Genomic DNA, 72,089 nt, shown 5'->3' with positions numbered 1-72,089 from the left:
CCCTCCTTTCTCTATTGGTAAGCAGCACACCTCCCATCGGACCTTGGCAGCACCCTTTTTGAAGGGATTGCCTGCCCAAAGAAAATTCCTGCAGTATTTAATTACCTGATCTAGGTGCCCCTCAGGAGGTCTCCAACAGCTAAGAAAGAAGAGAACATAAGATGCTAGAAAATGATTGATCACAAATACTCGGACTGCTAATGAAGACTGGAATCCTTTCCACCTTTCTAGTTTGGACCTAAACCTGTCCATGACCCATTCCCATCTCTGTTTGAGACTGACCTTGAAGCCAAATGGAATACCTAGCAACGTGAACACTTCCCCATCCTAAATAATTTTGCAGCCCTGGCTGGTAAGCCAGTCCGGGAGGGGAGATAGAGAAGCTCTAATGCCTGTCTTGCTGTGGTTGACTTTAGACCCCGATGCTAGACAAAATGTTTCCATAGCCTGCCAAAAATTATGCAGAGTTCTTTCTTCATTGCACAACACTACATTCATGTCATCAGCAAATTGTGAGAGGCATTGCTGTTTTTCACTGTTATGAAGAGGGATGCCCTTTATATTGCCTTCTGTAATGTTGCCTTTGATTAAGCAGTTAAGACCATCAGCACTTATTGCAAACAAAAGAGGGGCCAGGGGTAACCTTGCCTAATAGACCTATTCAGTTCAAATACTTCTGATAACACCCCATTGAGGGCAACTCTTGCCCTTGCATGACCAAATAGGGTGGAAACAAACCGGATCAGACCTGGCCCAAATCCCATTTTATCTAGACTTTTCAGGATAAAGGACCATTCAAGGCGGTCATAGGCTTTGTCAAAGTCAATCTTGACAAATGCATACTCAATTCCCATATTTTTAGCATATTCAATGCCCTCCCAAAGGGATCTGACCGCCTCAATGATCCTTCTCCCTTTGATAAACCCTTTTTGTTCTGAGCAGATCCACTTCATCAGGACAGGTGTGATCCGGATTGCCACCACTTTAGCAAAAAATTTGTAGCAAGTATTACGCATAGTAAGAGGTCTCCAATTGGTAAGGTTTTCCCTGGCACCTTTTTTGTGAAAAAGCTTAATGATTCCCGTGTTGATGGAGTAGGGTAGAGCTTTGAATCTGACTGCTTCCTCCCATACCTGAAGAAGAAAAGGGGAAAGAACTTCTTTGAACATCTGAAAAAACTCAGCTGGGAGCCCATCGATCCCCGGAGATTTATGAGGGGCTAGGGCTTCTATCACATTCTGAATTTCTGAGATAGAAAAAGGCGAGTCAGCTTGCAGTTTGGTAGTCTCAGGGATTACTCTACACCTATGTTTCCAAACAATTTCCCTTGCTTGACTGACTGGTACAGAAATAATCTCCTTGGGGCTGAAGAGCTATTCAAAGTGACCTCTCGTATAACTGATATTTTCTTCTTCTTTCTGAATTGAACTATCTGAGTCGGTGAAAAGAGGGGTGGACTCTCTAACATGTTTTTTCCTCAACATTTTGAACATTTCTTTGGTTGGGCAGTCTACCTTACCAGCCCACCACTCCCTAAAAAAAAACGAGGCATGTTTAAGGGCAAGGTCCTCTTCCTGCTTAAGTTTAGACCTCAGTTCAGAAATAGAATTCTGAATGGTTTCATTTTGAGGCCCTGATTCAAGCTTGCTTAGGGAGATGTAAAGCTGGTCCCTTCTCTTCCTCCTGATCAAAGTGACCTCCTTCCTGAATTTGGAGAGAAGTTTTTGTGTATCTCTGACTGATTCTGACCAAGCTGTAGCCGGGCTCTTGGCTACAGAAAATTTGGACTGCCAGACCTTGCATATGGCCTCTTGTACCACTGGGAGCTTGAAAAGGGCAAGGTCAGTGTGAAACCATTGGTTACGAATCTTTCCAACCTTCTGGTTGATCACTGACACCACTGGGTAATGGTCAGAGATGCAGGAGTTGTACTTGACTTTGCTTTTGACCCTAGTGAACGGGTTAGCCAGGGGAAGAGAAATGTAGCTACGGTCAAGACGGGCTTTCCTAGCATCCTCCCCTCTTGAGTAATTCTGCCAAGAGAAGCATCCCTCTTCTCCCATGTCCCACAGCTCAAGACTATCTTTCAATCTGTCCCATGCAACCTTCTCGCTACCATTGATGACCGTGCCTTTACCTGTCAAGAGATGAACCTGTCAAGAGATGATTCAACCATGTTGAAGTCACCCATCATGAGGATGTCCCCTTTGACCTGAGATAATTCTTCCCATAACCTAATTCTTTGGGCAGTAGACCCTGCAGCATATACCGAGACCAAGAGACATTTAACAGGCACTACGATACTAACAGCCACCCAGTGAGATCACCTCCTAGGACTACGGGCACCTGAGGGAGAAAGGAGTTAGGAACCTCTATCGTGGTGCCTCTAGAGCCCCTTTGATGTGATGAAGAGAACCACTTTAAAGATTGTGATATTTCGTTGAGTCTTCTGGTCAAGTCCTCACCAGTGACCTTGATCTCTTGCAGAGAAATAATGTCGACAGGATTATCTGTAACCCAGGCTTTTATTTTCTTGGATTTAGTGGGGTTAGTAAGCCCCTTGACGTTCCAATTGACAACTCTCATCTATGCACACGTTTGTCTTTTTTGGCTTTGTTGGCCGGGGATTTAACATTCTTCTGACCTACAGTTTCGTGAGTCCTCTTGTTGTCTTTCTGAATCTCCATAGAAGCCGGGGCGGGAGAGGGGGGAATGTTTTCCTTATTCGCTATTATAGGTTGTGGAGTGGCTAGGTTAAGGTCGATAAGGGAATCTTCGTCCATTCTATTCACCTGGGATTCTAATTCCGCAGGGAGAGATTCCTCAGCATCGGATTCCGATACCTCTGATTCAAGCAACTCTTTTTCGTCGAACCCATTGAGTGGTGCGAGTACCAAAAATCTGTTAGGCTGCCAAGTTTTGGGTCTAGGTTTTTCTTTATTCTGATTCTGAGGAGACTATTTCCCTCTCCCGCGAGTGACCGTGGTGAACTTGCCAGCCCCTTCTTGTTGGCCTTGTTCCTTGTTGCCTACTGGTTCTGAAGAGGGAGCTGGGGGGAATTTAATCGGACAATTTTTGACATAATGGGCTTTATCACCGCAGTGAAAGCACGCATTAGGCAAGTATTTATAGGTTATTTCTTGATCGAACAGTTCTCCATCATCTGTGAAGATGTCAATGGCAGTGGGGAGATCCCTTGAGATGTCCATTTCTATTAGCACTTGGGGGTGCCATGATGGGACATAGTTAGTCTTCTGTCTCCCCCCTAGGACCTTACCTAAGGGGGCCCCAATCTCAGCTAAGTGTGCATGGTAATGCATCGGTAAATTTGGGAATTCGACCCAGACAGGGTAGTTAACTAGAGCTGAATGTTCCGGGTTAAATTCTTTGTGCCAACAAAATAGACTCAGAGGTGAAGACCGAATGACCCACTGCCCATGCCATGGCCGCAGTTTTGAAGACGAACAAATAGTGGCCTTTCGGTAACGCCTGAATCGTTTCCACTTTTGCCTCTAAGGGTCCCCACTGATTTCTAATCCAGTTCCTGAGGATATCCACAGGGGGACGGGGCCCGGCTAGGAGACCTATCAGTGCTCTCTCTTCAAGGTCTTTTTGTTTCTTTCTGATCTGAGAAGTAGGTAGGGTGACGAAGGGCTTACCTCCGAGACCTCGTTGAGTGCCTCCTCCAGCTTCGCCTTCTCTCCCGAAAAGCTCCTCGGGAAGCTTATTTTCTTGGTGAGGGGGGCCTGGTTGATAAGCTTCATCACCTCCTTCTGCATCTCTTTGGGGATGGTATGACGAGGAGGGGTGACCATTGTCGCCTGTTGAGAATGACGCTTTGAGCTTTTGAGCGAGGCCTTGCGGTAGCGCCGATAGGACTTCGTGAAACAGAGCTGCCTTCAGCTGCACATTTTCCTGCGGGGAGTTGTCTAGCACCAGGCTGCGATGAGGAAGGGGGTTGGCTGGGTGCCACGCATTAGGGAAGATGAAATGATATTGCATGCAGACGCGTGTGGAGAAGACATGAGGGGACTAAAGGAGTGGGTGTAACCTCGAGGGTTACGCCCTGCTAGGCTCCCGTCTAGTCTAGGGTTAGGCCATCGCTAAAACAACTTAGTTTCTCTCTCTCTCTCTCTCTCTCTCTCTCTCTCTCTCTCTCTTTGGTTTCCTCAAGAGTTTTTGAGATTACCTCATTGAGTACTCACATTTAGAGTCGTTTGAGCTTTGTTAACCAGCATAATGTCGTAAATTTACTTTTCTCGAACAATGATTAGGTTCCATGCATTCATTATCTTGCAACTTGCGAGTAAAATTTTAATTGGCTCTTCTCTTTCTACTTGTCAAATCACACGAACAATTGTGCGACTGTTTGTCGTCTTCTACCTTCGCAGATTCGCCGCTTGGCTTTTTAAGTTGCCGCCTCCAGCCCACCAATTTTTTGAGCACTTGATCAACGGTTTTATCCTAGCCGTCATTGACTTCACCAAGCAGCATCAAAACGGCTACTCTAGTTGGATCACAAGAGAGCTATGAGACACACACACACACACACACACACACATGCTTTTTGGTGTCCCTCTAGCGTATTTTTAAACCTTTCAAGTGAATATGCAAGCAAAAGTAAACTAGGACAAAAAAGGTAAATTCCAATACACCCCATTAAAATCAGATGGCCGAGTCTACATGGCATCTCGTCACGCAGGGCTAGAAAAAAACATTTTTCCTAACCGAAGAAAATAAGGGCAAACTTGAAACTCTCCCGATTTTTAGGTCAAAATTTGAAGCTTTTGCCGGTAATTACACTTAAACTTGTGAAAATTTCTCGGTTTTCTTCAAGGCAAGCTCAAAATCTAACCGGGATTTTAGGATTTCAGTCGGTTGAAATACACAGGACTCCGGTTTTTTTCTAACACTGAGATTCTCGTGCGCATAGCTCCTCATGTAGGTTCCATGCCGCCAGGGTCTTCATTAACGACGCCATGTTCTTTATTCCTAAGAGTCGATTATGAAAGGGGCAACTTTCACCAGTTACAATTGAGTGCGTATATATTTGTACATTATGTCTTTATAATGTGTCTTTTTATTGTAATTTACCTATTGTAGATTCTCCTAGTGCATGTGTTAAACCACCTTTAAAATGTTTAAGGGCGTGTTTGCATGCCAAGCTAGAGGGGGTAAAGCATGCATCAACCCCTTTGGACATTTTTGCCTGCAAAAGGTCGAGTACTTCCTACTTCCTGCCATGGTGTAACGTAGCTCCCAAACGAACCTCAACGAAGACTCCTTGGGTTAACTCTACCAAAAACGATAGATTTGGCCTTGCAAAAGCTTCGTTAGGCAAATGATGAGAAAAAAGCTGAGTGCATCATTTACCCATGCCCTCTCCTCCGTGCAAATGCGCCCTAAAGAGAAGGACCATCTCAAAATATCCAATACCAACATGTCTTTTATATTTGCAAGTAATATATCTATCTCTCTTGTATATTAATACTAATCATCCCCCCTCCCCCCCCAACACCCCGGACTAAGTAACACGGGGTATTGAATGATGTGGGAGCCCTGGGATCGACGGGCGAGAAGTGAGACATGAATATCAAAAAGGCGCTCAGTCGTTCGATGCGTCCGAGTTTACTTTTTATGTCGTAGTTTACTTTTCAGCATTTTTGTTTAATTTATATATTTATGTTTTTCCATCATGGACAACAAAACGCTCGTGTGTATGTGGATAGAGCGTGTGCCTCTCCCCGTAGTTGCCCGGGTTCAAATCATGCTCGCCACCCCGCGTTGACCTTTTCTTTGTCGTTCGCCGTCCTCGAGATTCCCCCCACTCAATCCCATCCGTCCATCCCACCGCTCGAGGTCATTTAAGACCTCGTGTTACTTAGCCATGAGCTCCCCCCCCCCCCCCCCCCCCAAAACACACACACACACACACACACACACACCTTCCACCTTTTCCTTTTTCCTATTCACTGACAAAACGAGCATTTCTTCAGATTCGGTTACGAGAAAATGGGTACTCCCCTATTTCCTCTAGTTTTCCTTTTATTTCATAGTTGCATTGCAGCTCACAAGAAATGATGCTAGACTAATTAATAGCATGACAATTTATCCTAGGATTTTATCAAATTTTCATGCCACAAATTATAAAAATGACAAAAAAGAGAAAAATACCACTAAGCTAGCTTACTTGGTTGAGCACTCAACTGTTGTGACCCAGATGTTGTGACCCAGATCATGGATTCGAGTACAACCAAACTATATTGATAACACTCACAACTCACAGACGTTTGCTTCGATTCGTACGAGATTTGTGCGATTGGAGCAAAAAAGAATTCTAACGATTAAAAAACACGAGTGTGTTTGAGTTTATCATAAAAAAGTAAAGAACATTTGTGTGTTTGGTTTAAACCCGATGGAAAGTAGTTTCTTGTTTAATACAATAATCAAAGGTAATTTAGTCACTGAGAATGTGTTTATGAAAATGAATATAAAATTTAAAAAGGATCAAACATCATGATACTAAGCAAGTCGTTGATACCAAGGTATCTTACTTGATTTCAAAAGACTAGTATGTGACCTGCACGTTGTTGCGCAAGAAGCTCTTTCATTCCACAATGACATGTAAACGCATGTGATTCTCTTTTGAGCTTTTGACATCCTTCCATACATGCATCGTGCATCAATTAGTGCTCTAGCTACTTACTTTATTGCAAGGGCTTATAACTCATACACTATAACTATTTTCACATTTTAACCAAGTGTAATTTTTCCTTTTGAATTAGCACTCCATATAATTTTTATAGGGAGAGATCTAACAACTCATAAGATGTAGCTACTCTGTCCTAACCTCCACATGCTCCTTGATAGACCAAGCTACAATAATTCTTTGTGGTTTCTATGCTAGGTATTTGCTTTTTTCTGGCCAAGCCCCAACACACTTTTTCCAATTAGGGCATGTCCATTCCCCCCCGCCCCCCCCCCTTTCTTCTTTAGTAACAAGTGTCATTTTGATCTTTGAGGTCTCCTAGGATTGCTCATACAATGTTATAAATTCTCCTTTTTCTCCTCATTCTCTCCTTTGCTAATGCAACACCCACTTGTATATTCTCTTTCTCTCTCTCTCTCTCTCTCTCTCTCTCTCTCTCTCTCTCTCTCTCCCCCAACCCCATAACTTGGTTATCCCTTTTCATACTTGAGTATCTAGACTTTAAAATGTTGTTGGAGTGTTCTAATATATATCTTAGTCTTCATTTCAAGACTTGCCAAAACAATCTTTAGGTATTCGAGTCATATGCCATTAACACTTTGAGAACTTGCTAGAGTGTTCCTAATGTGTGTGTGTGTGTGTGTGTGTGTGTGTGTGTTTGTTGGGGGGTGGGGAAGAGATAGAATGTATAAGGGTAAAAACCCATCAAGCAAGTGATAGCTACTAGTGAGACCTCTCTCTCTCTCTCTCTCTCTCTCTCTCTCTCTCTGTCAATGTCCTCATCTTGAGTTCTAGACTCCTCAAATAGATCTTAACAGTCTCTAAGCCGCATACTCCTCAATGTCACACATTCCCTTCAAGATTTGTGTGTGTGTGTGTGTGTGTGTTACAGAGAGCTATAGGGAATTCAACAGGCAATGGTATGGTCTGCATGAATTTCATTTTAGATAGAAAAGCAGTAAGGTCCTCTCACCGATCAAACGCATAAGCCAAACACGTGTGTAATCAGCCGGTCGATGGATAGGTAATCGGGGTACATATGCAGGTTGCAATGATTTTTTATCATTGGATTTTCCCCATCGCTTCTACTCACCATTGCAAAGCGTGTGTGGTGGCTCTTAGGTCTTCAAGGTGCAATCATAGGTTATTGCATTTGGTGGAAGGCCCTCCCTTTGCATTTGGTAAAAATAGCATACACCTTCTGAGCCACAACAGTGTTAGGCACATCCAGTACAATCAACGCATTCCATGAGATGATATTTTGAGCAAAAAACTCATGAAGAACTTGATGTGTTTTTTGTACCACACGAGTGGACTCCTATTACATCCAGCAATGATGTTGCACAAAAGGAAAAGGTGAAACCAAACTAAAAATCATGCCTCATTGTCCTTTAGACTTTTTCTATATGTAGATTGAGTCAAGTGATTTAGAACATGTGCAAAGTCCTGCTCTCTCACCCTAGAGGTGGGGTAGAGGGATTCCTTTTCTACCTTTCCCCAGACTGGCAGAGTTGAAAGCCATGATGGGGGTAGAGGTGACAACACACTAAGGCAAGGGACCGGCTCGGTGTGTGGAAATCCCCGTGGGAGATGATGATGGAACCTGACGATGCTAACTCCCCCCCCCCCCCCCCCCCCCCCCCCCTTTCTTCCCCACTTTCCTTTATTTGCTCCTACATCGGCTTTCCTGAATATGGATCCATAGTGAAAAGTAGGTAGTACCATGAGTCATCGTTCGACATCATTTTCTTGCGTTGTCAAAATTCCCTACTGACAATTTGATGAGCCTCCACCATCAAACTGATGGAGCAGTAACTTTATCATTGGAGAAGGTAAAAACCTAGGGCATGGCCATAGATGCAATAGATGGAAAAAGAAAAGCTTACAATTGGTAGTGATGCTACATCGGCCCAGATTCTTAGGCAAGTGACAAACTAGAGGGAGAGGAATGGAAGAGTGCCAGAGGAACATGGTGGATAGGAGCAAGAGGCTGCAATCAGTGGCCACAAAATCTATACAATAGTAACAACATGCATGGGGTTCTTGGAGACACTTGAGTGATGAATAAAATGTTGTGCATGCGCTAGCTACATCTCTCATAGTGGGTATGACAGAGGTTGGGCAAGAGCAAGTACATTGTTTTTTAATGCAAATTGACTACCAAAAATAGTATAAATAGCACAAATAGAGGTATCACTCCTTCCTGGACACATGCATAGAAGTAAATGGACATCCTAATTTCCACGCATGAAGCTTGTCAAGAACCTGCTATGATTTTGGAAGTACACTCACCACTTCCTAGTCCTACCTATGTTGGGGCATATTCAACAATCACTGCCTTCTAAGGTAATTTTGTGCGTTCAAAACTATACGACAATTGACCTACACTTTGAGCAACAATTTCAAGTACAATATTATTTTCCCAAGAGCCTTTGACAAATAAACCCATCATGAAGCCGTTTTCTTATGTCCATGGCGCTTCCTAGACCTCCCTAGGTTGCCCCAAGAATGTTTTGCGCATTCAAAGGTACACCACATTTGATATACATGATGAGCAAAGTAATCCCAAGCATGATATTCGGAATCAGACAAAACAATCTCATCATGAAGTTGCTTGCCAATGTCCACAATGTAGCATAAGCCACAATGGAAAAATACGTCACTCGGCCTCTCTCTCTCTCTCTCTCCGATCGAGATGTCTTCGCCTATTCACCTTCTTTCTCATCATCAACTTCTTTGAAATATGGTTGTGTAATAGGGTAAATAGATTTGGCATTCTGATTGGCCAAAGCATTGCCAAGCATATTATGTTTCTTTAACAATCCCTCGAAAAGTCATGAATTATCTCACCTATGTGAATTTCTTCCATACGTCCAAGCATAAATGAGCACATTTGAAGAAAGGTCATCCCTTTGCATCTACTGCAAATAGCCCAGAGCTTCCGCGCCACGCAACTCTCTCTCTTTCTCTCTCTTGTTCAAAGCCTCAACCCATCCTTTTATACATCCTCATATTCTACTATCAACCTACTTGCTGCCAGTTGTTAAGGCACGTGCACATGTATCTTTGCTGATTTATTCACAATGGATTTTAATTATAGGACAACAGGCTCTGACTCCTCTACTATGACACCATCGCTCTAACCCACCAACAGACTCAACATTACAATGTTCTTCCTCCTCCCACAAAAAACGAGTGCCAGAAATCAGGATCACATGGGAGTTAGTGTTAGGAAAAAACAAGATCCATTGTATTTTAAGCGGCTAAAATCCTAAAATCTCAGTTAGATTTTGAGCTTGCCTTGAAGAAAAACGGAAAATTTTCACAAGTTTTAATATAATTACCAACAAAAGCTTCAATTTTGACCTAAAAACCAGAGGAGTTTCAAGTTTGCCCTTATTTTCTTCGATTATGCAAAACGTATTTTTCTAGCCCTGATGGGAGTGTGACTCCCCACAAACTCCACTCTAGAGGTAATTTAATTTTCAAAGAGCCTTTCTCCTGTGCGAAGAACCTCTCATCAGTGCTAGAAAAAACCAGGGGTCTAGTGTATTTTAACGGACTAAAATTATAAAATCCCGGTTAGACTTTGAGCTTGCCTCTAAGAAAACCGGCTAATTTACACAAGTTTTAGTGATTTCCTCTTATTTTGATAGGTTAGGAAAAATGATTCTCTTATTTTAAAGAAGTATCTTCACATCCATGAGGCATTGATCTGCCCTTTTTTTGTTTGCCCCTATAGTCGTTGCTACTTTTCCCTGCACGACTGCCTTGCTCGCGCGCATGTGTGTGAAAAGCTTAATGGTGAGACACTTCGTCAAGTGATAAGCTTCCATTCTTTGAGCCATTAAGGAGTGAAAAAATCAATCCATGAGTGTTAATAGTGCATTGCTATGTAGCCTTCACGAGCAACGTTATCGCTCCATGCGCTGCAGCTGCTGCAACCATCTCTTGCACACCAAACCGTATGCATTCCGTAATTCTAAGAGACCTCGACAGTCTGGACTCTTCATGGCTCATGCTACTCCAACTAAAGTCGGAGAGCGACATTGAAGAAAAGCCATCCCTAATTCGCATCTACTGAAAAAAAAACAGAGCTTCCTCGGCACATCTCTCTCTCTCTCTCTCTCTCTCACACACACACACACACACACACACACACACACACACACACACACACACACACACACACACACACACACACACACACACACACACACACGTGTGCACTCAATGATGACATAGCCCAATGAGCACATGTGAAGAAAGGAATCTAGCATCCCTTGGCATCTACTAGAACTTAATTCCTCGACGCCACAGAGCTCTCTCTCTCTCTCTCTCTCTCACACACACACACACACACACACACACACACATACACACACACACACACACACACACACACACGCACGCATGCAAGGTTGGCGACTCTTAGTGTGATGATCTCTCTCTCTCTCTCTCTCTCTCTCCAATCATCTCCTGTTTGGGCATGGTGTGGGGTTGGGAGACAGTTTTGCCCGTACCCTACATTCAACTTTTCGTTGCACCGAGGACGTCGACACAAAGTGAGGGTCTCTGGAGCCATGCAAGCTCTCCAAGAGTTGACCAATCGTTCCTCTGTGAGGCTCTCTCTCTCTCTCTCTCACACACACACACACACACACACACACACACACACCCACACACACACACACACACACACATGCAGCTTATATGGGCACCCCACGTACAATTGTATGTCTCTCTCTCCCTCTCTAGATCTCTCTAGCGATGCCTACAAAGAATTGAAGTGCGGGTGGAAAGGCTGCTCTCTCTCTCTCTCTCTCTCTCTCTCGGCCTGCCAAGAGTCGACGTAAGGCTGAAATGTTGCAGTCAATGCAAGGCTTGGAGGAGTCGACACTTGGAAGCTCTCTCCTTTCTCAAAAAAATTACGTAGCATTATATATAGTATAGAAGTACAATTTTATAGAGAAAGTACGAATGCTTTTATTCATCTTCATGTGATTTAGTAAAGACATAAAATTTATTAAAGCGAGCTACCATCATTGAAGATTCTATTCATTAGATGACTAAGAGTCACCAGTGCACCTATGAGACTATTAAAATGAGGTTCTCTTCTTATTGACATGAGATACTGAACTCATTGTCACTATGCAAGGTGAGATGTAGGTCATGAATGATGGTGTGTATGCTTTTTCGTTGTTGAGAATCGAGATCATCATGAATATAAGATTGAATTATTGCATCTTCTAGAGTTTTGAAATCTTGTGTATTGATCTACTTTTTGGCCTGCTTAAGGTCGTTCAAATTTGTTTACTTACATGTGTCCCTTTTAAAAATTTGGAAAAAAGAATACATTTTTTTTCAAATGCTATTTCCCAATGAAAGCAGCATGTGTCCCTTTATTTAGAATTGAAAAGAAAGAAAGCATTTTCTTTCAATTTCAAAGACTTTAAAGAACAAAGGCTTAAAGAGTATTCATAGGAGCTTGATCTATAGGATACGGGACCAATAATGGGGTGACTCCATGAAGAGAGACATATGTAGGTTAAATAACAAATTTAGAGAGAGTCAATTCTTGTATAATCAAGTGGGTGTGGTGGAATGGTTACATGATTACATTCCGCTTTGTCATTGGCTAGCACATGGGTTGGATCTCATGTGGCGCTTTTGTCCGTGATATCACCCTTATCAATCTTGTTGTTGGAAGCCCTTTTTTGAACAAAGAAAAACTTTTTCCACTTTTGCACACATTGCCAAAGATGCAGTAGCTCCTCAAATTTTTGCTACAGCTTGACCTTAACACCATCTATGTCCTGTACTAGAGAGAAGTGCAACAATAAAAAAAGGCACCCGACATTGGCTTAAAGTTTCTTAAACTGAGGGTTTTAGCATAGTGTGTTTTAGAACAAAGTATTGAAGAGTATTCATAAGAGTTTGATCCATCGTGTGAAGTATTGTATTGTTTCAATAAATCCTTTTTATATACTTTCACTTGTAAAGAGTCCTTTTATTCAAAAGACTCCACAAAGATTCATTTCATTAAATTATTAAATTGCTTTAGTATTCTCTAGGCTTGTCAAATCTATCTTTTAAAAAAAATATTATAGCAAAACTCACAATTGTGAGTGAATTATATTGATCATCCTAACAAATTACAAGATCTTGCCATGCTAGTGCCGAGCCATGACATCATCGAGAGACCATAATTACATCGGCTAATTGGGGAGCCACCCCTAACGGCCCGCCCCCTTATCCTTGGTACAAGGCATCGGTAATCCTAGGCCATTCATCCAAGTTTTGCTTGCGTCCGACCGTCCATATTAGTACTTTGGTTTTTTGTATAATTTCTTCGAAGCTTGCCACCTCAGGATCTCCTTCAAACACACGGTGGTTCCTTGTCTGCCATACATTATGTAAGAAGAAGTACTTGACAATTTGAGTACTGATGAGGGGGGTATGACTTCCCAAATTCTTACCTCCAAGGAATAAATCAGTCTTGAAAAAACCAATTTTCCATGTCCTTTGGACCTACTTTTATATTCTCCCTACAAGGCCTCTGATAGTTGGGCATTCCATGAGTAGGTGGGCCAGATCTTCGCTAGCCAACCTGCACCCCAAGCATGGATATGTCCCAATCCCTCTCTCCTGAATCTTCACCCCTTTCGGTAGAGCACCCAAATTACCTTCCACAAAATACCTTCATGTGCTGCAGAACCTTTGGCTTCCAAATGCTCTCCATTACTTGCTCCCACCTTTCCTCCGGCTATTGTTTTTTACATAACTTGTTAAGGGGGACTAGACCAATTCTTGTTGTGCATCGTTGTATGATATATGACTTTAGAATGGGGTTTCCATAATAGAGTGCTTCCGGGCCATTTCTAGGCATTCCAGTCAAACTCTAATTCACGGATTGGCATCACTACATTGTCAAGCTCTTTCATCACTTTGTGGACAAGCAAAACCTACAAGCCATTCAGCTGGTACTGGTTTACCAGGGTTTACAAGAAGGTCAATCATTTTCCAGCTCTTGTTTTCACCATCCCAGAAGTGCCAAGTCGATTCAGACCCTTATTATTTAGTTTCCTGGCTGTTTCTATCCAGTATGGATTTTGTGGCGGATCTACAACTTTGAAGATCCAGGGGGGGGGGGGGGGACCAGTGCAGGATGGAGTGCTTGAAGTATCTGGTATCTTCCCCCCACTTTAGGACTCTCGCTGCTCTGTTGCATTTCCTTACCAATTCCCCTGAGCTACCTCCGAGACTTAGGGTAGACCATGTTGGGGCTAATAGTTTGTCATGAACCTCTACCCCTCTCCACTTTCCATCTTTTCAGCCAAGTTTAAATGTTTCTATCATATCTCTGATCATGATAGCCCAAGCTTGATCCTATTTAGCCAAGGAGACTACAAATTTGGCGCAACGAGCTTTTACATGGGCAACAGGGTTGAGAATTCCAAGGTCTCCTTGATCCACTGGTTGAGCAACTGACTCCCAACAGGCCCATTACCATGGCCTAGAGGATTTCATGTTGTTTTTCCATAATTTTTTTTTATACTTATTTTAAGAACTCTTTCCAGTGACACTTGGCCATTTTGAGAAGCAGGCTAGTGAAGGAAATATAAGGGAGCATAAAGACATTAATCACTTTTTAATTCGGCTTGGGAATGGGAGAAGAGCATAATCCCACCTACTCCTTTTTAATCTAATTTTTTCAAGAATCCACTGAAATATTTGTTTGTGAGTTACGTCCACCCCTAAAGGGGGCCCCAGGTGGCTGAAAATATTCCCTTTTGTGTCAATTTCCCCCGACAAGTCAGAAGGGTCAAAGGAGTCATTTTTTGATAGGAAGATCAACCTTGACTTCTCTATATTACATCGGGACCTTGAAGCCACTGAGAACATTTGTACAATCTCTAGAGCTTTCCCTATGACCTGGGGGCACGCCTTCAAGAATAGGAGAGAATTGTCTGCAAATAGTTTTGCTAGTAGTCGGCTATTTCTTGGTAAAGCCAGGCCTTGCAACCCCCTCCCCTCTCAGCACTAGGTTCGAGCGTCTTTATTAACACTAGACTTGTAATGAGCCACAAAACTGGCTGAAGCCACCAAAATGGCTCACATCACGAATTTAGTAAATGAAACATAACTTTTGTATATGACATCAAAATTTCATGAAACTTCTTAATGGATTCAAGATATGAAAAAGGTTTTTAAATACACAATTTACATAAAAATCTTTTAAAAAAACTCAAATTTTCTAAAATTAGTAAATTTTACGTAAAACTGCACTTTAAGACTTAACTTGGAGAAGTAAAAAATGTCGGCAGTCTTTGTATATGGGTTAAAAAAGCTTGGTACATCTATCACATACCTATTGAGGGATTTTTCAAAGAAGTTTGGGCCTACTTAATAATGATTTGATTTACTTTCAAAAGAAAATAGAAAACTTTTGTCCATCCACACAAATTATTTGTAGAAGATGGAAATGGAAAGTCATCTTTAGACCTTCAATTAGCTCTGTACTGTTTTTAATCAGCTCATATTGAGTGTGGGTCATAATTACCTGAAACCATTTTCTATTTAGATAACTAACATAGTGCTGAGAATTTTTTTACAAAAGCCTCAAAAAGACACAAAAGTAGCTGATTTTTTACAGGACTAAAGTTAAAGGATGTGATCCTATGGCAAAATTCAGGGGGCCCAGAGGGCATCCTTGCTTAATAGACCTTTTGAGCTCAAAAGAACCCACTATTCTATCGTTAAATAGCAGATTTGACTAGCTATCGGCCCCTAGTGCTCGTATAAGGCGACATAGTCAAGGCCCAAAGCCCAGAGCTTCCATGAAGGCTTCTACATATGACCATGTTATTTTGTCATAAGCCTTATCAAGGTCCAGGTGCATCAAAATGCACTCTTGCTTCGTGTAAGTTGCATATTCAATGCCCATTATTGCTGCCAAGATGTTGTCGTAAATGGACCTTCCTTAGATGGGTCCGTATTGATGGGGAGAGATTATCTTGTTAAGTAAGGGGGCTAGTCTGAGGGCTACTGTGTTGGAAATAATTTTGTAGGCCACTGACATCATTGGGCACCAATATTCCAGTTGAGAACAACATACCTGTTTGGGGATGGGTTTGATAAGAACTCTCTTTACACTTAACTCCAACGACCCTTCAGGAATGGATTTGTTGGACAAACTTGTGACTGGGACCTTGAGATCATACCAATATTATCTAAAGAATTCCACTTTCATCCCATCCCAACAAGGGGACTTTTCCTTGCCAAGGGCTTGCAATGCTAGTGAACATTCATCTTCGGAAAATGCCTCTTCTAGGCTATTAGCTTCCAAGTAGGGAATATTCTTTTTAACACTCTTAAGCAAGGTCCCTCTGCCTTCATCCACTTCTTGTGACTGGTTCTTTGTCTGTCCAATTATTTGGCTAAGATCATATCACCCATCCCATCTTGGTTATGAACTGCTATCCCTTTCTCATCATAGAGCGAGTGGACGTGTCCCTGGCTCTTCTTGATTTTTAAAGCCCTAAAAACATGAGCGTGATTAGAGGCTTTTGGTTGTAGGAAAGTCTCACTGGAGAGACGCCTTGCCTTTCTGATATCTTCCAGCTGCTCATTAGCAAGTCTAGATTTGTCTTCGAGCCATCGCTTGTGCTCATCCTCGGTAGAAAGCCCATTGGCTTCTATGGAGGTCAGCAGTTGCACCTCAGTAAGATGTAGGAGGTGTGCCTCCCTGGATTTTTTTGATATGAGGGCTCGTGGTTTTGATTGATTTTTAAATGCTTCAAGCAAATAGGGCCACACATTGTGTTTGTTGAGATCCACATCCGTACCCAGTGCTTTCTTGGTTAGATTCCCGAAAAGAGGGTTTGTGAATAGGTGAGCCCCTATTACAAGAATTTTTTTTCCACCTCTTGGGGTCTGCTCCTCCCCTTTATTCTTCTTGAGATGTATGTGTAGGGATATGTGATCCGAAAGGATTTTGGGACCACCTTCATCTCCAACAAAACGACGGTATCGAGTCAACTTGGTTTGAGCAATAACATCTGTCCAGCTAAGAGGCAGTGCGGGCATATTGGAGACCAGACGTTCTCTTCCATGGGCCTACATCCATAAGTCGATCATTGCCCACTTTTTGCACAAACTTTGCCATTTAGTCCTTTTTGAGCCGGCCAACATACTGGCGGATCCTGCTTTGTCCTTGCTCTTTTCCACCATATTGAAGTCACCAATCAACAACCACTCTCCTTGAATAGGAGTATCTCTAAGATTCATCCATAATTTAGCTCTAACTTTTGCATTGCAAGGGCCGTACACATTCACAATGACGAAGGGATGCCCTTCCCATCTGATTCTTATCCCCAAGATTCTGTCGGAGGGGTGGTTCAGAATGAGCGTCAGCTCCAATTTCCTGTCCGCAATGCTTAGGACGCCATTGAAACCGTTACTTCCTTCTCCATAGAAAACTAGTTTCTTTCCTAGAGCTTGCTTTCTCTTGCTACGAGCATCCAAGTGGTGTTCCTGGATGGACCAACAGTTGACTGCCTTCTCCTTCTTTATTTCCTCCCAGAGTAGGGCACTCTTCTTACGAGTCTTTAGCCCCTTTACTTTCCAAGATTGGATAGTGAGGGACTCCATCATTAATGAGGGGTTCATTGGGATAGAGGAACGAATTCTTTAGCATTTGAACCATGGCCACACCCCCTCTCCTTGGTCTCAAGAGAATCCGGGGGTTCCAAGACAGGGGATTTCGTTTCTTGCAGTGCTGCAAATGGATTGTGAAGTGGGATAGTGTACCGCCCTCCTTTCAAAGGGGTGGAGGATGGACCAGATCCTTTCACCTTAAGTGTTCTCACATCTTCGAGCACTTTGGAGTCTCTTGCCCCACTGACTTCACCCTTTTGGCTCTTTTTTTTTAATTTTATGAAAGCATTAGTATATTGTTTTGTTTTAGTTTTTAGTGTGTTTTTTATTTTACTGCTTCTATTTTATTTCTTTTTCATTTTATTTTGTTGTCAAGGAATAATGTGTGATGTGCACCTTTTACCTTAGTATTTAAGTGGAGCCTTTTCTAATATATAAACTATTCAAAATTATGGTTGGGTTCACAAGAGTCGATGAAAGACATTAAAAAAGGAATGGTTGTCCATTGGCACAAAACGAAATTACACTTCTTTGGACCCACAAAAAAGTTAGCAACCCCTTCCCCCTCAGAAGAGCAGTTCTAGCGTCCACTTTTCAGCACAAAATGAAATTTTCATGTGACTGTAGGCACTCATTTAAAGTTACTCTCCAAAAAGTCTAATTCCCCCTTTAACTTAGTAGGCCTTCGTGCCTCTTCACCTTGTTAAATGTACTTTTTAAGCTTTGGATCCAGTCCTTCCATAAACCCACATACTTGTTGGAACAAATTTTTCAAAAATAGAGCAAACGAAGTCCAAACATAGAAATTTTTTAGCCTAAAGTGTATTTCGTGACAAGATAGGATCACATATCAATTTTGGTAAGAAGTGCTTTAGGAAACCCCGACATAAGTTAATTTGAGCCCACTTATTAGCTTATTTTCACTATTCACAAGTAAGAGATAACTTGAGATACCTAGAGCGTGTGGACGTTCTACGACTTTCTACGATGCACATGACACACCAACCATCACCGAACATGAGAGGTAGACTCATTACCATATGCTCTTCTTGTTCTATACTCGCTTTGTCGCGAAAAACTCCAAAAAACGGCAATGTGGCATCGTGGCGGGAAAAAAAACAAAATGAGCCTGTAACACTTCAACCACTAACCCAATAGCTACAAGACTTTCCAAGGGGTTAACCCTAACCTAGGAGAAAACCTCTATGACCTCCAATGCGGGTTTAGATTAACCAAAGAAAACCTAATCTCTTTGGACACTGTAGAAGTGATCGGGAATGGATCATTGAAACGGCACAAAACTTCATGAAAAGTTATGTCTCAAGTATGTCTACAAGCCCATGTAACCTCCTCATGGATCCATCATAAAAAAGTGGAACAAAACATCCAGTTGGGCTTCGAACATGCAAAGCGTCAGTTGGCCTTCACGGCCAAGCGACACGTCCGTTTACCACCAAAATTCACAAGCATCATTGACATATCATCCACAACCAACATGTAGGGTCAAATATCAAGAAAAATCATTGTCCACCATCTCCTCATAAAAAGATGCTATGTGAGCGACAAATCACCAAAAAGGGTATCCGTAAGGCCAAATGATACGGGTGAAAGCATGAATAGGTGGAATGATATTTAAGCTATTAGATAGCATATCACAAAAACAATATTGTGGAAAAAAGAATACAAACTAAATAAAATTTATAAGTGATTGCACTTCTACATTTTATTATTTAAGAGCTATCCATTGATATATATCATGATAGAAATTTTATGTGAATTCATGTCTAATTGTAGGCCAAAGTTTTTGATAGTAGGTGTCCATGGACACAGCTATTTGAGCCACCATTCCATGCTTTCACCCATACATCAAAGCCATGGGAAGGTGCCCTTCTGCATCCACAAGCCTCTGAGATGGAGCTTAAGAAGAATTGTTGTGGGAAGTCCTCTTCAAATGAAGAAATCCCTTTCAGAGATTGAAATTACAAACATGGAGTTTCTAAGCTAAACATCTGACTTTTTAAGTTGAAAACTAGCTAGTAGGGCTTAGGGCACAAGTACAAAACACCCCAAGGCATCAAACTCACTTTTTATCAAGGTAGACATCATACGTGTATGATGTCCCACAATCATATTTTGCATAAAAATCACTTACTTGACTTCACAAACATGTTGTGCATACTCTAAACATGAAGCACGTAAGATTTCATAAGATTTGGAGCTAATGAGGGTACTCAAGACCCAAAAAACACAAAGTCTCAGCCTAATCCCATAATTTGGGTTTGTACTTACCAAAAGTACTTCAAATCTAGTGAAATTTTACACAAAGCAAGCACATAGCCTATACATTAGGTCCCAATGCTCAAATATCCAGTTTGCTTAAGTAGACATCATACGCGTATTATGTCTAGACTTGTCACAAAAGTGTTCTGTCAACATTCTGAACATCTAGATTTGTAAAGTTTGGTACATATAGCCTCTACACCAATTTTGGGCATGTTTTGAACACCACTCTCATTATTTTCCAAATCAAAGTGTCATAAACTACTCCTATGGCCTAGGGCTCATAAGCACTACTCCAAATTCATATTTGCACACATTAGAGCCATACACACATCATGAGCTGCCTCTGCAACAAGTTTGAGCCTAAAATGCCAACCTAGAAATCATACGCGTGTGATGTCTAGATGCCTTGAATTGACATATTGTTGTGATTTTGGAAACTCTAACACTTTATACATTTCATTATGAGCTCCCCAACAAATTTTCATCACATTTGGATATCTTTTGACCTCCAATTACCCAAAAAAGTGGAAACCTCGATGCAGAACCCCTTCAAGCTCTTTGACACTCATTCACAAGCTCAATTTCAAATCTGAGACCATGGACACCATGCACATGCTATACAAAACTTACCCAAGGAGTTTCAAGTTTTTTTGCATCATCAGACATATATGCGTATGATGTCTCTTCTATTATGCAGATGCCAAACTCCACAACTTTCATCATGAGCATGTTCACCACATAGTATAAAGGCCATGCATTCAATATGGACAAGTTTGAGCAAGGTTGTGACCACTTGGAGTCTAAAATAAAAAATGCCTAGAAAAAGACACATTTTATGGCCCCAAACACATGACTCATCTCCAACTCAAAATCTAAGATGATCAAAGGATTTCCCATCACCTGAGGATGCTACAGATGAAGTCTGGGCCAAAAATCTCAATAGAGACATTATACGCGTATGATGTCTTGAGAGGTCCAAATGACCAATCCAGGGGGATTTCTCACTTCTAAGGCCTTTATCCCATTAATCTTAGCCCACAGCCCAAGTATCATTAAGTTTTGATTTTGTATACCCATCTTCAGAATCCCAAGCTCTATACCCAATTTTTGGTTTCAAACACATGAAAAGAAACCCAACTCAAAGCCTCGCATCACAGGAGTCTATACCATGCTAAGGCCCAGCTATAGTACAAGTTTGAGCCATTTTGAACAAAGTAGACATCATACGCGTATGATGTCTCACTAGCCTGAAAATGAAGCTGGAAGCTAACTTGATTCCTTCTAAGACTTTACCACATGAGTATGAGAGCATCTACCAAGTTTCACCCCATTTGAACCTCATTTCTCAAAAGTAAGCCAGAATCTAGCTTGAGAGCCTGAAAGGAGTTCTAATGGTAACAATTTGTCCAAATGACATCCAAATTGATGTCTCACAGCATGTATCTACAACCATAATGCATTTTTGACCACATGCATAGCACCCTTAGGCCCTAATTAGCTTTTGTTTCAAATTTGAAGTCATTTGGATAGCTAGAAACCAAGAAAATGCTAGATTTTGTAAACAACGCTAGGTTTTGTACTTGGAGTGCCAATAGGATCAATGGAAGCCAGCAAATCACCAACTAAGAAGAAGAGGATATCCTTAAAGAGGATATCATTGCAGCCACTGAACCATACACAATACCCAAAGAGACACTGAAGGCAGCCAAGGCTTGGGTGGATGAGGCCACATTGGAAAGGGAAGGATTGGCAGTGTACCAAGGTACATTCAGAGACCCGCAAGGAAATATTGTGGATATCCCAACGAATCCACGAGAAATGTTGGAATATGCAAATAAAGAAGAAACACTCACCTAGCTGGAAAGACCATATTTGTACAACTTCATCATAGCATGACCAACGGGTGTAGATATTGAAAGAGTCTACGAGCTAGTCAGCTCAATGCAGAAAGATGACAAGGTAGTAATTATTGCTTTGGATTGACAGAAGACAGAGTGGTGATTACACCTCAAACCATAGAAGATGCACTTGGGCTCCATAATAAGGGTAGCTCCATTAGAGAAAGAAGAGATGAAGTAAAGGTCTACTCTCCAATGAAACCCAATCAGACATTCGAAGGCTTTGGTAGACCCAAGACCTGCAAAGATCTGCAAGCTTTACAACGAATACTTCATGTTTGCAGCAAGCAACCACAAAAGTACACACTGCTTCCCCGTGCAATGGCTACTACAATAACTTGCGCATTGAAAGGCAGCGTGCCCAAAGAAGTGAATTACACCCAATATCTACATGAGCAAGTGGTCGACACCGGGTATAGAAATTCCCAAGTACATTGGAGGTGGAGAAACATTGAAAAAGATTGCATATGAAGCTATCGGCACAAGAGAATAGTGGCTTGCTCCACCAACCCAGGAGTGGTTCAAGATAAAGCAGGATACAAAAAATGAAACACCAATAGCAGTGTCACCACCAATCACCACACAGCTTTGGAGAAGGCTAGAGACTGTACCAGAGGAAGAGTCTGAGGAGCCCCCAAAAAAGAAGGGTAAGATGAAATCACCAAAAGAATCAAGGCCCAAACAGACATAACCAAAAAGCCACTCGGATGGAGAGGTTGATTGAGCAGTTCAAGGTAGAACATGCACTCAAAGGAGACTTTGAGGAATATTGGGTACCAGACCCAACAAGGATCGGAGGAAGCTCCTCAATACCTCTAGAGAAGCAATTTAATCATAATTACATCCGAGCCTATGAAGAAACTAAAATGGTGATGGAACAACAAAATTTAGAACCCTTCACAATGGAGGAGGTACAAGATATCAAGAGGAAGGTGAAAGAGATGCCAGAGGCTCCAGCCGAGAAAGGCCAAGAAGGTGATGAAACAAAAAATGCAACCCCACCCCTTCACCACCAAGCTCCTCTAATCCTCCTCCAAGTCCAAATCCCTCTGTATCCCAACCACAACACTCACTAGAAAATCTAGAAGAGGCAGCACCTTCACCAAAAGCCAAGATATAAGAAGAAATGAATACTTATGAAGACCTCCTTCAAGCAGGATACACATCAATAGAGGCTTCTATGGTGGTCTATGACACTCTAACCCCACCATGGTCTTCCAGATAAGAGCAAGAGAGAAAGGAGATTCCTAAGGAAAAGATGAGAATTGATAGATCAAAAGGACCGCAGTTTGACCAAGAAACACAGAGACGAGCACAAGAAAGGAAATCCCCACAGCCTGGAGTACCAAGGTTGGTCCAAATCCCGCATGCACCACAATGGAGACCATTGGCAGCCCATGGAGAGCACCTCCAACAAGAGTAATATTGAGTATGGGACACCAGGTTCCCTTTTCTGGCCCAATCCCCAGACCATAAAAAAGAAGCCTGGTTGTAGCAAATGAAGAGGATGTGAGAGCCGCATATCAACAGAATGAGAACGCGGTCTCTAATTGGTTGAAGAAAATAGTATGCTGCATACCAGGGAAAACAATATGCACATAAAACATGATCACCTCTCAAGCATGATCCACATTATGAACCAAAAAGTTAAGGAAGCAAAAAGAGAGCTTGAGACTCTCAGTACAACACTAAGAGAGGCCAAAAGCTAATGAGACAATCTGACACTGCAAATGGTGGAGGTTTTGCATGAAGTAAAGAATCTCCAAGAAGAAAAGGAAAGAGTGGAGGATGAGCTGGAAGCAGTAAAAGATGAAGTGTTGGAGCTAGAAGCCAAATTAGAGCTCCAAGACTTGACAATCAAGAGACTCTAAGAAACCTCAAGGCCTGCGCGAACAGTTGTAGGAGCAGATAGCCAAGCTATACACGATATAGAAGCACAGATCACTGCTCTGCAAAGGGAATTATGAATAGAACAAAGACAAATAATGCATATGGTAGAAGGGTCTCTAGCCATAGAGGAAAGAATTAAGGATTAACACCAAGAACTCTACAAAGAACATGAAGAGATCCAACTATAGATAGGTACTCTAGGAGAGCTATTGGTAGATCAAGCAAAAGAAGCTAGAAAAAAAGATAGACTTTCTCAACGAGAGATAATAGAACTATAAAAAGAAATAGCCGAAGCAAGGACACAGGAAACAAAGTTAGGGCCGAGTGACCTTGGGAGTAGTGAGAGATGATCCCTTGGAGGTTCCTGAAGGTGCAAAAGACCTACAACACCTAGAAAAATAGCTACATACACAGGAGGAAGAAGAGAAAATTTTAATTGTGTAGAGGAGGAGACACGCCTAGTCCCTCGTGTACGCACTTGGTGGAAGCCCCCAAAAACATCAGGGATGACACTCTATTTTGCCTAGTCCCTCATGTACGCACATGGCAAAACCACACGAGAATCTTGAAGAAACATCCCACCTGGCTCAATTACCCATCCATGCCACCGCCCAAGGAAGGAGAGAGAATAAGTGTATCTTTTATGGGGAAAACCCTAAAGGTCACCACTAAGATTTTCACTAGATCCCCCAGGAAGATATGCAAAACCCTCCTGGCTTTCATTGAAGTACTCGCACTATCCAAAGCTACGGACTCAACCCTACTATCAACTTGCAACACTGTCATCACAATGAAATTTGATTTGTCAAAGCAGCCATCACTGGAGGTCTTACATCAGTTATACAAAGGATAATGTTCTTACCAAGATACCACATGCAAGCTTTTGAGGAAACATCTCCAATGCATTAGCAACAGCTAGTGCTTCAATCCAACGCCAAGCTTGCACGATTTTGGTATTGTTGCGAAGCGAGCTCCTACAAGATTGTGGGTGATTTTTCTTGCAAACCGTGTGTCCAATTGGTGATTTATTTATACTTGTGGGTTCACGATGAGTAGAGCTATATACTAGGATCATAAAAATTGAAAAGTGGTGACCTAAATTTTGTTGCCTATCTTTTTGTCACACGGGGTGGTTCTAGGTAGGATATTAAGTCACAGGGGGTGGTTCTTGGTAGGATATTAAGTCAGAGTCTATAGGGTAATGACCTCTTGATGAGGAGAGTGTTTCCTATGAGTTTAGTGACTTTTTTAGTGCGTTTGGTCTAGTTTCGGATAGCATGAGCATTGTAGGTGGAGTTGTATTCTCATAGGATGTTTAGATTTGGTTTCCTTGAGTAGAGATTGTCTTAGAAGGTCGAGTAGGTGATTGAAATCCATCTCCTTGTTTCCATGCGCCCACAAGTTAAGCTTCATCCTTGGATGACATAGAGTTGTTCGTCTTATTCTCGCTATGCTAGCGTTCGCTCGCGGCGTATCCGTCAACACTAATTCTCTCTCTTGAAAAAGTATTGTTCATGCCAAGTTAATTAAGTGTAATGGTTATGTTTGTACCGCTAATTAAGTTCAACCTCTATGTTCTCAAAGTAGTCTCACAAAAATTCTCACTCTAATTCTCTTAATTCCGCTATCCTCAAAGTTCTTAGGCTATTTCCATTACAAAAAACCTATAATTGTTCCCTTCTATGTGATTCAATTCATGGTTGTTCTATGAGTGTGTAGTGCAATTCCACCTTCCACTATCTTGTATCTGAGATCGTGAGAAGTGAATTAGGGTTTCCCTTTATCAAAATGGTGTGTGGGACTCAATATGGAAACTCTTAAATTGTTGCAAAATCAAAAACTGGTCAATTGTTTCAAGTTATGACTATGTAATTGGGAGCAAGGGTATAAGATTCTATGGAAGAGGTTTGGGTCTTGAATGGGATTTTTGCTTGTACAAGAGTTGAGGTTTCATGGCTGAAACTTTGTTGTTTTAATTTCCCCTTTTAAGTGTAAATGGATGTGAATTGGTGATCCTTTCATCACGAACTCGCTTACAAAAACAAGCAGATTGCAAGCAAAATAGAAAAGAGTTTTTGTGACTGTCCTGTACGAAAGCTCTTATACTTTAAACCATCTTTAGGAAGAGGGATAGTGATTTCTTATGAACTTTTTTTTACAAAGTTTTTGTGATTCTCATCAAGGAACTCTCACAACCAAAGGTTTCATACCTTCTCAGCTAGATGACACAGTTTTCGACATCGTGCTGCTACAAACAAGTGAAAGGGTCACAATGGATTTCTAAAACAATAAGAAAGTGTTAAAATCATTAGGTTGAGTTTAGCTAGAATCAGTGTTTGAGAAACGATTGCCTTAGCTTTGTCTTGAGCCGGTTGAAAACTAAGACTAATTGGTTGCAAACCATAGTAAAGAGAAGATTCTCATGCTTGCACCCCGTCTTCATCATAAGCTATCCTTCACTTATTGATCACTCCCATATTTTTCTTTTGTCACTATGTTTCTGTTTCACCTGCTTTTTATGTGTTTCTTTTTTTTCTAGAAAATTAACAAAAAATAAAGGAAAATAGCTAACTTGACCCAAAAAATACCCATAAATCAAGATAATTAGATAGCAACATAATAAACCACTACACACCTAGAGACTCATCTTTGGTGTTTGTCCTCTGTTCCTTGTTGTAACACATTAATTAACGGCATATATACTCCAATTTATCAAAATTCTTGCAATCAAACATGAAAAATCCCAACGTCATGAAAAACAATGCCCCTTTGTACACTTGTAAGTGAGTTGGGTCTACATTGAGAATGCCTCCTCCCTTCCTAGTTCGAGTCCTCCTAGATGACGGTATATCACTCGAGGCTATGTGTTGTGCATAGAAATCAACAATGTGCTAATGATGTCCATTTAATGCAGCCCCATATGCAGACTCATGAAATGCATGGAAAAAGTAATGATGTGCATGAGGAAGGTATAAGCACGATGCTTATTGGCATTTGATGTTGAAGTTTCCTGTGAAAGTATGATTGTGGTGAGAGCTGTGAAACAATAAGCTCTCTGGTTTGTTTGCTCTGTCTTTGATAGATGACGGAGCTGGTGAAACCATTTGACTATGAGTCACCTCTGTACTTGTGGGTGTCTGTTGTTTAGGTATCCAAATTGGAGTTGGGCAGCCATTCTTAGGAACCCAATTTTTTTGAACTTTGCATATGGTCGGGACTAGGACATGCTTGTGTTTTTCTTTTCAAAGTGTGTACTACATGAAGTTCCTTGGTTTGTTGTTTTGGAATCCAAATTTGTGCAAGATTACTTTGGGCCATAAGTAATTGCTTTGGTACCCATAGTTGCTCAAGGAGAAACTTTGGTTTCAGCTTGCGGGTTGTAGTGGAGTTTGTTGGAGAGATATCTTTGAATTGACTATTTTCAAACCTTGCGACTTGATCCTTTCTGATCCATATCTGCTTGGTAGCTTTGGTGGGCAGAGTGGGTGGGGTTTGTCGTGGTATGCTGTCGTGAATTTCCATTGATTGTTTCTTACCCGTTGAACTCTCGTCCTGGGAAAGAGTACTTGCTATAATGACTTCTTTGATTGCATTGTTAGTCTCTTTGGAATCCATTGCTGGACAGTGGTTGTTTGTAAGGGTTTCTTACCTTTATTCATCAATTCCATCACTAATGGTTTTTTTATAGCTACAATAGCAAAAGGAACTTGTTGTTTTCTTGAAGCAGATTGGATGTTGACTATATTGTAGCTCCAATCAAGTTGTACATTATATCTTTCTGCCAAGGTTGCTCAAGCAATAAAGGATATTGTGTGAGCTTATCTTCTACCACATGAAATCTATGCGGATAGATATATTGGTTAACTTGTACGATTGCCGAGTTGGAGTTTCTTGTGAAGGTTGTAGGAGATCATGTTACCTTGAGCACATGAATCAAGCATTGTTGTTGCCTCCACTTGATTGAGTCCTAGTTTGACAGCAATTGCGGGATCCTCCATGTTCTCGGTTTCAAAATCTGCTACTTTAATGGCATTAATCTTCAGGGGAGGCCCATGATGTAGTTTTTGTCGAAGAAGCCTCCGTTTTTCTATTTGTTCCTTGGCCTCTGCTTATGCTTCTGCAAAAATTTGCTATTTTGCTTGGGTCCATTTCTTTTCCTTGTGGATTTACAAAAGCATACTCGAGGTTAATGATAGATGATTTTTTTTTAGCCGACATCCACTAATGTAGTTGGGCATTCCTTCACGGTCTAATGTAGCAAGTTTAACGACACCACTTGGTGATAAGTCTTTGATCACAAATGGTCCCATTCCTTGCTTCTTTAGCTTCTTAGCAGGTTGTTTTAAAGTGTAAATCAGGATATAATCGCCCATTTTGAATTTTTTGGATCGTAATTGATTACCAAAAAACTCTTTTTGCCTTTGTTTTTTCACGTAGATGAAAGCTACTATTTTTAAGTGTTCAACTCATCTAGCCTTTCAAGGTCATCTATCGTGAAGTCATTTCATGGCTTGTCCACTCTAGTTGTTTGGCTACTATTAGTGTTAGGATTAGGAATTCCATAGGCAAGGTAGTGTTAAGACCAAATACCATGTTGTACGGTGTTGTTCCAATCGAGGTTTTATAAGAAATTCTATAAGCCCATAGTGTTGAATGTAACTTTTGATCCCAGTCTGTGCTTGATTCTGAGACTATTGTGGTTAACACTAGAATGGTAACCTAACACGACATAAAAGTGTCCTTTCAGGGTTTTGGGAAAAAATTCCAAAACCATAGTAGATCCACTCATTTTGAAAAATCCTTTCATGAGCTTATAGTTCAATAACTACTACATATGGAAAAAATGAGAAAATTGTAATTTTTCTCATCCCTTGGTCACTACAAGCCTCCAAAGTTGATGGACCAGTGCATTTTGCCCAAAACAGCAATTTCTTACGGTTGATTGCATATAAATAAGAGTGGATATTTTTGTAGGACATGAGATAAAATGCCCCGTTAACTTCAATGGGTTGGTGACCAAAACATATGGTTGCTTTTACCTCACTAATTTTTTTTTGGGAAAAAAAATAGGTACAAAAAAGTTGCATTTTTGCCATTCTGCGGACCTATCATCAGAGTTTCTATAGTCACGCTCAATACAGATACTATATACATGTTTTCTTAGTTCCCTTTGGGCCTCTGGATTCAAAAGGAGCCATGGAGCATGTCAAAAGGACAATGGATCTCTTACAATTGGAACCTTGGGGGCAATGATAAAGTGCTAAATACAGCAAACATGAAAAAATTGGGTTTAGCATTATGACCTCTAAAAACCCATAGAAACTACTCAATATCTAGCCAAGTTTGTAGTCTATGATTAGATATGGTCACTACCTACAAAATACACACAATTGGTCTAAGAAACTAGCAATATTGAGAAAGTTATACTTGCTACTCTAAAATGTATCGTATTCTTCAGCAATCAAAAAACTCAACCATCATCATATACTATGCTATATAGCATATTAGGTCCCCCAAAACTCAAGGAAGATTAGATTTATGTTATACATTACACTTACACAATAAAAATTGAATTTGGATATCAAGAAAGCCACCAAAAAAATCATAAAAGTGCTAATTTTGGCAAAAAAAAGGATTATGCAATTCTTGTAAATTGGTCATAACTTTCAATTTTAACACTTAGCTCTCCCTACAAGCATCAAAACATGTTGAGAACTACGAAGGCCTAACCTCTAGCATCTAAACCTCACAAACATGAAGTTTAGAGTGGTATAGTTGCCAAAAATTGAAAAAAAGCCAAAAACAGGACCCGTTTTTTCACACAGTTTAGGTTCAAAAATGTTGTGCAAGAGTAAGGTTAATGGTGAGATCGATACTAAAAAAAAATGCTAAGTTTTTTTCAGCTCATAAGGCAACTTTGTGGATATATAGCACCTAGAATATCATTTTCATACTCTTCAAATAATTCAAGCAAAATGGTCACTTAACAGGACACAAAAGTGTCCAAGGACATAAAAGTGTCCTGTTACCATTCTAGTGTTAAGATTGTACATAGAGTCTTGTTTGCACTTTCTAACTTTTTGCCTGTCCATTAGCGTGTGGGCGGTACAGAGCATACTTTTTATGAACTACCATGATCTCATCAAGAAGATTTTCCATTGTTTCATTTGTGTGCCCCGATCACTGACAATTTCTATAGTAGACCATATCTAACAGAGACATTTTCATATAGAAACTATGCAATAGTCATGGAATCAGGCTTTTGCATAGCTTTAGCTTTGATCCATTAAGTGAATAATCCGTGGCTACAATGATATATTGGGAATGTGTTTTGTGAGCGGGGGGGTGAAATTGATCCCAGAAAGTCTATTCCCCCCTTAGCAAAAGCTCTAGCTCCCATCATTGTCCGTAAGGGTATCTCATCCCGTTTTATTGGTACTTTGGTGCATTGACACCATTTTATTGGTACTTTGGTGTGTTGACAAGAGTCACATAGTTTTGTATATTTGTTTGCATCCATACGTAATGTTGGCCACCAGATTCCAGCGGTCACGATAATTGTTGATGTGTTTTTCCCTTAGAAATGGCCTCCAATTATTTCTTCATGTCTTGGTCAAGGATTGGAATGTACATGCTTTCCATTGCGCTTAGCCTAAGCTGATTATTATTTTCTCATTTATAAAGATGGTTTTCAATCAAAGTGAAGTCACGAGATTCTATTTTTATTTCCCTCTATCGTGCTCTGGTGGTATTTTCAGGAAATGTTTGTGTTTCCAAGAAGTCAACAATGTATTGACTCCATTCTAATTGTTATTTGATCCAGTGTCACTTGTTCTAGTAGTGGGTTTGATTTGCATTTGGCACAACTAGTTATATAATCATGAGCATCACCATGCATAGTTGGCCAATGCACTCCCAATTGTCTTGTGTGGAAAAGTTTTTGTGGATGAGCAATGAAATGTTAAGTCTTGATTATGTGCTTCTAGCAAGTAAGCATCATATTCCTCTAAATCAATGCACACTCATAGGATACCGTCGGAGCCTAGATGATATAAACATCCACCAATCAACTGAAATTTCTTAGCTTGCCAAACCATTTGTAGTTTATGATCTTGGTCAATCTCGTCAAATTCTCAACCGTGTGATAGTAGGCTTACTATCTCTTGGGACCACTTAGGTACCATTTCTACATTGAAGAGATATGCATCTGGGAGATCATCAGCTACTCCCTCTAGAGCCTCTCCATTTGGAAATCTAGAAAGGTAATATGCTTGAAGATGCATCTTCCTCTTTTTAACGACTACAATGAAGTCAAACTCAAGCAATATGATGAACCATCTTACGATTCTCCATTTATTGCATGGTTTGCTGGCAAGGTATAAGAGGGCTTGATGGCCCGTTAAAAACACAAACTTATTTGGGAGGAGATAATGCCGAAATTTCTTAACAACATAAATAATTCCAAGCCCCTCTCTTTTGGTGGTGGTGTAGTTCTTTTCACCACTGTTGAGTTGTCGGCGGCTGGCATAGTAGACTGGGAAATCCATAGTTTCGTCTCTTGGTTGAGCCAAAATATATCCTATAGTAGATGTAAACGCATCAATATGAACGTGAATTTCTTTTTTCCAATTAGGTGCTTTTAACATGGAGCGGAGACGAGAGCATTTTTTAATTTCTTAAATGATTCGTCACGCTCATCCGTCCATTCAAAGATCCCTATAAGTCTATATAGAGGCTGGGCAACAATTGCATACATATGTATGAACCTCCTTCAATAACCACAGTGTCCCATAAAACACTATAATTTCTGTGAATTGATTGGTTTAGGCAATTCAATATCACTTTTATCTTATCCAGATCCGTGGATATGCCATTTTTTGGGACAATATGTCCCAAGATTTGTCCTCGTTTGACCATAAAAACACACTTTTCTAGAGTAAGAAAGATTTCATACGTCCTGCACTTCTCAAATACTTTCTTGAGGTGTTCTATATGTTCCTCTCTTAGGAGAGAGTGTAGACATAGGTCATCCATATGGAGTTCTAGGAAGATCCTCAATTATTCTTTGAAAGCGTGTGCCACCAATATTTGGAATGTTGCAAGTGCATTTGTCAAACCAAATGGCATGACACAATATGCAAAGATGCCCCATTCTCTGGAAAATGCCATTTTATATTGGTCCTCATGTGCAATTGCAAGTTGGTTGTAGCCAGGGAATCCATCAAGGAATATGCATGCTTGCCTGCCATTCGTTGAAGGACATGATCCGTGATCGGTATGGGATAATTATCCCTTATCGTGGCTGCATTAACCTTTTGAGATTGACACACACTCGAAATTTACCATTCTTTTTGGGTACCATAAAGATTGGAGATACCCAATCGGTGTGTTCTATCTCATAGATGAACTCTGATTTCTTTAGCTCATTGATTTCTTCCTTGATACGCTTAACAAAGGTGTCATTGTATGTGCATGGCCTTTGTCTGCTAGGCTTGCATCAGGTTTCAAGGGGATAGTTTGCTGGCATATTGTAAGATCCACTCTGTTAAAATTCCTTATAAGACCATGCTATATTCTCAAAGAAGGCTTACTAGCTCCTCTTCCTCTTCTTGACTCAGATTGGTTTCTATATAGATTGGTTGTGGTTCCTCCCCAAGTCTCGCTAGGTCTATCTTCCTTGCATCCTCTGGTCCATCATATGACTCCTTCTCCCGTCGTTCTCATCTGGGTTGTGTCAGTACTATCTTTTGGTCTTGAATAGTGAATTTCCTGTAGTGGGAAGGTACACTCATATGGTTGTCACATTTTTCTTTTTCATCTCCTCCACTTTTTGATTCAGTTGTCCATACTTCCCTTGGAGTTTTCTTGAGATCTTGGTACTTCTTTTTGTGCTCAACTTTAGCCCATTTTGGTTCTCCTATTTTGTTCGTTCTTGTTTTTGTTTTTTTTTTTTAGTTTCTGTTTGCACCTTCTTAGTTTTTTTTCTTACATCTCTAGCTCTATCTTGTGTCCTAGAATCTTGATCCCTAGAGAATTGACCTCAAATTCTATTTTTAATGTAGTCTTCGGCTTTCACCAAAGATAAAAATTTAGTCTTGTCCTCATTTTAGGCATTGGGTTATCTCTTGCTTTGTGTGATTCCTTATTTTTCTTGTAGTGTGCTTGACATCTAGGTTTTTGATTTGGGAAATCGTAAAACCTCACGTGCGGTAGATCCTTTCCTCTTGCTCATTGGGGTTGTCAGATTATTCACTATCTGCATCGTCGTCTTGTTCAAGATGCTGTGGAGAATCATATATCAACTCCGTCTTCTTTGTGTTTAATTTTTCCTGGTTTTCCTAAGATTTGTTTACCATCATCAACATCTATTAAATCAAACATGTAGTATGGAACCACATAATAACTATCCTTGTCACAAAACTTAGTCGTTGGTTCCTTTGTAATAGCACACACATCTAATGTTGCTAGAATATGCATCCATTCTAAGGGTTCTAGGGCCTCCTCTGGGAAAGTTTCCGAAATGTATTCCTTATCCTCGATAACTATTTCTAGAATACATTCTTCTCGCTTTAAGCTTCCACAATCAAATGCCCCACACATCCATAGCTCCTTTGTTTTACCTAGCTAGGCTCGAAGTTCAGATCCTACTAACATAACAGAATCAAATTATTCTATCGGGGCTCGGACCACATCTTTGTAACTAAGGTCTTTAAGGTTTATTCTCGTAGTGGTTTCCATGTGTCTGAGGCATATATGATTTTAGCCCCAATCTTGGACCATCTTTAATTGTCGCATGAATGGTCATCCAAGTATTATGTCATAGTTATTCTTCTTGCCAAAATCCACTATTGCAAAGGTATGCTCGTACTCAATGACAAAAGAGGTAGCAACTACCTTTTCTAGGAGCCCTATGGGTCTCTCCATATAACTTCATCTGCAAGTTGCAACTTCATTCTGGTGGTTCTTAAAGCTCGTTTTCCCCATTTCTTCCATACATCCTTGGTCACGATGGCTACACCAGCTCCACTGTCAAGAATTTCCATGGTGGTGACACCTTCTGATTCAACTGGAGGCGTGGTATTTCCATCCTCTCCTTCACAATCTTCTCCTACCTTGTTTAATTAACACTAGATTGGTAACATGATGCTTTTATGTCCTTGGACACTTTTGTGTCCAGTTAAGTGACCATTTTTCTTGAATTATTTGAAGAGTATGAAAATGAATTTCTAGGTGCTATATATCCAAAAATTTGCCTTATGAGCTGAAAAAAATGACTTTTTTTTTGGAATATCAATCTCACCATTAGCCTTACTCTTGCACAACGTTTTTGAACCTAAACCGTGTGAAAAAATGGGTCCTGTTTTTGTCTTTTTGTTTCAAAATTTTATAGCTATATCACTCTAAACTTTATCTTCATGAGGTTTAGATTTCTAGAGGATAAGCCTTTGTAGTGATCAACATGTTTCGACGCTTTTAGGGAGAACTAATTGTTAAAATTGAAAGTTATGACCAAATTACAAGAATTGCCTAATCTATTTTTTGGCCTAAATTAGGCTTTTATGATTTTTTGGGTGACTTTCTTGATATTCAAATGTAGTTTTTATTGTGTATGTCATAATAATCAATATCTAATTCTCCTAAATGATTTTCTCATATTAAACTGATTTAATGTGGGGAAGGCCAGGGGAGAAAAAGCTAGAATATTGGTTAAGCTAGCAGACCGGCCACAGTAGGGATCCAAAGGAGGGAGAATAGGGATCCAAAGGGGGGGCCATCTGCAAAAGATCCATGTGCAACAATGGGCTAAAAATACCCTAAGGTTCAGCCCATTAAGACTTCCAAAATGCTAACGTTTCAAAATTCAAAGGTTGTGTCCAAAGGTCAACCCTAGGAAAAATTGGATGCTTTGTGTGTGCCCTAAAAGTATTTGCACATCCCTACATGGGAGGGGGCGATCCCTAAAGGTAGGGGATGAGAGAGAAAGCCACACACACACACACAGGCTCCCTTTACACAAAGGGAATGAGGGACACATGTCAGCTCCCTAGGCCAGATGCCCACAAGGTGTGCCCAATTTGTATTGGATGACCCTTGAAGTGGACCAATGAGAATCAAGCTAGAGTAAATCTAGTTTAATTAATTTAAAAACATTTAATAAAAGAAACCAATGAGAATTAAGTCTCCTAGAAGACTATTGCAAATCCAACCAAGAGCCAAGCTTCAATGCATGCTCATCTCCTCTACCAAGCAAATTACTAAGCTAAGCTATGCTACATATGAGTGATTATGTGAGGAGATGTACATCTTTCTCGTAAGATACTCCTTCTTCCTCTCAATCTACTCTCATACCCTGCTAGCTCTCACCATCTTCGAAGGTGTGTGAGGTCTTGGGTCTGAGAACGGGGATAATTCAAGTTGTGTTTGTTAAGTGTTTTGCTTAGTGCATGAAGTTTCCATCTTCATTGCACTAGCTAGTCTTGAAGGAACACAAAGAATTGTATTGTACAATGTCTCTCTTGATGGGAGAAACCATAATACAAAGCCTTTTGGAGGGGGGACCGGCTCCATGAAAATCAAGTCCTGAACTGTTGTCAATAGCTTAATTTATCTCTCTTTTGAAAGTATTGTCGATGCTTTCTAACTAGATGTTATGCTTTTTGTTGCTCTCTCCACCCAAGCACTCTTGTAATTCTCATTAGGAATCTATTCTAATGAAATGCCCACTATGTTCATGCTAATTTCCACTACACATAAGTTATTAGGCCATTAAATGTTACATTGGTATCAGAGCTCAAGGTTTCTCTTTTCTTGCTCAAGAAGGGAGGTCCTCAAGCTAGCTACAAATGGTTGGTATTATTAATTTCCTGTGAGTAAGTAGAATAGGGGATTTTCAACCTTGCAGTGCGCCTGCCTTTATGCGGTTAACGGGGCATCACCGTCGAGAGCTATGGTCTTAATAGTGGAGTCCTACGGGGCTTGCCTTCGGCTTAACCACTATTGAGCTTTTAGAAGCTTGAAAGGAGCCAGTGCTGTTTTGGTGTCAAAAGAACCTCTCTTCTATTCCTTGCAATTAATGGTATTCGAGCCGCGGGTACAGTAGCTTGAGTGCTTTTTCTAAAGGGGTAAAGAGGAGTAGCAACTAGGGCTTGAAGTGCCAAAGTACACCTAAAAAGATTACACCTAAAAGTTGTTAGAATGGATGACAGCAGTAAAGAGAGTGAAATTAATGTTGATAACTTTGATTTTGCTCATAAGCAAGCTACTAATGATGCTTCAATGCTTGTTAACTATCTTGTTTCTAGGCTTCAACAAGCCATGGGCAATCCATCTCTCCAAAGTGAAGTGCAACGGCAACTCCGTGCTCACGGGATTCTCCAAGCTCATCACCATGACGAGAGAACACCTAGGAAGCCTCCTTGTGAGACTACCAAAAGAGGTCTCTCTCCGATTCGTGAAGAAGAAGAGAATCCATATGAAGGGCTCAAGAATTTACTTCTTGATGATGCATCTCCTTCCCAAAGGAGAACTTAAGAGCCTCCACCGAAGGAACAAGAAAGAAGCGAGTCTCCCGCCACCTTGGCGGAGATGGCTCCACGAAGACGGCGGGCTAAACGCTCTCCATCACCACCAAAGCGGAGAAGACCATCACACTCTTCTACACGCCATAATTCAAAGAGGGATGATAAAAAGCAAGAGAAGAAAAAGGCGAGAAAGAGGACACCCTCTTCTCCATCTTCTTCATCATCTTTCTCTTATGAAAGCTATGGTGAAGACGACAAAGATCAAGACAAGAAAAAGGCGAGAAAGAGGTCACCCTCTTCTCCACCTTCTTCAAATTCTTCACCTTCTGAAGAAAGTGATGGTGCAACCTTTGAACCATCAAAAAGAAGAGGCCATAGGAAATCCTATGCCGCATGGAAGAGGTCGTCCAAGTTGAATAAATTCAAAGAGGGAGGGAAGAGCATCTCTTTCCTTACCTATGATGGTACCTTTGGTGCTACGGACAAAGTCTTGGCCTTTATCCAACAATTCGATGCAGCGTTTGGAGATGAGGGCTTCACGGAGTCCTCTAAGCTACACCATGTAGCTATGCACTTTCAAAAGTCCACCAGACAATGGTGGTCTAGCCTACGAGCCAACGGTGAAGCTCCACGAACATGGAAAGCCTTAAGAGCTTCCATTATGAAGCAGTTTTTGGCCACCGATGCCAAAGACAAAGTACTCACCGAATGGCAAAGCTTAAAGCTCTCTCCCAATGAATCTATCCACAAATATGTAGACAAGTTTTGGGACCTACAACTCAAAGCCATTGTCTTCAAAAAGTTGGATTTTGGAGAGCAAAAGCAACAATTTTGTGCGGGCTTAAGCGAAGAAATGGCAGAGTATGTCAACTCCCAAAGACCACGTACCATATTGGCGGTAATACACCACACTATGGTCGCCTCTCGAATCAATTTCCAAACGGGGGCAAAAAGAAATAATAAGCCCCCAGAAAACAAGGGTTTCAATGAGCCTACGAGGAAGGACAATGTCCAAAAGTCTCCTAAGGGCAACTCCAACAAAGCTAAAGAGAAGGGAGTTTACAAAGGTAAGAATAAACTCTCTGCTGAAGAGCTTGAGCGTTATCATAAGGATAACCGGTGTTTCAAGTGCGGCGAACAAGGGTATGCGTACCGCGCTTGTCCCCAAAAGAACAACCGCCAGGATCCTCCTAGAGCTTCCTTGGTTGAAATCCAAGAGGAGGGGACTCACCAAACTCACCACAAAGGATCTCCTCTATGCCATGCTGGGGGAAAGGTAAGAGAACATGATGCTTTTATTCTCTTTGACCTTGGTTCTACTCACAATTTTATATCTATAGAGTTGGCCACCAAGCTAGGAATACAATCCTACGAGATGGGAGATGTCCTACCCGCAGACAGTGCCTTCAAGGGGCAAGAAGCTTCAGTCACTCCCTTAATCGGGAAATTGAGGCTTCATGTCCAAGGCTATGTGGACAAAGAGGACTTCTTTATCTCTCCTCTCAAGCATGAGGATGTAATCCTAGGGGCACCATGGTTTGACCGCCTGGCTGCCGATGTTAAATTTCCTTTAAGGAGAATCTACTTTAAGTTCAGGGAAAAAGACATGTATATAGATGCTAAGGAAATGGGTAACACCATCCCCATTGTACATACACCAGCTTTCAACAAGTCAATAAAGAGCTCTATTTCCGTGTACATGATTTTTGTTAAAGACTCTCAAAATGAACCTAATGCTTTAGCAAAAGAAAATAAAAGCAACCAAAAGGAATTAGAGTTATCCCATTTTCTCAAGGGGTTTCAAGATGTTTTTATTGACGACATCCCTTGTGAGATACCTCCTAAACTAGGTAATGATGACCATGCAATTGAACTTCTTCCAGGAAGTTCACCGCCTAATAAACCTCCTTATAGAGTTTCTCAAGCTCAACAAGAGGAGATTATGCGGAAAGTGCATGAGTTAGTTGAGAAGGGTATGGTTAGGCCAAGCTCATCTCCATTTTGCTCACCTGTGCTATTAGTGCAAAAGAAAGACGGCACATATCGTATGTGTGTCGACTATAGAGCACTAAATAGGATCACTATCAAGAATAGGTTTCCCGTTCCATGGGTAGAAGAACTATTTGATAAGCTACAAGGATCGACCTACTTCAGTAGGGTTGACCTAAAAAGTGGCTATCATCAAATAAGGATAGTTGATCAAGACATTGTAAAGACCGCATTTCGTACTACATTTGGTCTTTATGAATACATTGTCATGCCTTTTGGCTTGACCAATGCACCAGCCACATTCATCCGCTTGATGGAAAAGCTGTTCAGGCCTCATCGAACCTTCATTGGAGTGTTCTTTGATGATATTATCATCTACTCTAATTCATTGGAGGAACACAAGCAGCACCTCCAGGTAATATTTCAAGTTTTAAGAGAGAATAAACTTTATGTTAATCGAAAGAAAAGTGAATTTTTCTTGTAAGAGATTCAGTATTTAGGTCACATTATCTCTCAAGATGGCATCCAAATGGATCCATCCAAGTTAGAGGTAATAAAAGGATGGCCTAAACCAAGGAATCTTCATGAACTAAGAAGCTTCATAGGTATGTGTGCATACTATAGATGCTTCATAGAAAAGTTCTCACAAATTGCGGGACCATTACATGACCTAACAAAGAAAAGCGTTAGGTATACATGGTCTGCAAAGGAGAACAATGCTTTCGAACAATGCTTAAAGAAAAGCTTATCTCTCAACCTGTGCTTACACTACCGGATCTCTCAAAACCATTTGAGGTCCAATGCGATGCTTGTGGTGATTGCCTTGGAGCTGTTTTGCTCCAATAAGGGCACGCCATAGGCTATGAGAGTCGAAGACTCGACCCTGTTGAGAAAGCTCTAGGCATATATGAAAAGGAACTCCTTGCAGTTCTACATGCCTTAGACTCATGGAAGCACTATTTATTGGGGACTCCTTTCATTTTGCGAACGGATCACCAAAGTCTTAAGTACTTCATGATGCAAACCAAGCTCTCCGACAAACAAATGAGGTGGGAAAATTTCCTTTCGCAATTTTCTTTTCATATTGCTCACATTGCTGGCAAGCATAATCATGTAGCTGATGCACTCTCAAGACGGCCGAGAGTGAATGCGGTTTCCATAGCAACTCACAATGATCTATCTTCAATGATAGATGAGTATGCTATTGATCCCGATTTTAGAGATGTGATTTCAGCCCTTGCATTAGGGAAGAAAGAAGAACCATTTACTTTACAAGATGGTTATCTTCTCTATGGCAATAGACTATGCGTTACTAACTCACTACGTGAGAAAGTAATGTATGAATCTCATGCTCCACCTTATGCGGGGTATAGAGGGATTCAGTCTACCTTAAAGGGAATTGAAACATATTTCTATTGGCCTACCATGAAAGTGAACATACAAGAGTATGTTTCCAAATGTGTGGTATGCCAAAAGACAAAATTTGATAGAGGGAAGCAACTTGGATTGCTTCAACCCTTGCCAATCCCTAATTCACCATGGGAGAGCATATCCATGGATTTTATCTTTGGATTGCCTAAGTCTATCCATGGGAATACGGGAATATGGACGATAGTAGATAGGTTGAGTAAACAAGCTCATTTTATACCTATCAAAAAGACTATCAAAGCCCATCAAATGGCAACCCTCTTTATTTCACAAATTTTCAAGTACCATGGCTTGCCCATGTCCATAGTGTCGGATAGAGATCCTAGAATGACCAGTAATTTATGGAAGGGTCTCTTTGAGAATTTAGGAACAAGGCTAAACTTCTCTTTGGCCTATCAACCACAAACTGATGGCCAAAGTGAAATAGCTAACCTAACCATTCTCGATCTACTAAAAGCCTATGTAACGGAAGTAGATCAAAGATCCCAATGGGAGAAGTACTTACCCTTAGTGGAGTATGCTTAGAATAACACTGTACATACTTCCACGGGAAAAGCACCTTTCGAGGTAATTGAGGGAAGATCAAAAAGTCCCTTGCTACTTAAGGTACATGGGAAGATCTTCGCTGCAGATGAGTATAGCCGAGACCTACAAGAATCTTTCCAAAAGATTAAGGATGCTATCTCTATCTCACAGCAAAGGAAAAAGGCTACTGCTGATAAGCACAGAAGAGCCCAAGCCTTTAAAGAAAACGATTGGGTCTTGTTAAAGTTTCCCAAGGCTCGATTAAGGCACACAACGGGCAAGAATCCTACGGGTCACCAAAAGTACTATGCTAAACTAGCAAAAAGGTACTCTTGTCCCTTCCAGATTCTTAGGCCAATCAATGAGATGGCCTATCAACTAAGATTGCCCATTCATTGGCTCATACACAATGCTTTTCATGTGAGCCTATTAAAGCCTTACAAAGGAGAGCCACCTTAAGAACCAACTATTGAAGACCCACCGGAGATCAAGGACCAAGAAGAGGCGCTGCAGCCCGAGTCCATTCTCCGACATGAAGACAAGGTACTAAGAGGCGGTAAGACTATCCGACGATATCTTATTAAGTTTAAGAATTATCCTTTTGAAGATGCTAGATGGATGCAAGGCATACAATTGAAGGATAACCTAAACCTTGTCAATGCTTACAATGCTTCCCAAGAGTAAGCAAATGTACAAAATGTTAAAAATGAACAAATTTTTTGTCTTATAAGATTCTCTTTTTCTTTATTGTGCACAAAAATGAAGTAGTATGCATGCTTAGATCAAGTTTGCGGAGACAATGCCGCCCAAACACCAAGTAGAGCTTGTCACTCTACCATGGAAGACTGATAGGACTAATGTGCAGACATGCTTGCCGAAGCCTCAGGCTCTCAAGCGCCAAATGGACTAGTCATCCATTGTGGAATGATGTCGTAGGGTAACTTAGGGATCCTCTACCCGCTAAGAAAAGGACTCATGAACATGCTTTATCTTCTCTACACCATCGTCAAGGACGACTATGATTTCAAGAGAGAGGTAATGTCATAATAATCAATATCTAATTCTCCTAAATGATTTTCTCATATAAAACTGATCATTTAATCTGGGGAAGGCCAGGGGAGAAAAAACTAGAATATTGGTTAAGCTAGCAGACCGGCCACAGTAGGGATCCAAAGGAGGGAAAATAGGGATCCAAAGGGGGGGCCATCTGCAAAAGAGCCATGTGCAACAATGGGCTAAAAAGACCCTAAGGTTCAGCCCATTAAGACTTCCAAAATGCTAAGGTTTCAAAATTCAAAGGTTGTGTCCAAAGGTCAACCCTAGGAAAAATTGGATGCTTTGTGTGTGCCCTAAAAGTCTTTGCACATCCCTACATGGGAGGGGGCAAGCCCTAAAGGTAGGGGATGAGAGAGAAAGCCACACACACACACAGGCTCCCTTTACACAAAGGGAATGAGGGACACATGTCAGCTCCCTAGGCCAGATGCCCACAAGGTGTGCCCAATTTCTATTGGATGACCCTTGAAGTGGACCAATGAGAATTAAGCTAGAGTAAATCTAGTTTAATTAATTTAAAAACATTTAATAAAAGAAACCAATGAGAATTAAGTCTCCTAGAAGACTATTGGGCAGTCTCCCAAGGGGTCCAATGAGCATTCAGGAGCCCCATGGCTTGCCTGATTCCTATTGGCCAGGAGGCAAAGGGGTCCAATGAGAGTTTAGTTTAATTATTTAATTACCAAAAGCTCTCACAAAAGGGGAAAGGGGGACACATGTCAGAAGGCTATCACTTATGCTACTTAATTGTAATTGGCTTGACTTGGGGAGGGCCAATGAGGCTTGAGCAAGAGCAATTAGCAAGAGGGATCGCCCAAGAGAGAGAGGGGGATGATTTTTGGCAAGGATTATCACACACACACTCACACAAGCTCATGTGTGAAGAAAGAGAATACTATCTCTTCCCAAGCTTTAATGGAGAACTCATCACCTACTCCAAGATTGTGAGATAGAAGCCTACATCAACACTCTCTTGGCATGTGGATGCAAATCCAACCAAGAGCCAAGCTTCAATGCATGCTCATGTCCTCTACCAAGCTAATTACTAGGCTAAGCTATGCTACATATGAGTGATTATGTGAGGAGATGTACATCTTTCTCGTAAGATACTCCTTCTTCCTCTCAATCTACTCTCATACCCTGCTAGCGCTCACCATCTTCGAAGGTGTGTGAGGTCTTGGGTCTGAGAATGAGGATAATTCAAGTTGTGTTTGTTAAGTGTTTTGCTTAGTGCATGAAGTTTCCATCTTCATTGCACTAGCTAGTCTTGAAGGAACACAAAGAATTGTATTGTACAATGTCTCTCTTGATGGGAGAAACCATAATACAAAGCCTTTTGGAGGGGGGACCGGCTCCATGAAAATCAGGTCCTCAACTGTTGTCCATAGCTTAATTTATCTCTCTTTTGAAAGTATTGTCGATGCTATCTAACTAGATGTTATGCTTTTTGTTGCTCTCTCCACCCAAGCACTCTTGTAATTCTCATGAGGAATCTATTCTAATGAAATGCCCACTATGTTCATGCTAATTTCCGCTACATATAAGTTATTAGGCCATTAAATGTTACAGTGTAAGTGTCATGTATAACATATAGATAATCTTCATTGAGTTTTTGTAGACCTAATATGCTATATAGCATAGTATATGATGATATGGTTGAGTTTTTTGATTGCTAAATAATACAAGACATTTTAGTGTAGCAAGTGTAGATTTATCAATATTGCTAGTTTCTTAGGCCAATTGTGTGTATTTTGTAGGTAGTAATCATATCTAATCATAGGATATAAATTTGGCTAGATATCCAGTACTTTCTATGGGATTCTAGAGGTCATAATGCTAAACCCAGTTTTGTCATGTTTGCTGTATTTAACACTTCATTATTGTTCCCAAGGCTCCACTAGCCTTTATTATTTTGACATACTCCATGGATCCTTTTGGATCCAAAGGCCCAAAGGGACATAAGAAAAAATGATATAGTATCTGTATTGAACATGTCTATAAAAACTTTGATGATAGGTTAGCAGAATGAGAAAAATGCAACTTTCTATGTTCTGTTAGGGTCCAGACTAGTGTTAAGGGTACTGGTTGCATGTTTAGTTGAGGCTTCTCTAAAATTTTCTATAACTCCTTCCTGTATTCATGAAGTAGGATCCTTTACCACAAATTTTTCTAGGCATTTTCCTATTGTAGCCCACATGTGAGGTCTTATTCTGAGAAGCTCGAGGAGAGAAATGGTACAAGCCACTGGAGTAGACAATATGGTTATCAGCCCCTGGGAGTCCATCACCTTCCTTGCGGAGAGTCTCTGTGATGGTACAACATTCACATCCAACTTTGCTTCATTCTCTCCCATATAAGAGGGTTAAGTTCTCAGAGATACAGGTTGACTATCCAAAGATCTCATAGATCACTTGTCTCCCCAATACGAGTACATCTTAAGGTCTTCTTGAGGTCCCACCTCAAATTCTTCAATAGGAGGAGGAAGGACATCTCTTTCCATATTGGTTTGATAAACCCTTTGGCTCAATTTATTGGCCTCATTGGCTTCTCTTATTTGCTTCCAAAGCTAATTCAAGCCATTATCCCCTCTATACATTTCCTATGTGATAGGTTGAAAACCTTAAGACTCCTGATCTGTAGTGTTCATCACTATCCCAGGTCTTTCAATAGATTTCTCTGGAAGATTCATGCGTTGGAGGGGTTCTTGGTATTGATACTAGAAGTTCTACCCATTCCTATGGTTTTCTTGCCGTTGGATCTAGCAAGGCTTCGGCTGTTTCGATCATCTTTTGACACATTTCCAGTCTTTGTTTTTCTAGCTCTAGATAGGGGTATTTCATCCATCTTTGTTATTGTGTTTGGTTGATTTTAAGCCTTGATTCATAGGCCTTCAAGAGAGCATCTGATGTTTGTTTACTTTCTTGACTAATACAGATCCTCTCGATCCCACACTTTTTGGTTCCCTTTTCTTTTTAGGCTCTATAAGGACAGTCTTTCATGAGCTGGTCACCCCCACACATATAACATGGTCCCAATGGTTGTGGTGGCGTCCCTAGAACTCCCCTCTGTTGGTAAGCGGACCTCAATCCACACAAGCCTCCATTGGATATGAACAACAATGTTCTCTTGTCCAAACTATATCTACTTTCTCCTGCAGCATTTGCCACTATTGGTGGTCCGACATGGCCAATCATGCTCCTTGATTCTGGTTCTTTCAGCTTTTTTGGTGGGTAATATGCAAGACAAGCCATAGGTCCACTTGTCTCTTCATGAATAGACACTAAGGCTTGTTCCTCCGGTTCTTCTACAATGAGTGTATACCTCAAACCTATCGGTCTTGCTCCTGGGAGTGGTGGTTGTTTCCCCAAAATTGGCTTTGGTCTTTCAACCCCTATTGGTCCTAACAAATTCCCTGCCATATATCTAGGCATTGGTGCTACTTGAGGAGGTGCTACTTGTGCCTGGGAAACATATTATCGTTCTCGCACATAGCCCTTATTGTAGTAGCACTCTTTGATTGCGTGATTCATTCATTTTTGTTCAATGGTGCACCACTTTGGTTGCTTAGCCTGTGGCTTCGCAAATGGGCTAATCCTCTTCAGCACCTCCCCTATGAGTTGCTCTTGATTTACCATGGGATCACTTCTTTGTATTGATTTTGTGGACTTAGTTCCACTTTGTTGAGATGATCAATTATCATCTCTATCCTTTTGATCTCCATCCTTGTAGAACGCACAATTGTCTACCAAGAATAAAGCCTTTTTGGTTAACTCATTTAGAGTGGGGCTTTTCTTCATATGAAAATCCTTTTGAAAGTCTGCATTTCTTAGTCCCTAGATAAATATCAACATGAGTTTGGATTGAGTAGGTAATTCTTCCATCGGGCAAAATTTTACGTATTGTTTCAACCATAAGGCCGCTTTCCTGACAGATACTCCCTCTTTCTGCTTGTACTTATGGATGTGTGAGACAGTATTGTGAGCTATCCCTCTTTGAGAAAATTTATCCATAAATTCATCAAAAACTTCTTGGATGGTCTCAAAATCCCGCCTTTCAATAGAATCAAACCAGGTGGTGGCTTCTTCTTCTAAGGTGAGTCCAAATCCGGCAAACTGTGTATCAAAGTCTTTGACATCTTTTGCTTGAATGTTGCTACATGGTCTCTAGGGTATCTTTCCCTTGAATATTTCTTGTTAACCCATTTCAGGACTTAATAAGGTCTAGCATGTCTGTGGTCTACCAGCCTAACTATGGAATCTCCTCGTCCCTCTCTTCTTACTGGTTCTTGTTCATGTCTTGATATGATGTCAAATGCTTCTTCTAACCCGTATCCTCTCTAGGTTCTATCAACAAGTGGTTCTGCTACAAATCGTCTTTCAGTCTTGATTCTCTCCATATAGAGGAATCTTGTTGTGGTCGGCATTGTCATCGGTCCCTTGCTCTCCTTGGGATAAGAGTAAGAATAAGTGGTCATTGGTGAGACTATGGGGGTCACCTATGATCCTGTTGTAATAGGGACTTCTCCTCTATCAAATTCATGTTCCCTTGTTACTGTGATGTGCAACCAAGATTGCAACGTTTCAAGATTTGGGTTTAGAGATGAAGGAAAAATTGGCGTTTTAAACACTCTAGCTTGTCTAGATGGAAATCTTGCCGTATGCTCCACTTCTTCAAAGGGATTTATAGACTTGCTAGGGGTAGTGTTTGGGCCATGATTTGCAATTGGATCTATTGGAATTACTCCAGTGCCTATCCAAAATGCACTATTTTTGCTTCCTCTATAGGCGCATACTCCCATCCATATTTATCAGCATATATTAGGAGACTCCCTTGACCCGATTCATATACAAAAACAAGTATAAAGTCTTTTCCATGCTTAACTCAAAAGGAGTAAGGTTCTAGACACACCGGAAATACATTTTGGCCCTACCATTCATGTACTCGTAGATTCCTACCACTCCTTGGTTGGTCACTACTTTACTCACCTTGTTGTCAAACACCAGGGTGGTGTTAGGAAGATCTATCTGAGGAGGTATTTTTGTGATCTCAAAAACCAAATTCCCATTTTCAACATTGTCCCCGTATTTTCTTTAGTTCTCCGCGTCCTTAACAATGAGGTAATGTATCCCCTGATCATCACAGAATCTACTTCCATCATCATACACTAGAAGGGATTCCACTCCATCGGCTAGTTTTTCCTCAATACATATGCTTTCACGTCCCCTTTCATCATCATATATGGAAGCCCCATGGGAATTAGGTCCTTCTAAGTAAAGGGTTGTATACCTCATTGTCCAAGTGGGGTTCTTAGAGGTGTTACCTCCTACCACTTGGTTCTATCGGTTAACATTGATGTTTTGGTCAACCATGAGGCAAATAAATTGCTCTGAAGAGGTGCCAGTACCAATATCATCCTCTATAATTATTGGCTAACATTGATGTTTTGGTCAACCATGAGGCAAATAAATTTCTCTGAAGAGGTATCAATCCCAATACCATCCTCTATAATTGGTGTTAGTGGATCTATTCTTGCTTGAGTCACACTCTCCTCAGTAGACACTAAGTTGGCATGGTCTGCTTGTGATCTTCGATCTCTTTGGATATTTCTACCTGATCTTAAATACATCAATCTTGTTAACACACAACTATTAATATAAAACCTTTTACCTCAAAAGTTTTCTTGATCGTTCCTTATTTAGGCTAGTCTTTTGGCTCTCCAATTTGTTGACTGTTTGTACTTCACACTGGTCTCAACTTGCTGGACCTTGTTGATGGATATCAATGCAAAACTTTAGGCTCTGCAAATTTTTGTCTAGTAATGATTCTCAGTTCAATACTATTTAGTGTTGATTAGTATGACCTTGCAAGTAATTTTTGTCCAAATTTTTTTTTGTGGAGGATTGGGTCCCCATATATGTTCTTCACACTGATTGACTTGTAAAAGGGGTTGTTAGAGTTAGTTGGAAAACTATGGCAGGCTCAATCTAGCCACATAAGTCCTAAATCTGGCCCTTAGACATTATACGTGTATGATGTCTATTGTACGAGATTCAGCTCAAATTTTAAACTTAGGTTCTCCCTGATATATTAAACCTCAATCCAACCTACTTCTCTGGTCTTAACACCTGGAATTTGGTTAAGTTCTCCTAAATTTGTCAGAAGATTTCTCAACTCCTCAAGAGGTTTTCTAAACCACCATATGACTCAACTTAGGTGAAACTGGGTCCTTAAGCTTTCCTTGCGGTGCTTGACCCTTAGGCTAACCTTAAAGTCAGCTTTAGTCTCTAAACATGCCCTTGAGACATCATACGCGTATGATGTCCATCTGGCCAAAATGAGAAGATTTCTTTTCGAGAGATTCTCTACCATGCAAGCAACTCTCAGAAGCTTTCCAAACTCAATTTCAATAATTTGTGTGCTAGATATGAGCCACACACGGACTAGTTTACACTTTGAACACCTCACCAATCACTCACTCCCTAACTACACTAACTACAACAAAACTATCAAACGCCGATGATTTGGGCAAGGCGTATGCCCACTTACACCTCTCTACAATCTTGAAATTCCTACCACCAAATTCTACGTGAAGTAAACCAATAAAATTTTGGCAAACCAAAGAGACTTTACCTCGTAGGATTGGTCTAAGATCACCTACCTAGGGCCCTCGTCCCCGATAGCGGTGCCAATGTTGGCGGATACGCTACAAGCAGGCGCTAGCATAGCGAGAACAAGAACAACAACTCTATGTCTACCAAAGATGAAGCTTAACTGGTAGGTGCATGGAAACAAGGAAATGGATGCCAATCACCTACTCGACCTTCTAAGACAACCTCTAGTCAAGGAAACCAAACCTAGATGTCCTATGCACTTGTGAATATAGTTCAACCTACAATGCTCATATTATCCAAAACTAGACCAAATGTACTCTAAAAGTCACTAAACTCATAGAAAACACTCTCCTCATCAAGAGGTCATTACCCTATGGAATCTGATTTGATATCCTACCTAGGACCACCCCGTGCAACAATTGTATATAAAGACAAGCACCAAAATGCAGGCCACCACTTTTCGATTTGTATGATCCTAATATGTATCTCTACTTGCCGTGAACTCAGAAGTAATAAAGAAATCACCAATTGGACACATGGTTTGCAAGAAAACTCCCCTGAAAGCTTGTAGGAGCTCGCTTCACAACGACGACACCAGAACCATGCAAGATTGGCGTTGGATTGAAGCCCTAGCTATTGCTAATACATTGGTGGTGTCGCTTTTTCAATAAAGGCTCCGTAGAGTGTGTAGGAAAGAGAGTAAATCTCTTTCTCTCTCTCTCTCTCTGTAGAGTGTGTAGGAAAGAGAATAAATCTCTCTCTCTCTCTCTCTCTCTCTCTCTCTCTCTCTCTCTCTCTCCCTCTCTCTTAGACACAATGCATAGTAAACGCGAGTTTAGATTAATTCCAAAAAGTTGGCTTAGGGTTATAAAAATTGGCTTATATACAATTCCTCCTTAGAGGCTCATTTTCACAAAGAATATTGGCCACTTAAACCTTTACAAAATTTCATTCTGTTTGTAAAAAATAGTTTTACAAAAATTTAAGAAAAGCTTCTTCTGTGTTTAGCCGTCAACACTCCCCCCTTTCACCTCCATGTCATCCTTGACATGATGTGTCTTGATCTCTTGATTTGGTAATAAGTCTCAGCTTTTGAGTCAATGGAATCCTTGGGGCTAGCAACTTCAAATATGACTCGTACCTTATGTTGCCCAAGGTGACTATGAGGCCGAATATTTTGTTGTTGTAAGTAAAGAAGATGATGTAGAAGGCTTCCTCAAAAGCTTGCATGTGGTAGCTTGGTAAGAACACTATCCTTTGGTATAATATATGTAACACCTCGGAGGATGGCTGCTTTGACAAATCAAATTTCATTGTGGTGACAATGTTTCCCGTTCATAGAAGGGTTGAGTCCATAGCCTTGGACATTCAAACACTTCAATGCATGCGAGGAGGGTTTTTCATATTTCCTTATCATCACACACATCCAGTCTGGGGAGCCATTGAAAATCTTAATGGTGCCCATGAGGGTTTTCACCATATAAGATACACTTATTCTCTCTCCTTCCTTGAGTGGTGGCATGGATAGGTAATTGAACCAGGTGGGATGTTTCTTCAAGATTTTGGTGTGGTTTGCCCATGTGTGTCACGAGGGACCTTTTGCAAGAGAGAGAGTTTAAAGAACTTGACAATAGGATTTTGTATTATATATTCTCCCATCAAGAGAGATTTGGTACAATATAGCCGTTGTGTTCCTTGTCACCTAGGTGATGCAATGAAGATGGAATTATTATTCATGCATCACAAGAATACCATAAACTTTGTAAAAGCATTAACCATCCTCGGTCTCAGTCCCAAGGCCTCAAAAACCTTCAAAGGTGGAGAGAGCTAGCGGGGATTGAGGGTAGGGAAGAGAATGAAGAAGTAAAATACAAGAAAGATATAGTTCCTCACTTATCATCACTCTTCTTGCATAGAATAACATAATAATGATGAAGAAGATGGCAAGATTAAGCATTGGAGCATGGCTCTTGATTGGATTTGCATTCCATAGCCAAGAGTGTTGGTGTAGGCTCTCAACTTCTCAACAAGCTTGTAGAAGGAGATGGAGCTCTTTCACTTTGCACATCACACAATGAGAGAGAGAGAGAGAGAGAGAGAGAGAGAGAGAGAGAGAGAGAGAGAGAGAGAGAGAGAGAGAGAGAGAGTATACCCTTCAAGCTAGCCCCTAGCTTCCTTGGTCGACCCCCCCCTTGTTGCTCATGCTGAAAGTTGATTGGACCCATTCAAGCCTAGCCAATCACATGCATAGTGCATATCAAGCAACCATGCTAGCCTTTGTACAAGTGTCCCCATTTGCCCTTTGAGAGAGAGGACTTGATAAATGCATACACAATGAATTAAATTAACTAAATTTTTATTGCACCGCTTGAGAGGCCAACCAATAGTTTCTAGACACATGATGAGGGTAGCATGGAGAGGAACTTGATAAGTCCTTGTTGCTTCTTTAGAAAAGGCTTTCCTTGTGTGAGGGTGTGTGTGTTCTCTCTCATGCTCCTACAATGAGGGCTCACCCCCCCTTGAGTAGGGATCTTGTTGACTTTTGGGAACACCTTGAATCCCTTAAGCACCTTAGTCATGGAGCACCTTAGCACCTTAGTCATTAAGCACCTCAAGCACCTAAAGCACCTTAGTCAGCAAGCATGACAGGCACTTAAAGAACCTTAGTCAACAAGCTCGACAAGCACCTTAGTCAAGAAGCACAACAAGCACCTTAGTCAACAAGAACAACAAGCACCTCAAGCTTGGGCCAGGTTCCCACCTCAAGCACAACCCTAGCTTGCCTAAGCTCAAAGGACTTTTATCACTAACCTTTGGAGGTATTTAATGAAGCTAACCCTAAGGTATTTAAGCTTTATTAGCTAGCCTTTCCATTTGACATACCATCTCTCGTTTGGGTCCTTTAACCTTGGCCCCATTGAGAGATGAAAGCGCAAAACAGACCCGATGACCTCTACACCAAGACTATACACAATAGACTCATCATGGGAGGTACACAATATGAGCGGTCTTTAGTAGATAAGGTATCGTAATATTGGCTATCTCACTTTGGTCATATGTTTGTGGGTGATAGGCCAAGGAGAAATTCAATCTTGTACCTAGATTTTTGAAGAGACCTTTCCAAAAATTACAAGTCATTCTAGGATCTCTATCTGACATGATCGATGTTGGCATGGTGTTTGAAAATCTAAGATATGAAGAGGGTTGCCATTTGATGTGCCTTAATAGTATTTTTGACAGGAATGCTTGCTTGCTAAACTTGTCGACTATTGTCCATATTCTTGTATTCCCATGGATAGACTTGGGTAATCCAAAGATAAAATCCATGGATATACTCTCCCATGGTGAATTCGGGATTGGCAATGGAAAGAGTAATCCAGTTTGCTTCCATCATATTTGGTCTTTTGGAATACCACACATTTTGAAACTAGTCTTGTATGTCTACTTTCATGGTAGGCCAATAGAAGTACGTCTCTACTACTCGAAGAGTAGGTTGAATGCCTCTATGCCCCACATATGGAGGAGCACGTGATTCAAACATAACTTTCTCTCAAAGGGAGTGGGTAGCACATAGCCTATTTCCATGGAGAAGATAACCATCCTGCAAGATGAATGGTTCTTCTTTCTTCCCCAATGCAAGGGCTGACATTATGTCTCTAAAGTCGAGGATAGTAGTATACTCATCTATCAAAGAATATAGATCATTGTGAGCTACTATAGACACCACGTTGACTCTTGGTCATTGTGAAAGTGCATCAACCACTTGATTATGCTTATGAGCAATGTGGGCAATATGAAAATACTTGCAAAAGAAAATTTTCCCACCTCATTTGTTTGTCAAAAATGTTGGTTTGCATCATGAAGTACTTTTTGAGACTTTGGTGGTTTTTTTGCAAAATAAATGGAGTCCCCAGTAGATAGTGCTTCCATGTGTCCAGGGCATGTAGAACAACTAAAAGCTCTTTCTCATATATGCCCAAGACTCGTTCATCTTGGCATTGAGCCTTCGGTTGTCATATGCTACGGCATGCCCTTCTTGAAGAAAAACTGCTCCAAGGCAATCACCACAAGCATCACATTGGACCTCAAATGGCTTTGAGAGATCCGGAAGCATAATGACTGGTTGGGAGGTAAGTTTCTCTTTGAGCTTGTTAAAAGCATTTTGCTCCTTATGAGTCCATGAATACTTAACGTTCTTCTTTGTTAATTCATGCAATGGTCCTGGTATTTGAGAGAATTTTTCTATGAAGTGTCTCTAGTATGCCAACATACCAATAAAGCTTCTTAGCTCATGTAGATTCCTTGGATTAGGCTTTTTTAAAAAACCTCTAGCTTGGAAGGATCCATACGGATTCCATCTTGAGATTTAATATGACCTAAGTATTGAATCTCTTGAAGGAAAAATTCGCTCTTCTTTTGATTGATGAAAAGCTTGTTCTCCCTCAAAGCTTGAAAAATCACTTGGAGATGTTTCTTGTGCTCCTCCAAGGACTTGGAGTAGATGATGATATCATCAAAGAACACTCTAGTGAACTTGCAGTAGGGTCTAAATATTTTCTCCATCAAATGATTGAATGTGGCCGAAGCATTAGTCAAGCCAAAAGGCATAACTAGATATTCATAAAGACCAAACTTTGTACAAAACGCGGTTCTTTAAGATATCCTCATTCACTATCCTTATTTGATGATAGCCACTTTTAAGGTCAATCCTACTGAAGTAGGTAGAACCTTGTAGCTTATCAAACAAAATATTCTATCCACGGTACAGGAAATCTATTTTTGATAGTGATATGATTTAGCACTCGATAGTCCACACACATGAAATATGTACCATCTTGATTTTGCGCTAAAAGGACTGGAGAAAAAAAAGGGAGAGGAGCTAGGCATCACCATCCCTTTGTCTACCAATTCTTGTACTTGCCTCATGATCTCCTCTTGTTGATCTTGGGAAACTAAATAAGGAGGCTTGTTAGGCAATGAGCTTCTTGATAGGAGCTCAATTCAATGGTCATCATTCCCTTGTTTTGAAGGTAGGTCCATAGGGATATCATCAATAAACACATCTTGGAATCCATTTAGAAAATTAGACAAGTCTAACTCTTTTAATTCTAGACATCTTCATTTGATACAACATTAGCGTCATTTAGAGACTCTTTGACAAAAATCATGTACCATGAAACTAAGCTTTTCATTTGACTTATCAAAAGAAGGTTAATTTACAAGTGGTATAGTACGACCAAAATCACTAGCATTTATATACATGCTCTTTTCCCTATAGGTGAAGTAGATTTAAAAAGACAGTAGCCTGGAGATGTAAATCCCAAAACTTGTCCACATATTTGTGGATAGAATCGTTGGAGAGAAGCTTCAAACTCCTCTATTTGGTAAGCACTTTGTCATTTGCATCGCTTGCAAGGAATTGCTTCATGATGGAAACTCATAGAGTTTTCCATGTCTTTGGGAATTAGCCATTGCCACAAAGGTTAGCCACCATTGATGAGCAGATTTCTAGAAGTGTATAGCTACATGACGTAGCTTGGAGGACTTTGTGAAGCCCTGGTCTCCAAAGGCCACATCAAATTGCTGGATAAAGGCCAATACTCTTTAGGTGGCACTAAAGGTGCCATCATAGGTAAGAAAAGAGATACTCTTATCTCCCTCTTTGAATATCTTAAGCTTTTGGGACCTTCACCATGCAGGGTAAGATTTGTGATATCCTCTCCTCTTGTATTCTCTGGGAGAATAGTTGTTGCTTTCATCGGAAGAGAAGGAAGGTGAAGAAGAAGGAGAAGAGGGTGACCTCTTTCTAAAATTTTTCTTCATTTGTTCATGTCTTCCCTTTTGGAGTAACGAGGAGAAGGACCATGGACTGACCATTTCCTCTTGAGAGGAGTTAGCGACCGTCTAGACCGCCGTCTTTGTGGAGCCACATCTTCATAGGAACTTAGGGATTTGCTTCTTTTTCCTTCTTTGGATTCCTCCTCTCTTATGGGATAAAGTCTTTCTTTGGGAGTCTCATTATGAGGCCTCATAAGCTCTCTCTCCTCTTGGAGAAGAAGGGAAATCCCATATGTACGAAGTTGTTGAGTAACTTTAGCTTGCAAAGCAGGGTTGCCCATAGCTTGCTGCAACCTAGTAACAATGTAATTAACAAACATGGGGGCATCATCATTAGCACCTTCATATACAAAATAAAGTTATCAATGTTCATTCTACTTTCTTGCTTATAGTCAGTCATGCTAATTAAACTTATGTATAGATTAGTTTGTTCTTTGGTACCCTCAAAAACCTTAGTCTCTACTCTTATTTACCTTTGCAAATTAGTTCTCAAGAAACCACACCAGTGGTTTAGACATTGTTGATTGCAAAGACTAGTGGAGAGGGTATACCACTGCTTGGTTGATTATGGTTCCTATTGAGCTTGCTAGTAGCTCAATAATGGTTAAATAAAATGAAAGCCTTGAGAGACTCCATTATTAAGACTATAGTTCCCAACAATATATATCGAACTAAGTCCTTTTCAACCAAGATAATAGATCCCTATCCCCGTTGGAGATTCCATCATTGCATAGCTCCAATGACCAACAAAATCATTAACCGAAAGGGATGAGCTACCTGGCTAAGGCATGGAGACACTCACACAATTAATGAGCTAATCATGGCAACACAAATGGTTGACTCTACGAGGTGAGCTTCTCAGCGTATGGAGGAGCTAAGCCACAATGAAAGGAAATCTCCACATCCACTTCTCTTCACGTCAAATCAACCCAGTCACACACACTAACGATTGCAAGACGCACACAACACTAATCCTATCATACAACACACTAATCGCAAGCACACACACATAGATCTACCGAGCATCACACTCCAATCAAACCTACATGCACATACCAGCAAAAGATGGAAATCACACAAGATTAGAGAGGGATTAACCGCTAATAGTTAAGATCTAGCTAATCTAAGCATCATAGGCAATCATACGAAGCATGAGAGAGGCATAGTGAAAGAGAATTAAGCATTGATTAGTGTTAATCAAGTCACACGAGCAAGGAGAATCTCAAGGACTCCATAGCCACACACCTCAAGAGCTCTCACCAAAGAGTGCTCTCAAAAAATGAGCTTGAGAACCCTAATTTATTTTACACACTGCCTTATATACCTAGGGTAAAAATATGCAATCACTACAACACTAAATGAAGATATCGACGCGCCTATATCGACGGCCATGCTTTTCCACGCGTATATCGATGACATTAACGGGCGTCGCTATACGCGTCTCTATACGTGTCGCAATGTGCGTCAATATACGCGTGGAAAGGCTTTATTTGCCACGCGTATAGCGACGCGTATATCGATGCCAAAAAAATTGGGGGAAAAAAATGAAACCCGCGCGTAGGGGCCATTTTCGCCTGCTCGGATCTTCGCCGAAACCTGCGGCGCAGGTATTATGTCCATCTCCACCCTCCCCAACCCCTCTCTCTTGCTCTCTCTCTCTCTCTCTCTCTACTTCTACATCGTGTGTGTGTGTGTGAGAGAGAGAGAGAGAGAGAGAGAGAGAGAGAGAGAGAGAGAGAGAGAGAGAGAGAGAGAGAGAGAGAGAGAGAATTAATGTATGCTTAGGAAATTAAAACTTAAGAAAAAAAAATTAAAGAGAGAAATGAAATGAAATGTTATATTAACCTCTTCGAAAGGCCAAAGTGACCTATGAGACGTGAGACATGAGACAAGAAAGTTACAATGTGATGGATCTGATACAAAGTCAGAGTAAGAAGATGACAAAATAAAATATTATGGAATCCTAAACTGTTGGGTGTGGACTAAACGGCTAAACGAGCTAGTTGGGATAGGTAGATCTCCTCCATGGTCAGTACTCTGACCGGACGTTGTGCATGTCGAGCCAAAGTGACCTAGCTAGATCCTCTGATGCAGCCTCTGTCGATGTTGTGTAGTCCTCCGCAGTCGTGGGCGTCTAGATCTCCCTAGATCAGTCGCTCGTTCGATCATTAGAGAGATAGGGAAGTAGAGAGAGAGAGAGAGAGAGAGAGAGAGAGAGAGAGAGAGAGAGAGAGAGAGAGAGAGAGAGAGAGAGAGAGAGAGAGAGAGAGAGATAGGAAATAGAGAGATAGAGAAAGAGAGTTATATATATATATATATATATATATATATAGAGAGAGAGAGAGAGAGAGAGAGAGAGAGAGAGAGAGAGAGAGAGAGAGAGAGAGAGAGAGAGAGAGAGAGAGAGAGATAGGGAAGTGGAGCTCCAGGAGTTATGGCAAAGAAATAGGAAAATAGAGAAATAGAGAGAGATAGGAAAATAGAGAAAGAGAGATAGCGAGAGCGAGATCGAGAGAGAGAGAGAGAAAGAGAGATAGCGAGAGCGAGATCGAGATCGAGAGAGAAAGAGAGATAGCGAGAGCGAGATCGAGAGAGAAAGAACGAGAGATAGGGTACGTAGACAGAGAAGAAACTATGGAACTAAAAGAGGCAAAGGGGTTTTGCCTGCTACATGCATTGCCATGTACACTTGGGAGTGCACGTATGCGTCTACCCATATAGGATTTGACCAATAAAGACGAGATTTTGACCCGGTGGTCCTGATCTCCGTACACCTCTGGACCGAGGTGTACGGAGATTGGGCAAGACTAGAGAATGCGAGGTAGTTTACATTGTGAGGATTATATATATATATATATATATATATTAAAACAACATTCATAATCATTGTAGATGGCAACGTCATCAACTAACATGGAGGAAAAGATTGCATGCTCGTGCACGCTCTGCAAGTATCAAATCCTGCGCAAGCGTAGGTTATGTAATGAGCATGTGCACAAGTACGGAGAGTTTGCTAGAGAAACCGTACAGAATCTGTGATACGACTCCTACGGAACGGGCATTGATTTCCGCGACATAGCACCTACATCTGAGAGACAGAGAAAAAAGATTATGCGTGAAGGTCCGACCAATATAGAGCTACGGATGGAAGCAGAAAAGGGATTACAGACAGAAGACGACGACATGGAGGAGATGCTGGATGCCTTCTTCCAGACAAGCGAGGAGAACGTGAATGAAGCAGCACCAGAAGCCGTGCACCTATCTCCTTAAGACATGTTGAGAAAGTTGGCACGTCAACCAATCTATGAAGGTGCCAAAATATCTGTGCTTCGTACTTGTCTGGCGTTTTTGAATCTTCAGTCAGTGTACGGGTGGTCAGATGCAAGCGTCACTGCTTTGTTTAGGTACGTAATTTACAAAAGAGATTTTCCGATTGCAACGGTGATGTGCTCGGAGAGCTTTAATTTTAATTTAATGTGGCTTAAACAGGTTATTGCGGGAGCAACTTCTCCTGGCTGGCAATGAAATGCCTCCCTCCAGGCCAGACGCAAAGCAACTTCTGACCTCAGTTGGCTTGGACTACAACAAGATTCATGCATGTCCAAATGATTGCATTCTTTTTCGCAATGAATTTGCAGATTGTCTGTCGTGTCCTAAGTGCGGAGCAATGTGCTACAAACAAGATGCAGTTGGCCCGCTGATTCGAAGGCTTGGAGGCACATTGAAGATATCTGGCCACATTTTAAGAGTGAACCACGCAATTTGCGTTTGGGCATGGCAATGGATGGAGTCAATTCATTTGGCTTGAGAAGCTTGTCATGGAGCACTTGGCCTGTGTGCCTTATCAATTACAAACTCCCGCCGTGGCTTGCTATCAAGAAGGGTCATTTGATTTTAAGCTTGATTGTACCTAGTAAGTTCAAAGCAAAAAACATGGATGTTTATCTAGCTCTACTAGTTGACGAGCTCCAGGAGTTGTGGCATGGGATCAACATAGCAGATGCGGTTGAACCAGTAGGACAACAGCATGCAAGGATCCATGGACTTCTTATGTGGACTATGCATGATTGGCCAGGATACGGAGAAGCTTCTGGTAATGGTTATTGATTTACAAAATTCTCGCTATTCGCAAGCCCTTTTCCTTGGCCTGATTCATGCTTTGATATATGCAGGACTAACAACTTCGGGATACAATGCATGTCCAATTTGCGGGCAGTCTTTGGATGTGCGCTATTCTACCTCTCTTCGAAAGAAAATTTATCAAGGCCACCACCGTTATCTTCCAGATGGCCATCACTTGCGCGAAGGCCAGCTTGGTCGCGTCGAATGTCGTCCTATGCATGTACAAGAGTGGCGTCGCCGATGGGAGCAACATGAGGGGCAACCTGTTCCAGGAATGAAACATTTGTCCATTCTCCATACGCTGTCGTACTGGGGTGATCTACTAATTAACCATTTGTTGGATCCAATGCATATATTCAAGAATGTGGGAGAGCTCCTCTGGAAGACAATCATGGAAATGAAAGACAATCGAGCTTCACGAGATGATTTGCAGTCGGTTGGAAAGATGCCAGAGTTGTGGCCTTTCACCAATGCAGCTGGTCAAACAAAACTTCCAAGAGCGCCATGGGTATTGCTAAAAAACGAAGAGCGACAAGTGAAAAGGGTGATTTCAGAGTTCAGGAGGCCAACAGGATATATGCGATGTCTCAAGACAGCATTCACCCGTGACGATCAACTGTCAGGGTTGAAATCGCACGACTGACATAAGTTCTTGCAATTCATTCTTCCAATTGCGATCAAGGGGTGTTTAACGGAGGAAGTGCGGACCTGCATATACAAGATTTCCAAGCTAGTGCGGTGGATCTCTTCCAAGGAGATACGGGAGGAATCTATTGCAGTCGCAAGGGCTAACTCCATTGAGGCAGTTTGCATGATTGAGAAGTATCTACCCACGAGCTGCCTAACTATCCAAATGCACTTGCTCGTCCATGTAGTAGATGAGGTTGCAGTGGAAGGCACAGTCCACAGCCGTTGGATGTTCTTTCTAGAGCGGTTCATGAACACACTTAAGGGTTTTGTTCACCAAAAAACGCGTCCAGAGGGGAGCATGGCAGAAGGATGGCTGGTGCAAGATTCTCTTGTATTGACGACCGAATTTCTATCCGTTTCTGACCCAGAAATGCCTCGACTGTGGAGCGATGAGGAGGATGCAAGACTGGTGGGAGAGGAGCCGCAAGGGCAAGGGGTGCCGAAGAAAATGAACCTGGCCATGCGAGAAAAGATCATGAAGTTATGTATACTAAATTCAGCGCCGATGCAAAAATGGCTTGAAAGGTACGAAGAAGAGAAAGAGAGACGCAATCTAGAGCGACGGGATTTCACGCGAAGTTGAACGACTAGAGGCTTACCCTTGCCAGACTATCTTACTCCTCTACCTGAATTCCCTACAATGGCATGGTTGGACAAGACAGTGAGAGCAGCTCGACAGATCGGAGAACCCATATCTCTAGAAGAGGAAGAGCTGGCTATTGGATGTGACTGGAAGTATCATACATACATGGCACTGTGGTCGCATGGAAAGCATTTCAGAACACAAAAAATTGACAGCAGAAGAAACACGTTTGATAGTGGGGTAATGGTTAGTTTCATGCAAAAGAGCAGGGCCAATGCTAGAGACACGAATGAGAGCACTAGCAACCTGGATTACTGTGGTCTGGTGTCAGATATCCTGAAAGTAAGCTTCAGGCGGTTTGAGATGTTTTTGTTGGATGTGAAGTGGTTCAAGGTGATTACTTCTGGTCGCAATGCAACGGTACGCAGAGATGGAAACAAACTTGTGCAAATAGATTCTACAAAGACTTGGACAGATGCGAGCGACACATTTTCTCTCCCCGAACATTGGGAGCAAGTGGTCTTTGTACCGGACCCTCAAGAGAGACAATGGTGGTTTGTGGTTCAGGTTGCTCTAAGAAATAAACAAGTATTTGAAGGGCAAGATCTCCTGGAGGAAAGTCAGTCAGACGACGTCCATACTATTGTGATATTAGATGAGATGGACGAAGGTATGGCAGAGGAAGCTGACAGATATACGAGGGATGACGCAGACGATCCAGAATTGACACTTGTAGATGAAGATGCAATGGATGAAGACAATCTGCCAGAACGAGTTGGGGCAGAGTTATGTTTGCAATTAGAGATAGACGATGATACGGTGCAAGATCTTATCGATGATGCCTCACTCCTCGAGGCCTAGGCCTGTAAGTGTTTGTGTGAAGACTTTGATTTAAAATTAAGCTTAAAGTTAATTTAAACAACTGTGTTCTGACGCTTTATTTTACTTTCTTTGTGTAGGACTTTAGTATGGCAGACAAGATTTCATATCTCGCTTCCATGAGTGCAGATGCATTCATGGGCTTCGTTACACGGATGACTCCTGCTCAGATGGTAGAGGCTTCTCAGTACTGGGTAGCCAGAGGCACGGGTACTACACCTCCGGGCTACACACCCGAGGGTCCGACGCCTAGGGGGGGAACGCCTACGAGGTTCAGGACGCCTATGGGTATGACGCCTTCTTCTCCCATCACGGCCGCTTTGACACCTAGGGGTGGGGCAGAGGTGGGTACGTCCTCATCTCCACAGCACAGGCGCACTCGCCGATCTCGACGATCGTCAGGTGGAGGTGGTGGTTGCTGTGGAGGAGGGTCCACAGATGCTTCGACCCCTCCTCGCTCACGACCCTCGTCTTACCCAAGCACACCTCTCGACACACCTCTTGGCACACCTCGGACACCTTGGGGGGCACACGATCCTAGTGCCTCCAAGCTCTATACTGTACGGGGAGATGGTTCTGTTGACATGGCTAGAGTCGGGACTGAGATGCGAAAGCGGATTTGCCAGCTCGTGGAGCTGCAGTTTTCGACCAGCATTCTAAAGTCTTGGGATCAACAAGAAAAGGAAAAAGTCACTTACATAGTGGAGACCATCCTGAGAGAGTACCAGCCTGCTCCAGGTTCTTCCGTTGTTTCTGCGCGGTGGATCAAGGGTGTTGCACGGGACACCATCAAACATCGATGAGACGCAGCTCGGAAAACTTTCAGGACCGGCTCGCCGAAGCTTTCGGGCATCCCACACGAGACGTGGCTGCAGATCAAGGAGGATGAGCAGACAGCGGCCACACGGTTTAGACAGCAGCGTGAGGCCGCGCATGTACGACAGATGACTAGGGGGACATCTCATCTTGGCAGTGGAGGCTTCCACACCTTTCGCTATGAGTTTGTGAGTTTCTAATCCAATCTTAACTATGGAATTTTTTAAAACGCGATGAATCATGTATTCTTATTACTTTGATTTTTATATAAATGCAGAATCTTGCGATGCATCAAGCTCCATCACGTGAGGAGGAGTCAGATGGATATCGCAGAGGTATCTATGAAGTACTGAATGATCTTGAAGCTTCAGGAGAGCCTGTAGACTGGGAGGCCTTACAGTCTCACTGATCGCTTGAGGTGAGACGTTAATATGTGTGAGTTGATTTTATTAAGTCAGTATATGTGAAGTAATATTAATACTAATTTTGTGAGTTATCCTATGTGCAGGTTGCGACGCCTAGTCATTAGTGGACCAGATTTCATCTATATTCTTTGTGAGACACAGACACGCTTCTGTGTCTCTTTTTTGTACAAACAGTTAGTGTTCAGACAGTTATTGTTTCCCTTATGGTTATGATTATTGTCATTGTCATTGTATAGACAGTTATTGTTTCTCTTTCTCGTTATGCTTATGGTTATTGTTAATTTTGTTTATGGTTATGGTTATCTGCATTATGGTTTTGATCAAAGTGGCTATAGCTGGTTATGGTTTTAAGTTATGGTTATGGTTATGATTTTAAGTTATGGTTATGCTTTTAAGTTATGGCTATGCTTTTCAGTTGGTACGGTTGTCTTTCATTGGTTCGTTATGGTTATGGTTCGTTATGGTTATGCTTTTAAGTTATGGTTATGGTTCGTTATGGTTATGCTTCGTTATGGTTATGCTTTTAAGTTATGGCTATGCTTTTCAGTTGGTACGGTTGTCTTTCATTGGCCTTAAATCTCATGTGAGATCCTACATGGATAGCATGTAGGAGGCATATACATGATATGGTTTTTTTTGAAAAGTTTATGTAAAAACAAAGGGAACTCTGCCGAAATTTCTGCGCACGGGAGCATGGTTGATATTTTGGTGCTGCTCGCTTTCTTGGGCAGAGGGCAGGAAGTCTGGCTATGGCTGTGTCCATCTTTTAACTGGGCAAAGGCCAGGCTACCTGTCCTCTGCTCCACCACTTACTAAATCTGCAACCTAGGCATACTAACTAGCCTGTTCTTTACAGCTTGAAACTCCTATTGAGCCCGTAACACATTAAAATATTACAATGGCTTAAAATAAATTGGGAATTTTATTTATGAAAAGTATGTACAAGAGAAGTAAAATGATGAGGATTTAAATTAGGGTCTAATACCTGGATGACCAAAGGGAAAAAACCCAGTGGGAAAAAAGTGCCTTTGGGATATGCGCATTAATGGGGTACTTATTAGCATGGGAAATATTAATAAAGTACTCAAGGGATTATTTGATGATAGATATGGAATTAAAAAGGCAGCAAATATGAGAGGGTAGCATGGTGGAACATTGGTTTTTCTATGTTACTCTACTCAAGGTGCATGGGTGGAAGCAAAAAAGAGTGTCTAATGCATATGCCCAATGATGGAACATCCTGTTTATGCATACATAGAAATTCATGGGAAACAACACGTTGTGCAAGAAGGATTTTGAGGGGTTCTTCAAAAAGATGGTGTAGCTATAAAAGCATATGACATGGCTTTGCAAGCTAGAACCCCTTTAAGAATGGTTTTCGTTGTCGAGGATATGTGCTCTCTCTTACTGTGCACTGTGCGTGAGTGTTGGACTCTATGACACTCCACCAATTGTAACTTAATAGACTTTGACTCTTATGCTCATCTCATCCGGCATGAGTGACCTGACTTATATATGACCAACTCTTCCAGCTTGAGCGTAAGCCTAATAACTACGACTCTTAGCACATAGTTTAATATGACTTGAAGCTTTGGGACTAATTCTTTGCTCATTTTATTGCTAAGCGACCTGACTCTGACTATGCCAAAGAGTGTTTTTTGCACCCTAGCGACTTGACTTTTACATTCTTGTGCTTACTACAAACATTTATTCAGGTAAAAGTAAGCTTGAATGCTTTTGAAGAGGATTAGTGAAGGACCAAGTTGGCATTGAAGGTTTCTTTTTATCATCTTTAAATTGCATTTTCATATGTTGGGTCCTTCTTTGATTGTGAAGACTCCATTATCTATTTGATTATCCAATTGGGCTTGTTGATAGGAGTCTTTGATGTTGTTGTAGGCCTCTGTTGACTGTCGCTCGGCATCTGGATTTTGACTCGAAGCATTGGAAGACTTAGGAATCCAAATCCCTTGAGGACCTTCATAACTCCTTTGTTGACTTTGCTTCGCTCTAGGTCTTGTTGAGTTCTTGAGATCTTCATGCAGGTTTGGTGTAGCTGCAGTTGGTTTATGGTTGATTGGTAGCCAAATCTTTGTATAACCTATGTAGAATCCTTGTGTAGGAGGAAGATTCTTTGAGTTTCATCTTTTTTTTTTTGTATCCTCTTGAGAGTTGTGGTTGACTTTAGCATCTTTCAATGCTATTCTATTATATACCTAATTCTTAGATATCCGAGGATATTGTTGAGGTTGATACCTAGTTGGCCTTCTTTCTTGGGAGGCACTTGAAATTGCTTCATATGCTCTAACCTGCAGTTTTGGCACCCATATCTCTCTGTTACTTCTATGGTACTCCTATTCTTTTAAGCTCCATTGTGATGTTATCCATCCCATGTGTTTGTCTTTATGTGTTGATTTTTTTTCTTCAATCCAAACTAGATCATTGACTTTGACTAAACTGCTCGGAACAAACACTTGATTGAATTCCTTTGCTTTCTTGAGTACTTTGGTTGATATACTTTTTCTTTCCTGGGTGTCTTCTTAGAGGTTTCAATTGGGTCAGCAATTGACTTTAAGTTTTGAAATCCGGACTTGCTAGAAGTATCTGATCCACGAGGGTTCTTTGATGTAGAGGCATATGCTATCATATCTTCTTTGCTAGTCGGTGGAAGATCCACTTTAGCTTTACCTTTTTCTGGAAGATTTGTCTTTAATTCTTGTGACTTTTGTAACTCTGAATTTAGCATTAACGGTACTTGCAAATGTTGATGGCTACCTCTTGAAAAAGAGAGTAATAGCATTATGTATTCTTTGTAGGCCTTGTGTTGGTCTAGCCACTGATGTCCACGGATGACATCTGCATGCATGTCTTTGGAAGAATTTACCTGAAACTTCACCTGCTCTTCATGATTTTGGATGAAAAGGGTAGCAACAATTTCTTCTTAACTTGTAGCCCTACCCATGATTTCTCTATTACCTGGCTTGCCCATAGTAATCTCTAGAATTCTCTAAATGTTGTTTGCAATCATATTGCACTTTGCATATTTACCCAGTAGAGCATTGCATCTGACACTTTCTCCTTTTGTACTGCTGAGGACTATAACTATTCTCATTGCTGGTTCTATTGAAGATTTTTGTCTTGATTTTGCCATGGTCTCATCTTGATATATCAGTGTCTCTATGGAGGGTGACTTGAGACTTTGTCTTCCAATATGACTTGCATCGGTTGATTTAGCTGGCAATGAGTGATTGATCTTTGGACTTCCTATTGCTTCCTCATTGTCTGCAACCCCGTTCTGCTTAACTTCTAGCTTTGGTGGCATTCTTTGCTCAATAGCTATTGTGGTTTCTCTTTGCTCTGTTTAATCTGCACTAGCTATTGCCTGATTTTCTTTAAGCTCTTTTAAAGTTCTATTGAATAGAGATGAATCATCTTCAACAAGATGTGTTTTGATATCAGTCTTCATTTTAACTGTGTTTGAGGACTTTGTGTTGTCGTTCGCGGATGACCAGTCTTGGTCTTCATTCTTTGTTGCCTCTGAAGACTGCATCCTATTTACATTCTGTATCTCTAACATTTGGGCCATTGGCATTCCCATTATGATGTTATCTCTAAGATCTGTTGTTGTCATCATATGGAATTGGGCTTTATGTAAACTTACTTCAATGGTGGTAGAGATGATTCCCCAGCATTCTGCTCGTTTGTTTCCAGATATTCTCACAAATTCAGGAGCATCTTCCAACTGTGGCTGGCCACATATTTTCCAAGTGCAAAAGGACATGAAGTTCCTGTTGAGTTGAAAATCTAGCTTTACTTCACTTGACAGCTTTTCTTTGTTTTCGCCAACAATGTTGCACTTGATCGTCTCAAGATTTCTTTCTGTATTGACTGCTTTTGTTGTGGCAGTGTCCTTTGGTTGATCTTTATCTGCATTTTCTTTGCTTTGACACCTGCTTCAATTGATGTTGACTCCATTAGCTGTAATATTGCACCGTTTTGCAATTGTTGAGCATTGTCTACCTGCATCTTGGTAACTCTTGATCTTATTAGATCCAATGTACTTTTTGGCAAAATCTATCTCTTTGGAGGAGATTTTGGTGGTAACCTTTTCCTTATGAACTTTAGCTTCTGTTGATTTTGAACTTTTTGTTACCTGTTCTTGTAGCTTGAGGCTTTGCATCATCTTCAGATAGTCTTTGACTTCCATCAGGCCATCCATAGGGGTTTGTACAAGGTCATGATCTTGCTGATATTTGTTACCATGTGCATCTTAATATGCATATGTGAGCTTGACCACATGTAACTATTTGAAAACTATTGGGTTTGTCATTTTTTACTTTGATTTATGGAGATCAGCTGAAACTTTTGTCTCTGATGATCTTCATAGAAGCAATTGTCTGCAGATTCTGATGGAATCTGGGTCAATTGGAAACTTCCAACAACCATATGATCTTTCAATGGTTTCTGCCTTGAAAGGGTATGTTGGCTAGAAGCTCCAGGGCTTCCAACTAGTGTAGCATTTCTTGGTACATAAGCTGAGCTTGATGGATTTACAGCTCCTCCCTTCTTAGGGTGATCACTATAGCCTACTTCATTATAAGAGTTCAAAATTGTTTGGCTTTGGTTTAGTCTCACCCTTTGGACTGTGAAGGAACATTTTGGGTAGCATTGCTAATGTTTGGCATCTATAAACCTTCTACATAGTTTCCTATGTATCTCCATGAAACATGACAAATTATTCCCCAAGTAGATAGCGTTATCTTTGCCGTGATATTGTCTATCCCATGGGTCTCCTATGATATGAGCTTCTGTGATTTATGGACCCAAGGCATCATAGAGGCTAGAATCTCGTTTATATCTACGATTATTTTGGTCAAAGTATATGTTCGTGTGGTCACAACATCTTGATTTTTGATGGAGGAGAGTTTGGCTCTAAACAAATTTCTGGGTTCACTCAGGTAATATCCTTTAGCTCTAGAGAGGATGGGATATAATAGATTCTTTCATGTGAAATGAACCATCATTTCTGATCTATTACTAGACGCACTTCTATGTGGTGGTATGTGGGTCGTTCAAACACTAGTTGATCCTTTTTGTAGAGTTTGCCTTTTTGGTCCACATAGTGTGTATATGAATTATGTGTACCATACAATGCTAATAGCATTCTGTTTGATGTGTTCCTTAGACTCGTGAGTGATTGCACACTTGTGGTAGTGGATGCAAAATCATTTGCAAACTTAACAGTCTTTTCAACATTCGGTGATATTTGGACACCTTGACCAAATTCATGCAGGACTTTGTTGTTCAAAGAATCAATTTTAAGCTTTTCAGGTGCCTCTTTATGCTGATCTTGAACTTGTAGTGCTTTTACTGGTGTTTCTAATGGAAATGTAGAATCATATTATTTCATTCAAAGTGACAAGTTAAATGCACTTATGTGGAAGACGAAGACAGTCTCAGCATGCGCGAACTGTCTTTTGGAACATCAGATAGTAAAGCAGTCACACGATAATTACTACAATAACTTCTAGAAGGCTATAAATAGGACCCATTACATTGTAATCGGGCTTCTTGCCTCTTACTCCTTACTTCCTAATTCTCTTGGCTTAAGCTTTGGAGTATTCTTAGCTACACACTCTTTGCCTATAACTTCATCTTCTAATAATTATCGCAAGCTGTAATCATTTGAGCTTCAATCATTTATACTCTGTACTTATTGTCTTTATACTATGAATCTGAAACACTTTTCAGTTGTATAGTCTATCTCTCATTCGAGTCTACTATTTTAGTCCAGTCTCTAGTCTCCATTCTAGTTTAACTGACATAACTAACGACTTACCAGTAGCTCTAAATTCCAATACTAGAATCAGCTACCTAAAGAGATCAGCTCCAATTCCATTTGGCGATCATGGTGGCAGATCTGATTGCTCGTTGACCAATAAAATCTTTTCTCATTGTTGGAAATTTCTAATGTAGAAATGACACCCAAAACCAGTCGTGGTCGTAAACAGTCACACCGTGTTGATCCTATTCTTGAGGAGTCAGACAGAGATTCTGATCCTAAGAAGGACCCGGTGACTGAGACTGAGGCTGAGGAGGAGCACAGCCATGATGATGAGGCTAAGGACTCTCAACACTCGAGCGAGTCTAGAAGGAGAAGGTCTGAGCGTGAAGAACGCAAGTCCAAAAACTCTCGCACCACACACAATGAAGGGGGGAAAGACAGAAAGGGTAGTCTCCATAGTTCTAGTCGGAAATCCAGAGAAGAGATAGCAACTAAGACTGATGAGGAAATTTATTGGGATACTGATACAGACCATTACAGTCAAGTTCCTAAAGTTAGGAAAGGCAGAAATGATGCTTATTGACATGATTACACTTCTTCACTGATAATTTCTTTCCCAATGTTCAAGGGTGGGAAGAAAGATGATCCAGATGTTCATATCCAAGCTTTTGAACAGTATGTTGAGTTGAAAAATATTGATGAAGATGACGGGAGGAATCCTTTCCTCAGACATTAAAAGATGCAGCAAGAAAACGGTACTACCATTATCTAGCCTGCCAACTCAGATCATATAATAAATTGCTGAAGGCTTTTAGACTAGACTATTTAGACAACAAAGGTTATGAGGATATCCTTTGTGAATTGGATAAAATAAAGCAAGGAAAATTATCAGTCAGAAGTTTGTTGAGAAAATCAAGAAGCTAACTAGACAGCTGCTGCAAGAGCCACCATCAAAGAAGAGGTTGCGAGCATGGTTTTTAAATGGTTTCCATAGTAAAAAGATTATGGAACAGGATGTGCCCACGCTGTGAGCAAGATGGAAAAACACACAACGCCTCTATAATGACCCGACACACACTCTTGGGATGATACACACACACACTATGGGGCACCACTCGGCTTACACAACCCAAAATATAGACTATATATGTATGCATAAACTCCCAACAATAGGACCCGAGTATCAAGTAGGAATCACTAGTACATAGCCTATGGCGAGGTCACAAAAAGGGTGCTCCAGCCACCTGTATCACCGAAAGGATCTCACGTTTGAGAATCCCCCAGCTCAATAAAACCTCACGCTATCGACCCTCTCATGAAAGCTTATGCAAATCTCGTATAGTCAAGTCTCAAAAATGACTATCTTCCAGACCAAGTCTCAAAAATGATTGGGACTGCCAAATAAAACCAAGTATGGCTCCACAAAGGCGTACAATGGCAGTTTCCACAAGTAACGTACAATACCAGCAAACAATGCGCTCAAATAGGCGCCAAATGATGCACACCCACGACAATAGCAAGTGACTTCCACTATCAGTGTATCACTCTACTCCAACTACTTGTACCTATGTGAATCACCTATACCTATACCTATCCCTGTAACCTGTAACCTATAAACCTATAATCTGTACTCGCGAAGCTGAAGGTACTCAAAGAAGATCCTTCTTGGGGGCGCCAAAAGAATGTGAGCGGGATGGAAAAACACACAACACCTCTATAATGACTCGAGACACACTCTTGGGATGATACACACACACACAAACACACACACTATGGGAAACCACTTGGCTTACACAACCCACCTGGCCGAGACACGAAACACACCGATGGAGTGAGAGGAGAGAGACTACCCATTTACCCACTCCACAGAGAGAGAGAGAGAGAGAGAGAGAGAGAGAGAGAGAGAGAGAGAGAGAGACACCAATGGAGTGAGAGGAGAGAGACTACCCACGCACCACTTGGCTTACACAACCCACCTGGCCGAGACACGAAACACACCGATGGAGTGAGAGGAGAGAGACTACCCATTTACCCACTCCACATAGAGAGAGAGAGAGAGACACACACACACACACCGATGGAGTGAGAGGAGAGAGACTACCCATTTACCCACTCCACATAGAGAGACACACACACACATACACATCCAAAAACTCAGCTCAAAAGAGGGGAATTTCTGATGATTAGATACAATTGAGCTTGGGCCAACACCAATGGGGAAAATAGCTCACACAATATGGGTAAAATATGACAGATACAATCACAAATTGGAGCAGAAGCTTCGCTCATAGGAGAAACTTACACAGCCAAAATAGTAGAAAAATAGTGAGAAATTTGACAAAATGGACAGTGCCATCGCGTCCGGAACGGCCCAAAACCCCAATCTACAATGTCAAAATGCTCAAATCCCCGACCTCGGATGAACAGTTTATGGCCAAAACATGCTCCAAAAACAGCTAAAACTCAATTGCAGATGTTCCTCCTCTTCTCTCCACATTTTTTCTGGTCTTCTCTCAGGTTTTTCAGTTTCCACACTTATCTTTATTACTTGGGTACCTTTGGCCTTTTAGTTGACCTCAAACGGACCCCGAACATGACAAAAAGTGGCCTCACAGTGCATAGTTGTCACCTTGCTGCATCCATCCGCACACCTGGCACTCAGCTTTTTCCAATAATGCATCCTGCCACCATGTGAAGTGTCCCCAAAACATGATCCTCATGATGAAATTTCTGCATAATTATCACAAGAAAACACCCATGTTGTGTCCGTACTCATCCACGTGCAAATATTGACCCCATTCGACCTCCTAACGCCACTAGATGCCATCTGACGCGCCTGCTTACCTCATGTCGTCGGCCCGAAGATAGGTTCCTCAAGAAGTTTTATGCGCTACCAACTCCTCATTATTATAGAAAAAACAAAATGGTACTGGTGATAGTGAAAATCGATGCACTATGTACATGTTGTCGTACCTGTACACATGTGGGCCCCACGTAACCACCTGGCTCTGGAAAATGGGCAATCCTTTATTCAATGCACCATGCATGGGTATGTACATATGTGCAATCCCTTGCTCCAAAAAACTCCTGACATAATTTGCCCATCCCCTACCCTGCTAGATCATTCATGATCAACAACAGCAAGAAGAGATATGAGACTCGCCGTGTCACAGGTCTCCTCATCCCTCACACACATTACTTGTTCTATAGACATCTCATTTTGCTCCACCATCATTAACCTGGCATGATATAATTTGAGACACAATCCATTTACCCTTGACTTATGTAGGATTCCATCCAGGTTAGCCAGCTGATATGTACCATTCGGAAAACACTCCACTACCTTGAAAGGGCCTTCCCACTTAATTTGAAACTTCTTTTGGAATGTGTTGTCCGGCTTACTGTTGTAGCACAAAACCAAGTCATGATTCTTGATACCCTTACTTTTGACCTTTTCATTTATCTTTGCCAAAGCCTTATCCTGCATCTGCCCATAATGTTCCAATGCACTCATCCTATCCAGCTGAACCTCTTGTAACTGCAAAAGCCTTTCTTTGAATGCATCACTAGGTGGCCCAAGCAACTTTTGTAACATCTTTACTGTAGGCAACTCTACCTCCACAGGCAGTAGTGCTTCCTTTCCATATACCAAGTGAAATGTAGTAAACCCTGTACCTGTCTTCACCGAAGTACGGTAAGCCCATAATGCACTAGGAAATTCCAAATCCCAATTCTTTCCTTGGTGCTCTGTCACTTTTGAAAGAATCTGTACCAACTCACCACTGAATCTTTCATTTAAGCCATTACACTGCGGGTAATAGGGAGTGGTATACTAGTGCCTAATCTTCATCTTCATGCATAAAAAGTCTAGCAGTTTAGCTCTAAATCCTGGCACGTTATCCGAACGTAGCTCTAGTGGCACCCCAAACTTGCAACATATTTCATCATACACAAATTTTGCCACATCCTTTGCAGTGATTTATTTTATTGCTATAACCTCTGTCCATCTAGAGAGATAGTCCACTGCAGTCAAAATATAGCTTTTGCTCCTGCTTGTGATGGGTAACGGGCCTATTGCATCAATCCCCCCATTTTCAAACAGATCAAACGCCATAATGGTTTTTGGTAACTCTGGCTTCAACACTCTCTTCCCAAATGCTTGACACCTATTGCAAGACCTACACCAATGGTGAACATCCTTGTGCAAAATAGGCCATACATACCCTTCTTGCAAGATCATATGCAAGGTGATCTTTAGAGAAAAATGGCCACCACATGCACCTTCATGATTCTCTTCCAGCACTGTATAAAGCTCCTCCCTCCAAGGTACACGTCTTAGCACGAGATCAACCCCTTTCATGTACAAGACATCACCAATCAATTTGTACCCGGATGCTCTACGCACAAAACCATACTTCTTAGACTTTTGAATGTCCTTCGGAATGATTCTTGTTAGCAAAAACTCCTCTTCTTGAGCCAAACTTTCCCGGCAATGATAAAGAGGTAATTGGTCCTCAACACAAATAGCTCCCCAATCATGCTTTGAGCTGCTTCATGTGCCTCTCCATTTAGAGCATGTTCAATGTGCCTGATGCTCCATGCTTCGAACCTTTTTAACAGGCCTTTAATTTTGAAACACATTTCCTTCAATGAGGTGTTCTTGCGCTTCCACACACTCAACACTTGATTCACAACTAACAAGGCATCACCTTTTATGCTCAACCTTCTAATCCCATGCTTCAAACAAATGTGTAAACCGGCTTCCAAAGTAGCATATTTAGCCTCATTGCGCATCCAATTTGAACCCTCTCTTGCATACTAGCTTCCACTCTGAATCGTAAAGTGCTATCCCCCTGAAGCTGCGTCATGGCTCTTTTTGTATGAGCCATCAAAGAACAAAACATGTGCATTGCTGATCTGTGGAACTTCGTCGACTACCTTTCTCACCACCTCTTCCTTAACAAGGAGGGGATTCTCCTTGTAAGTTAGAAAATCAGCTAGGGTAGCCCTTGTACTGTCTTCCACTAAAAAAGAGAACTCAAAATCTTGCAGCTCAATTACCCAGTGAGCACATTTGACATGTTAGTTCCATTAATTAACTGTGGCAAAAAGGCATAAATCGTCAAGAAACAAAAGGTCGTGGTAGCAAGTAATGAATAAATCGTCGATAAGCAAATATTACACTGGCCATCACTAGCTCTACTTCCGAGAATTTTCTCTCTGCTACCAACTTCACTCGGCTTGCACAATACACTGGCCTCATATAATGGCTGCCCTTCCCCTTTTGCAATAGCATGGCTCCAATGGCATCATCCCCTATTGATGGATTTACATAAAAAACTTGCTCCCATGAGTGTGCATGGCTGATCTCGAAGAGGAAGC

This window comes from Adiantum capillus-veneris, chromosome 8 (assembly GCF_014529385.1).
Source record: "Adiantum capillus-veneris isolate H3 chromosome 8, ASM1452938v2, whole genome shotgun sequence".
Classification (NCBI taxonomy): Eukaryota; Viridiplantae; Streptophyta; class Polypodiopsida; order Polypodiales; family Pteridaceae; genus Adiantum; species Adiantum capillus-veneris.
The sequence above is the reverse complement of the archived record's forward strand: the minus strand, read 5'-3'. Positions refer to the sequence as shown.